The following is a 72,089-nucleotide window of genomic DNA, read 5'->3' on the forward strand; positions in this document are numbered from 1 at the left end:
TGACAAGTGTGGCAAGCTTGGCCACCGTACCGAGTCATGCTGGGGATCAGGAAATAGATCAGGAAGGGAGAATAGAAACAACAATAAGAATGGTAATGGGCGTGAGCAAGGATGTTTTGGATGCGGAAGCAAAGATCACTTCAAAAGGGATTGCCCTAAAGAAAACCAAGCTCGTGGTCGATCATTTGTGATGGGAGCCAAGGATGTGCGCCAAGACCCTAATGTGGTCACTGGTACGTTCCTCCTCAACAATCATTTTGCATCTATATTATTTGATACTGGTGCCGATTTTAGCTTTATCTCTGTGGAATTTAAAAATACTCTGGGACTAAAATCTAGTAAACTAGATGTCCCATATTCTATAGAATTGGCTAACGGTAAACTAGTAGAATTGGGGGTAGTTGTTACGGAATGTTCCTTACAACTTGGAGAACAAAAATTCACTATCAATCTCTTACCTGTTGAGTTGGGTAGTTTCGATGTAGTGGTTGGTATAGATTGGCTATCCAATAATCAAGCTGAAGTCGTTTGCCACGAAAAGATCATTCGCATACCACTACTGAACGAAGAGACACTGGTGATACATGGAGAGAAGCGCGACACCCCATTACGGATCATCAATAGCATGAAAGCCCAGAAGTGCTGACGGAAAGGGTGTATTGCTTTTCTAGCACATGTTGTGGACAAGAAGGCTGATGGGCCAAAGTTGACAGATATTCCAATAGTAAAAGAATTTCCTGAAGTCTTTCCTGAAGACTTACCAGGACTACCACCTTATCGACAAGTCGAATTTCACATCGATTTGGTACCAGGAGCCGGACCCGTAGCTAAATCTCCACATCGGTTAGCACCTTCTGAAATGCAAGAGTTATCCACACAACTTCAAGAGTTGTTGGATAAATGATTCATTAGACTGAGCTACTCGCCTTGGGGAGCTCCAGTCTTGTTTGTAAATAAGAAGGACGGAACTTTCAGGATGTGCATCGATTATCGCGAGTTGAATAAACTTACCATCAAGAATCGGTATCCATTACCGATGATTGATGATCTATTCGATCAACTACAAGGGTCGAGCTTATACTCAAAGATAGACTTACGATCGGGGTATCATCAATTACAGATTCAAGAGGAAAGCATACGGAAAACGGCTTTTCGAACTCGTTACGGTCATTACGAGTTTCTCGTTATGCCATTTGGCTTAACGAATGCACTAGTGGTCTTCATGGATCTAATGAATCGCGTGTGCAAGCCGTATCTTGACAAATTCATTATAGTGTTTATTGACAATATTTTGTTATACTCTCGATCAACTGATGAACATGAACAACATTTGAGAACAATTTTGGAGTTGCTAAAGACGGAGAAACTACACGCGAAATTTTCCAAATGCGAATTTTGGATTCGCAAAGTACAATTTCTCGGGCATGTAGTGAACGAGAAATGCATTCAAGTAGACCCGTCGAAGATAGAAGCGATTAAGAATTGGGAAGCGCCCAAGACTCCTACTGAAGTGTGACAATTTTTTGGGCTTAGCGGGATATTATCGGAGATTTATTGAAAATTTTTCAAAGATTGCTCAACCGCTAACTTCTCTTACACAGAAAGACAAGAAATTCGATTGGGGATAGAAACAAGAAGCAGCATTTCAACTTCTTAAAAACAAGTTGTGCATTGCACCAATCTTATCATTACCCGATGGTACCGATGATTTTGTTGTATACTGTGATGCTTCGCATCAAGGTTTGGGTTGCGTACTCATGCAACGTGAAAAAGTTATCGCGTACGCGTCTCGCCAACTAAAAGTTCACGAAAAGAACTATACCACTCACGACCTTGAATTAGGCGCAGTGGTATTTGCTTTGAAGATATGACGACATTATCTATATGGTACTCAATGTACTATTTTCACGGATCATAAAAGTCTACAACATATATTCAACCAAAAAGAATTAAATAAGCGTCAACGACGTTGGGTTAAATTGTTAAACGATTATGATTGTGAAATCAAGTATCATCCGAGCAAGGAGAATGTTGTAGCTAACGCCTTGAGCCGCAAGGAGCGAGTTAAAACACTAAGAGTCCGAGCATTAGAAATGACAATTCACACAGATCTTACCACTCGGATTCATAATGCACAATAAGAAGCGCTCAAGGAAGAGCATATTCAAGCTGAAACACTTCGAGGCATGGAAAAACAATTAGTGCCAAAAGAAGATGGAACTTTATACCTTATGGATCGAATTTGGGTTCCACTCTTTGGAGGCCTTCGAGATGTTATTTTTGAGGAAGCACATAGGTCTAAATACTCGATTCATCCTGGATCAGATAAAATGTACCAGGATTTGAAAGAGTACTATTGGTGGCCTAAACTCAAAGGTGATATCACGACTTAAGTCAGAAAATGCTTAACTTGCGCGAAGATCAAGGGTGAATATCAGAAACCCTCGGGCTTGTTACAACAACCCGAGATTCCCGTTTGGAAATAGGAGCAAATATCGATGGACTTCATTACGAAGTTACCCAGGACCTCAAAAGGCCCTGACATGATATGGGTAATCGTCGATAGATTGACAAAGTCCGCACACTTCTTGCCAATTCGGGAGAAGGATAGTACTGAGAAACTAACAGAACTCTATGTCAGAGAAATAGTGGCTCGTCATGGGGTACCTATTTCAATCATTTCGGACCGAGATGGTCGTTTTGTTTCTAGAATTTGGGAATCATTTCAACAGGCCTTTGGATCGCAATTAAATCTGAGTACGGCCTTTCATCCTCAAACTGACGGCCAGAGCGAACAGACAATCCAAACACTCGAAGACATGCTTCGTGCGTGTGTTATGGATTTAGGCGGAAATTGGGATACTCATCTACCTTTAGTTGAGTTTTCCTACAATAACAGCTACCATACTAGTATACAAGGTGTACCGTTTGAAGCTCTTTATGGTCGAAAGTGTCGCTCTCCGCTATGTTGCGCGGAAACAGGCGATAGTCAGTTAATTGGTCCGGAACTAGTCCAAGAGACTACGGATAAAATTTTCCAGATCCGAGACCGTATCAAGGTGGCTCGCGATCGACAAAAGAGCTACGCAAACAAAAAGCAAAAACAATTATCTTTCGAGGTCGGAGACAAAGTCTTGTTGAAAGTCTCACCTTGGAAAGGTGTAGCGAGGTTCGGTAGGCGTGGAAAGCTAAACCCACGTTACATTGGACCATTTGAAATCTTAGAAAAGATTGGCACTGTTGCCTACAAGTTGAAGTTACCAGATGAACTTAGCAGTGTGCACCACACGTTTCATGTGTCGAATCTTAGAAAGAGTCCAACACAAGATACCGTTATCATCCCTGCGGATGAAATTCACATTGACAACAACCTCCAATTCACCGAAGAACCTGTTGAGGTCACGGACGGGAAGGTTCAGAAAACACGGAGAAGTCGTATCAAGTTAGTAAAAGTTCGTTGGAACTCTCGTCACGGACCTGAGTATACTTGGGAACGTGAAGACCAAATGAAAGCAAATATCCTCACCTGTTTCCGAAGACTCCTACAAAGAATAACAAAGCTCGAATTTTGGGACGAAATTCTCAATAACAGGGGGAGAATGTGACAACTGCCACTTTCTGGTAAATTACTTAAATTTAAAGCAATAAATTACATTATACGAATACGTGATTAGAATATCCGAATTGCATGATTTCATGATATACATTTTAGAATATTTATGGAATATTCATTTATGATGCACATGATTCATTTTTACTAGTTACATTTGAAACAGTGTAAACAGTGCATCGAAACAACTAGAGTAGTGCCTAGTAAACTAGTGTGCTGACAAAAACTCAGGATCCGCAGAAACTAGTGTAACGATATTTTTAGGACTCAGACGAAAGTCCAATGTCAATTATACAATAAACCCTGATAGGAAATACAATGGTTTGGTCGAAAATGTTACCAATGTCCGATAGCACAAAAACTGCCCGAAAACTGCCAAAAAGCACCAAAAGTGACCATTTCAATATTTTTCCGCAAAATTCAGCATTAGTGTTTTTATTACAAAGTGCAAAATGGGTTGTTTAAACTCAAATTCCATATGAAAATACATTGGGAACATCATATTAATATATAACCAAATGTTTCTCTACAACTTTCATAAGCAAACCTTTCGACTATCTTCTTGCGAAACGAATGACAAAAGACTATCCAAACTACAATTTGACATATGTAGTGAACTAGTGAACATTATTTTGGTCATTTTCATCCTATTTGTGATCATTCTAAGTCTTGAAACATCTTGAAACTTGGTAATATATAAAAACCTAAGCATTTAACCCTTTTAACCTTTTAACCTTAACAAAAATTTACCATCACAATTTTTACCACAAATGACCCCCCCCCCTATGTTGAACCGTAAACAAGTGGGCCCCCCCACTCTTTGTTTTTTTTTTCTTATTTTAATTAATGGATACTTATCCAAATCTTAGGTGGATTATGAGGTGGAAGGGTTAGTCATGAGGTGGAAGAGTTATAACACTCTTCATTAATCACTAACACAAACTACAACTCTTTTACACCTTTATTTTTCACACACTTAAGAACTCTCTCTTGATATCTTCATATGTTCATCAAGAACACCTTCAAAAACCCGCTTCATCTTCTTCATTTTTCTTATGATCAACATGGATTTTCATGGAACATAGGATTATCTAAAGCATTCGCAAGCTAAATCAAGCATTTTCATCCATCCAAGAGTTTTCTACCAACAAGATCTTCATCTTCTTTGTTTCTTAAGATCATCTAGATCATCCCTAGCCTAGAGCTAGAAGTGAGCTTCTAAGTTTATTTTTTTCTTACTTATTTATGTTATGATTATTATTATAACTAGTAATAAACAAAATAATCATACATAATAATATGAAGATACAAAGAAGCAAAAATACAAATCATGATATGTATATGTTTGTTTATGTTATGATTAAGATTGTTATTTGCATATTTGATCTTGTTGAGATGATTAAGACATGTATAGCTTGTTAGATGATGTTCTAACAATATGATCTAACAAGTATACATGAATATGTTAAAGTTTTTTTTTTAAAAACTTAAAAGATAGTGGATGATCAAAATTTATGGTGTAATTAAAGTATCTAAGGTTTTTAATTAAAAACAAGACTTTTTACAAGATTATAAAAAGTAACATACAACATGAGATTTTTATAAAAGTTGTTAAAACTAGAAGTAAACTTGGTTTTTGAACTAGTTAACATATGTTATGATCAAATTCAAAACCCTACATGATTTTGAGATCATCTTGACAAGGTTATGTTATAAATCTTATGTGTATTGTTTATAAAAGTTATGAGTAAATTGTTGATGTTGATTTGAAAAGAAAAAGATATGTTTATTAAACATGGCAAAGTGCTTAAAACAAAGGTTATATGGCTAATTTTCTTAAAAACATTATGTTATAAAACTATCATTTTTGGTTAAATCTTTACAAGATTTACAAAGATTTAAAGAAAGGTTTTTATAAAAAGAAAAGATTAGATAAATATATATATTTTTTTTGAGAAAATATATATTTGTTTATTTTAACAAGTTATGTGATATGTAATAATTGGTGTATTAGTTATATATATTAAAGATAGGAACTTGATTAAAATGATAATAATAAACTCAAGAGACTTTATAATTAAAGTCTTACAAAACTACATATAAATATGCCTTAAAGACATGTTACAGACAATACGAACAATCGGACATAAATTATGGTTAAAATGGACGACACACGAACTTATGGACATATTACCAATCCGAGGACTTAATACGACATCTAGACGATCTTTCGACACGGACACAAAAATTACGTTACCATTAACAAAATTCGGACATTTTGAAACTTATAAAAAAAACTATTATGTTTTTATTAACTAAAAAGTATATTTAGTTAATATTATAAAATGTTTTTATGAAAGACTTATATTTTTCAAATGGGCTATTTTTAAATAAATGGGCTTATACCTGTTAATGGACTTATATTTAAAATGGGCTTAAACTAAATACATGGGCTAAGCCCAATATCAATAACTTATGGGCTAAGCCCAATACCAAACTTATGGGCCCAAAAGCCCAACACTATTTAAGCACAACACTACAAAAGCCCAACACTATTTAAGCCCAACACTACAAAAGCCCAACACTATTTAAGCCCAACACTGTTTAAGCCCAACACTATTTAAGCCCAACACTATTTGGGCCCAATATCATAATTTCTTGGGCTAAGTCCAATGACATAAATTGTAAAGAAATACAAGTATACGATTGATACATACTAGACACGAAATCAAGAGGACCAGATCCGACTATATGACATACAAGATACACGATTACTTATATATATATATATATATATATATATATATATATTTAGAAAAATATATATATAATGGCTAAACAATAAATGCATCTAATACAAAGTTCAACGAACAATAAAGACATACAAGTCTTATACATATTTAAGACACAAGACTTGTACTCAAGTTATTTACAAAGACTGAAGTGTCTAACAAATATAAGAACGATTGTAGGTCGCAACACTGTTCAGGACTACCGCACGTGAAATCATATTTACTTCTACTGACTGACGCAATACTGTGAGTTCATGTCCCCTTTTTATTTTAAATGTTTTTCAAGGTTTACAACTATCGGGGAAAATACATGTACAATAAGTATGATAAGTCAAGGAATTAAACACCTTAGATCATGTGCGAAATTAGGGCCATAACTAAAGCACCATTAATCCAGTTTGGACCAAGGAACAAAGGGTTAGATCTAATGGGTTTTGGCGAGCCCCACCCATGGCCATTCATTTGCCTAGGAGTGCGTTTGTTGCCCTACGACATGGTGTCGATACAATTAAAATCGTCTAGGGTTGGATTGCTTCCTATTTCGTCACACATATTAATGTCCTTGCAAAACATTAATGATCACGATTTCATTGACGCTTTTCATACTATATTTGATTCAAATACAAATACATTCTACCTTTTTCGGATGTATCATACACAACTAAACTGCATGAACTCGCTCAACGTTTGTTGATTTTTCTACTTAAACATGTATTTCAGGGAATTAGTGGACCTTGTCAGGGATTCTAATTCCAGAAACAAGTAGCAAGACTCCATGCCATCTTTTGAAGGGTTTATCTATTATACTACCGCTTTGCGGTGTTATAGTGGACAAAGCCTTAATGTTTAAAACTTTCGTGTTGGGTGTATGAAATAATAACAACTTATTTTCTTTGAATGGTTTGTAAATTATAAACTTAATGTATGTTGCGTATCTTTTGAACAATTATGGTAATGGCAATGGAGTATGTTTTATTCATTTAGTATGTTTGCTTATATCGTTATGCAATGAGAACCAACCGATCACACCTTGCGCTTCCGCTACGAGCAGGGTGTGACATGTTGTCAGCGAACAGGGCATCCAAGTAGATCCTGCCAAGGTAGAAGTTGTTATGAATTGGGAAGCACCTAAGACACCTACAGAAATTCACAGTTTTCTGGGTTTAGCTGGATATTATAGAAGATTCATTGAGAACTTCTCAAGAATAGCTGCACCATTAACCTCTTTGACCCGTAAGAATGTGAAGTTTGACTGGGGTCCAAAGCAGCAGGAATCTTTTGAGATTCTAAAACAAAGATTGAGTAATGCTCCGGTATTATCTTTACCAGAAGGAATGGAAGAGTTTGTTGTATACTGCGATGCTTTACACACCGGCATAGGTTGTGTACTTATGCAGCGAGGCAATGTAATCGCCTATGCATCGCGACAGCTAAAAGTGCATGAAAAGAATTACACCACCCATGATTTAGAATTCGCACTAATGTTATGGAGACATTACTTGTATGGAACTCGCACTAAAGTTGCATCGTGACAGCTAAAGTTGTGGAGACATTACTTGTATGGAACTAAATCTGTGATCTATTCGGATCACAAAAGTCTCCAACATCTGTTTAATAAAAAAGAGCTCAATATGAGACAACACCGTTGGATGGAAACTCTGAATGATTATGATTGCGAAATTCGCTACCATCCAGGTAAGGCGAACGTGGTTGCTGATGCTCTAAGCCGAAAGGAAAGAGTTAAGCCAATTAGGATCAATGCCAAGAGCATTGAGCTGAAGAATAGTCTGAATGAAAGACTATTAGCTGCACAAAAAGATGCTGTTTTGGAAGTTAACCTTCCAAACGAAAAGTTAGGTGTAATTGCTGAACAGTTAACACCTGGGAAGGATGGAATCCTCCGGATGAATGGTATAATTTGGGTTCCTATTCAAGGAGGACTTCGAGATGTGATCCTTCAGGAGGCCCACAACTCTAAGTATTCGGTTCACCCTGGAGGTGACAAGATGTATCAAGATTTGAAGGCTAATTATTGGTGGATAGGTTTGAAGAAATTTATTGCCACCCACGTAGCTAAGTGCCTGACATGTGCTCAGATTAAAGCTGAACATCAAAAGCCATCAGGTCTTTTACAACAGCCAAAACTCCCCACGTGGAAGTGGGAGATGGTAACCATGGATTTTATAACCAAATTACCTAAAACGAGGCACGGAAACGATACTATATGGGTTATAGTTGATAGACTGACAAAGTCAGTACATTTCTTGCCCATCAAGGAGACTCATAGCTCCGACAAGTTAGCCCAGTTGTACGTTGATAAGATTGTAGCTCTTCATGGTGTACCGGTATCTATTATCTCGGATAGAGATAATAGATACACCTCTCATTTTTGGAAAAGTTTCCAACAATCTTTGGGCACTCGTTTGAATTTTAGTACTGCTTACCACCCTCAGACTGATGGACAGAGTGAGCGTACTATTCAAACCTTGGAGGACATGCTTCGTGCATGTGTTATTGATTTAGGTGGTAGTTAGGATGACCACCTGCCATTGATCGAGTTCTCCTATAACAATAGCTACCATACTAGCATTCAAGCTGCGCCTTTTGAGGCATTATCTGGTAGGAAATGCAGAACACTGTCTGTTGGGTAGAAGTAGGAGAAGCTCAGTTATCAGGACCCGAGATAGTCCTTGAGACAACGGACAAGATTGTCTAGATCCGTGATCGCCTGAAAGTGGTCAGAGACAGGCAGAAAAGTTATGCTGATAAGAGGCGTAAATCTCTAAAGTTTGAGGTAGGCGATAAGGTTTTACTGAAAGTGTCACCCTGGAAAGGTGTGATGCGTTTTGGTAAAAAGGGCAAGTTGCGCCCTAGATATATCGGACCATTCGAGATTATCGAATGTGTCGGCAGTGTAGCTTATAAGCTAAACTTGCCAGAGGAGCTGAGTGGAATTCATAACGTGTTCCACGTTTGTAATCTCAAGAAATGCCTAGCCGATGAATCGCTAGCTATGTCTCATAAAGACATTCAAGTTGATAAAAGCTTGAGATTCATGGAAAGACCAATATCGATCGAGGATCGACAAGTTAAGAAGCTCCGAAGAAAGTATGTGCCAATAGTAAAGGTCAAATGGGACACTCACAGAGGTCCTGAGTATCCGTGGGAAGTCGAGTCCACTATGAGGCAGAAGTACCCTCACTTATTCCAGAAAATCTCGGGGTCGAGATTTCTTTTAAGGGGGTGAGGATGTGACACCACGTAAAAACGTGTCCAAATTATATATAGACACGTGTCCTGATCTTTAAACGCGTGGAAATTTTGTGAAGGACTTAAAGTGTCAACATGCCAAGCTTGGGCCTCTAAATGACACTACACGGAAGATATATTCTTAATCAAGAGATTAAATGAATATGACAAACCGTGTGAATGTAATCTAAAGATTATGAGGCTTCGGGAATTAAACGTGTCAACATGTTAAATTCTACCTTTGAGTGACCGTTTAATGCCCACAAGGCTTTGTAAAATTATAAATACATTCTCATGCAAATCTTATAATGAATGCATAATTATCCGGTTGAAATTGTGTTGAATTAACCAACCTTTCAAGAGTATGAAGTTCATGTGCAATACCGACAATTTCTTCATATGTTGCCAACTCTTGAAAACTCCAAGGGGACACATTGCATGGCATGGTTATTAGGGCACTCAGAACTGATCATTTGGACTATTACACTGAATTTTGGTTCAAGATTTAGACAATTGAAATGCATGGTGAAGTGTATAAAAGTTAGAAAAATTTTTGTCTTCTGGTCATCGGTTACGGACCGTATGGCCCTAGGCTTACGGTCCGTAAAGAGGTAACTAGGCGATGCAAACCAGGTTCGGTTACGGACCGCAAACGCTTGGACTTACGGTCTGTAAAGCAAAGGATACGGACCGCAAGAGCTTTCCCTTACGGTCCGTAAGCCTGTCGCTGGGCAGAAGTTATGGACAGATGTATGTTAAGCTGATAAACCGACTTAAACTCATAACTTTCGAAACCATGGATCATTGGACGGTATATACAAACCACTAGGACACCTAGGGTGATCCTAGGGCCTTCCATAACAGCTGGGATTGATCCAAGAGTTTGTGATCAAGTATAAATAGGACTTTTGAGTTGAGCTCTCATACCTCATTTGCAAACATCTTCAAAATCATCTTCTGGAGCATCGCAAGGACTTGGAGAAGACTATCAAGTGTAGAAAAGATTGCTTGGACCTGTAGTAAACCTCTAATTACCTGATTAGTCATTGTAGTTAGCTTAATTATCTAAAAGTCAAACTTGACGTAATTTAAGTTTGACTTTCGTTTTAATCTCATGTGGTTTAACTACTGATCAAATTGAAAGTAGTTATAAGACCACATTAGTATAGGTGATTAACCCTTAAAAGGGCATCTCCTAATATTCTCCTATGACTGATCAACTGTCGGGTCAAAGTAGTTTGACAAAAAGTCAAACTGGACAGAAGTTGCAAATATGATTAAAACTAATAAACCAAAGGTTCTAAATATTATTTTAACATTCTAATGACCTGGTAATTAGTAATTAAACATGTTTTATCAGTCCCAACCCGGAAATTAATAGTCTAAGGTCAGTTTATAACCGAAAGTCGTAAAAGCTTAACTTTTGCTTTGACTTTCAGTTCTGACCCGTTCAAGCTTAATTCTCCTATGTTTTAAGCTTCCATTAGGACCACATTACTTAGTAGTATAACCCTCTGGAGTTATATTGCATGATGCCTAGTGGTTTGAATTATATGCACTTGATTGTAATTATGCTTAATAATGCCTTAAACGCTCTTTTTGCATAAAACTGAGATTTTTAGCAATGTGAATGGACTAATACCTTTGCTACTAATATTTAGACTTGCCCCAAAAATTTGACATCAGTTCTTGGTCCCAAATAGGAGTTATGCTCGATATCGTAATTAGAAGCTTCTTATTAGTTAATTTGCGATATCTTGCATAATGCATGTTTAAACTTGGATTTTGAATCAAAACTCATTACCTACTGTTAAGATATTATTTTTAGGAAATTTTAAGATTTTTGGTCAGATTATTATCTGTTTAAAACATAGAGTTTTTGTATGATTCGGTTAATCACGATAATACCCTTTTAAAGCATAAAATAAGATTAACAAAGGATTTGAATGCCAAACCTTTTTCTATTAATTTCATATATTAAACAAATTATTTCGAGCATTCAAAACTGATCAGAACTTCAGATTTACATAAAACATCTTGATTATCGTCAATAAGCGAGTTTTACGCTAAATAGGTGCATAGTATGGTTTAAAACCATATTTAACATCTAAGACTTGTTACCTACTGAAATTTTAAAAAAATTTAAATATTATTACTGTAGGTATAAGTTATGAACTTAGGTTTCCAAAAATGCCCTTAAAAGCCTATGTGAAATGACCAAAATGCCCTTTCGGGGCATAGTTTGGTCATAAATAGTAAATTTCACATATGTGTAATATCTTACTAATGTAATGAGATAAATTAAATATTTTTACTGATTAGAAATGACCAGAACTTCAGTTTATTATAAAATCTCTTATATAAGTATTAAAATTACCAAAATGCCCTTACGGGACTTAAAATGGTTTTAAATACTTTTTGGGCATATATGTTAACATCCTACTGATGTATTAACATATTTTAAGAATAATAACAATTAGGACCTGCATATAATTCATTTGGTTACCCGTTACGCATTTATGCGTTCGGATCGGTTACGTGACTAGTTTACGTAAAATAGCCGAAACGGGCTTAACCTTATCATTTAATTCTCATTTTCTAGAATGTATTTAGTTTACCCATATTATACAAGTATCCAAGCTTGTCGGGTCTAAATCACATTCTATCCCGGTCTCCGCTTAATCTAGCGTTTAGAACCGTAAGGTTTCCTTCTAGCTAGCCGGTCTAAGTCCTTGACTTAATTAAAGACCCGTTAGCATCCTAATAGTTTAATTAAACCTTTTATACAGATTAAATAGCTTCCGGTAAAAAGTGCCTTCAAGAACCTTAGGAATTTTACTGCTATCACAAGGTAAATACTTTTAACTTATTTTCCCTATACGGGCTTGGGATACGGTATATTAATACCGCTTGGTCGGGTATGGGATTATTTAGTCGGGTTGTGATTTAATAAATCTGCATAACCCGTTTTAATCCGTATTGTTTGATAACATAAACATTTGGGGGTTAACGACCGTGTCCTGGATATCCTTGGCTCATTTAAGTTAATCATGGCCACTACCTATGCACGGGGTGCATGCATGCACCCGACAGATGCAAATGCTAAATATTAAATTACCCACAAGTTGGGGATAACTCCTTTGTGGATTTTATAAGTAGTGAGTCAGTTAATCATGTCCGGCTTACAAACCGGCCCCACATGTATGACAAACATGTAAAACTGTATACAAGATTTTAATAAAGATTGTCCCAAGTTATAAATGATTTTGTGCCATAAGCACCTAAATCAATTTTCATAAATGTTTTCAAAATGAGTCAGTTAAATTGTATTTACCAGTGTAAACTGACGTAATTTCATAAAGATTGATTGACAGGTACTTCTCGAAATAGGCTGGAGCTATAGGGTGTCATAGAGGATTTTGCAAATCCATAAGATACCTGAAGTCTGTAGTTTTTGTTTCTTTGTACATTATGATCCGCCTGTGGATCTTATTACATTCCCATCTGTATTATTCATATACTCGAACACTCGGATAGTATGGTTTGTAATAGTTTATTTACCCAGCCTTCCGCTGTGCTATATTATTGTGTGTATTGACAATGATGATATCAACTACGTCACGATACTCCCCGCCGGGCCCACCGGTAATATGTGGAAATATCGGGGTGTGATAGGTTTTTCGAAAGAACCAAGTGAAAAGTGTGAGTTTTGTTAAAACTTGGATCTTACATAAACTTAATACATTTTGGTGGATAAACAAGTGTAGAAACACTTGTGTAATAGGAAAATTTCACAAAGAAATATTTTTAGAAAATATGACTAGAAGTTGTGAACATTCAAACCCTTTAGAAATGAAGTTTTTTAAGAACTAATCACATTTTGGAAGGTAACAATACTTACTAAGTGTGCTAGTAAGTTACTACATGTTTTCATAAATATTCAAGTTCATGAGTTTGTAGTTGTGCTTGTTCTTGACAAGTTTGGTAAGTATAAGTTACATATTGTTGGTTGATGATTGATTGAATGATTTTACGAAAGAAAATGATATGCTAGTAAGCATAGATGCCTCCATTTACAAAGGAAACTCTGGCGAAATTTTTCTAAAATTTCAACACTTAGAAAATATTTTTCTAACAAGTGTTACAAATATATTTTTAACTTGGTTTTTAAAATAAACTTCGCCATGATTTTTATTACAAAAATACTAAGTGCCGGAGGTTGATTTTCGTAAATAAAATTTGATAAATATATATGTAGAATATATATTTTGTACCAAGACGCTTGTGACAACCCTCACTAAACCAGGTATCCGTACGACTTAATTAACTATTAATTGTTGCCTAATTACTGTGCTTGACTGAGATTCCTGATGAACTGCTACTTGACTGTTGATACTTGTACATATCTGCATCATACTTTAATTTCCGTCACTACATTATTTACTTACTGAACTCTAGTGACAAACATGATGCACAAAAGCACAGTAGCATTTGAACGGATAACCTATTGAACATGCTGATATAGCCAGCATCAGGCAAACACTGCCTCTAAAGGCCTGTATGAGCCAGAAATATATTACTACACCCAGTGTGTGTGTAGGGATACAAGGGTTGTTAAACTGCGTCTCTAGGAATAAGATGTAATGATTGGATGTGCCTAAAACGTACTCTAAGCATGAAACACCGCACTTTTATCAACACACTAGCTTCTAGCTAACTAATAAAGTGCCAAAACAAGAGGAAATATTCCTGACACTTTGCAGAATAAATTGTGTCGCTAAAAATATTACTTACGACGCTTAAAAGATTACTTAAGCACTTTAACGGATTACTATCCAACCGAACAACCGGACAATACCCGGAACATAAAAATATTTTCAGAAATATTGTTAGCCTTTTTCTGAGCAAGTTAGGGTCCCTGATTACCTTAACACCCGCTTTATAACACATCATGCAACTAACGGAGTTAACACTTGAAGTTAACCCACTTAACGTAACTAGACACTAACTGAATGGTTGGAAACGAACCGGATACCCCCCCCCCCTCAATGGAATCGGCCAAACCAAGGGGACAAAGGAGTACAAGGGTTGATTATTTTATTGATCTATGTTGGAAATCTAGAGAACATAGAAACCGTTGGACGATGGCACTAGAATTTCTCTATAAATACCCCACCCTAACTTAGAGATTTCACACACCACATTTCACCAACTCAACTCTCTCTCTCTTGCCTCCCCATTCTCGGCAGAACACACCCATAGCCACCCACCCATTTTCGAGCTCTTGTTCATCCATTCCAAGTACCTACAAGGCTTACGGGTCACGTATTAGGAAGCTTGAAGCAAGCGGAAGTTGAAGGACCTCGTTTCTTTGCTTTTATCCACGCCATTTTCGACTAGATTCTTCCCTAGCCCCGAGCTAGAGGTATAATGTTTAAAACTCACTCTCGATCGTATCTAAAGTGGTTAATATGATTTTTAACGGTTAAAAGTCGGAATCATGCGTTTTGAATCTATAAAGTCTACTAAAACTCGAATATTGTTGGTTAAAAGCTCATAACATGTGTAAAAATTGTAGTATTTGAATATGTTGATTATTGAGGCCTGATCTACGATGTGGTGGCTCTTATCATCGTTTAACCCGACTTTGTTAAGATCATAGATCTTGACATAAGCTTGTTTCTGTCAGTACGAGGGTTAAAAGGTGAAACTCCACCACACGAGAAACATGAACTTGTGTAAAAGTATTTTGACTTGTAAAATAGTATTTAAAACGAGCCGATCTACGTATGTACAAGTGGTATATTCGTAGAACCAAGTGTCGAGAAAATCATGTTTTATAAAAGTTGAGTGACATGTTAACAAATATGATTTTTACAAACTACAAGTGTATAAACACTTGTGAAACGAAAGATCCGACAAAGTAACAATTTTTATAAAAGTTGTCGGGAAGTTGTAAAGGATGATTTGTTCTAAAAACGGGGTTTTTACAAGACTAAACTATTTTATACATAGATCCACTAAATATAAGGTGATCTACACTATGATTTTCGGAAAAACTACAAGTTCATGTAATAATGCGATTTTACATACTAGTCTACAAGTTTGACGTGTTGAAACTAGTTTGAAGTATCGGAAATTGATTGGTTGATTTAAAGAAGTGTTGGAATGATTTTGTAAAAGAAAATGATGCGCTTGAAAGCGTGGCCACCTCCAGTTACAGGGGAATCTCTGGCGAAATTTTTCTAAAATCTAACACTTAGAATTATTTGCAAGTGTTAAACTATTTTGAAATGTTTTTAAAATACATTTCGCCAAGACTTTATTTATTAAATAATCGGAGGTGGGATTTTCACAAAAACTAAACGTGATAAATATTTATTCGATAAATATATTTTTCACCACACTGTTTATGATTATTTTGTGAAAATATATAAATATTATTTTTAGAGTAAAAATAATATTTACAAACTTTGACGAACCCAAAATAATGCAAACCCTTACACGACAAACATATAAGTTACAACGGTAATTACTATTACCACTTACTCGCCAAAACGTAACTTACGCTTAATACGGAAATATTCATAAACGAGTATGTTGTCAACGTATTATTTTTGGAAAATATTATGTGTAGAGAAAATATAATATTTTTGAGAAAGATATTTATATTTTGGAATGAGAAGTAAAAATATATTAAGTGAGACTTAATAATATATTTCGTACACACATGTATTAAATCCCCCATCCTTGGGAAGGAGAATAATTACCAAGTATGCACAGAATGTAAACACGAAATAGTTGTCTAACTATTTCCCAAAAATTAAACTATAAAGCTAAACCACGGCCATCCGTCTAATAGAATTAGCACATGTAGGTCGTTGCACAGCTTTCGGACATTTGGAGTACTTGGTATAGCGACGCACTGACTGTGAGTTCATGTCCCCCTTTTCCCTTAACTGTTTTCAGTTTTCTAAACTGCGGGGGTGAAATACATGTTACAATGATTATGATTACTTTATACATGGTATGGTTAGCGTAAGGAGGGTTACTTTTAGATCATGTGAATGGGTAGGCGGAAACTTGAGGTCATTAATCCTCAGGGTAGGACCGAGGGACAGGAGCGGTAGATCTATTTGGGTGTAGCGAGCCCAGTCCCAGGTCCAGCATAACGGACCTTGGGATGACTTTGTTCCCGACGCATAAATTTGCTAGGTTTGAGCCTTCCTACTTGCATTTCACACATATCAATGGCCTTGCAAACCATTGGTGATCTCTTTTTCCTTATTTGCCAGATACCAGGGATAAAGATAAAGGTTTATTTACTCACTATCGCATGAACTCGCTCAACATTATTGTTGATTTTTCAACTTACATGTATTTCAGGAAACTAACGATCTGGCGCGGTATGGCTTGTTTTCCGCTGCATTAGGCACCAAGGTCATCCAGGGTTCGGGGAATGTGACTCTTACCTGGACAAGTCACAGTCCTTGAATTCATGTTTCTGTTTGAATTTTGTAATGTTTAGACAAGTTTATGGTTGTTGGGTGTTAACCCGTTAAGACAATGTTCCGATATTTTTTTTAATGGATGATCTTGCATATTTTTAATTCATATAGCTTGTTATGATTAAGCTATGGTATTAAGAAGTCACACCAAATTAACCACGCTTCCGCAAAGCCAGGGTGTGACAGCTTGGTATCAGAGCTCTGATCATAGCGAACTAGGATTCCTTCTTGAGTCTAGACTATGATCACTAGGGCTCTCACGAAAACATTTTTACTGCATACCACTTAAGTCCAGATCCAAAATGTTTTTATAAACAAATATTGAGCACATTTTATTTATTATTTTTAGGCTCAGTCTGGGAGGCTGAGGCTCGGTCTGAGAGACTGAGGCTTGGTCTGGGAGGCCGAGGCTCGATCTACTGGATCGAGGTAGTTTGCTAGTGGGACTAGGGAGTCAGTCTGGGAGGCTGGGAAAGTTGGCTAGTGGGACTAGGAAGGGCAGTCTGGGAGGCTGGGAGGCTAGTGGGACTAGGAGGATTATGTGATTATTACTTGGTAACTTGTGCGATTACCTGATTTACTGATTTTTGTGCATGTTTGTGTTTATGTTACAGACCCATGGACTCACCAGCCACGGGTGATTCAGATACCACCGGACCTTTACCCATAGTATCGGACGACATTGTGTCTTCAAAGCACGAGGTGCATACCTCCGACTTCACCAGCACCGTTGATGATGACTTCCAGCCCTTCGCTCTGCCCGATGGCGCTGATGAGCATATCGATGACCCACCTTCTGAGTATCTTCCCTTGGTTGCGATTCCAGCTCCCATACCCCTTGCTTCATATCCAGCATACGACTTGCTACCCGACGCCGAGGCTGACGGCAATGTTGATCTCTTTGAGGACGAGCCTTTCGAGGATGAGATTCCTGATGCAGCCCCTCTTCCCGCTGGCGATCTTTTGATGATCGCTGGTGCTCCTGTTGAGGACTCGCCCGCCCATTCGCCCGTCCCAGACTCCTTTGAGTCTGTGGCATCTGCACCATCTCACGAGGTGAGCACGCAGCATTTTGTACACGACTCGGACCCCGATCAGGCATCTTCTGCCGCACCCATTCCGAGCTTTGTGTTCGAGCACGACGACATTGAGGATTCTGATCCCGTTTTTCCTCCAGGATTTGATCCTGACCACGATATTGAGTACATCCCGATGGACCAGCACGTGGAGGATCCTGCTGATCCCATTGACCCTATTGATCCAGAGTTCGATTTTGACATGGCTTTCGATGACCCAGAGCCTGCCTTGGCCCCAGAGCAGGCAGCTGCTCTTGATCCTATGCATGAGCATGACTTGGGACATGCTGACGTTCCTGTTGAGCCCATTTTGGCAGACCCACCTGTTGGTGACCATCTTGTGGATATTCCTTTGATTGTTGACGACCATGTTATAGCTGATGATCCTGTTGTTGATCCACCTTTTGTTGATCCCCCTTTGATTGCTAATATCCTTATTGACCACCCAGTTGAGCATGTTGCACCAGTTGACCTTGTCATTGCTCCATTTGATCATGTTCCCCTCGAACCTGAGCACGCTCTGTTTGCTGATCACCTGGATCCACCCGATGAGGACGCTCAGCACGGTTGGATACCTGCTGACGAGGATGTTCCACCGTTTCCCCCACATCACACTGATGCACATCATGCTGATTTCTCATTTCAAATCCCTGTGACACGATCCGATGATTTCACCTTTCCGATCCCTCAGATTATACCTCCGGCGAGGTCTGGAGAGGGCTCTTCAGCCCACCCTTTTGGGCACATACCGATGTCTATTCCTTTCGTGCCCCAGATGACATCTGTTCCATCTTCCGTTTCACCTGTTCATGCAGCACCATTCGATCCCACCAGCACGCCACTGCTTTGGTCATCTTCCTCTCCGATGCCACCCACTGATCCATATCATCCATTCCATATGGGGCACACCATAGAGGACGTCTTGATGTCCTTTGTCCATCAGCATGAGTCCCATACGCAGCGACTCCAGGAGCTCGAGAGAGCTCAGCTATCACTAGGTCCATGTCATGGTCAGACATCCTCACCTTTTCAGCCGTTTCGATCATTACCCCCGGACTTCGCTACCCGACTTCTGACTTTAGAGCAGCAGATCGCTTCTGTTATTCACACTCAGCAGGCGATGGAGGAGGACTGGCTTCATCTACGCCGCTTACTCTACACTCACTTTCCCCCTCCTCCACCCCCATCCGCATAGAGCTCATCGGTGCTATAGAGTTAGACATTGGTGAGACGACAGCGATTGTGACTGCACAGCCTTTTGGAGACCACCTGATGTTACTGACTATTGTTGATACTTATTTGATGTACCTGATGTATGTGATACTGATATGATATAGTTTTGTACAGGGGTGATGTAGCCCCTATTTGATTGATGGTTGTATGCCACACTTACTACATTATGGTCTCGATATATGTAGCAATCGCGGTATTCTCACCATATCTGATGCACTTGATTTCTTATTTATATTTTTGTGACATGGGATGTTGGGACATGGGATGTTGTGTATATAATACTTGTGACATGGGATGTTGGGACATGGGATGTTATGTATATAATACTTGTGACATGGGATGTTGGGACATGGGATGTTGTTTGTATAATGATCGTAACATGGGATGTTGTGTGTGATATATTGATAACATGAGATGTTATGTGCTATTACTATTACTATATTCGTATGTTTATTATGGCCTGACCAACGTACACATCTTTAGAAGATGGCGCCAAGACGTCAACCTCAGCCAATGCCCACTACTCAGGACGAACTACAGCAAGTCATTGCTGCTGCTATTGCTCAATATGCTGCCTCTCAAGGAGGAATGAGTGGAAGCAACTCTGGCAACACGGGCAACAACAACAATCCACCTCATGGGTGCACCTACAAACAATTCTTGGACTGTAAGCCCGTAAACTTCGATGGCACAGGAGGTGCTGTCTCTTTCGTTTGCTGGGCTGAGAAAACCGAGTCCGTACTTCGCATGAGCAAATGCGCGCTAGATCAACAAGTCACTTATATCTCAGGGCTATTTGTGGATGGAGCCCTATCCTGGTGGAATCTACAAGTCCAGACACTTGGCGAAGCTGCTGCTTACGCACTGACCTGGGCTGAACTAAAAGAACTCATGCGCAAGAAGTATTGTTCTCGCGCGGAAATCCAGAGGTTAGAGATCGAATTCTGGCACCTGAAAATGGAAGGTCCCAAGATAGCTGAATACGTCCAGAGGTTCCACGACTTGTCGCATGTGGTACCATATATGGTTACACCGGAGTTCAAGAGAATTGAACGTTTCATTTGGGGACTAGCTCCTCAAATCATTAGTATGGTGACCTCTTCCAAACCAGCGACAATCACTGAAGCCATTGATTTGAGTGTGGCTCTCATCGAAGAGGCAATTCGGTTGAACAAGTTTGATGAAGTCGAGCCGAAGAAGAAAGAGACTCATGTGGAGTCTTCAGGTGGTAACAAGCGAAAATTCTCCAATTTCAAGCAGGGCACCGGGATGGTGGTTAAGAAAGGGGAATCGAATGCGCCAGGTCAAAATTCAGCTGGTGGTAGAAGGAAAAGTAAGGGATATATGGGTGCACAGCCCAAGTGCAACTCATGCCAACGACATCACTCTGGTCGTTGTGGGATAAAAGTTTGTGAAGCATGTGGAAAGGCTGGCCACCTGAAGGAGACTTGTTGGGCCACTGCTGGCCGGGGAGGCCAAGGAGGATATGGGAATAAGAACAATCGTGGCGATGGAAACCGCCCACAAGGAAACCACGGAGGTGATGGAAACCGTGCCAATCATGCTAACCAAGCGGGCGCCATGAATCGGAACCAGGGAAACCATCAAGCTGGAAACAATGGTGGGAACGGGCAGAGACCCGGATGTTTTAACTGCGGTGATGTTGGGCATTACAAGAGGAATTGCCCAGAATTAAACCAGGCACGCGGAAGAGTTTTTAACATAGAAGCAAGGGAAGCGCGCCAGGATCCCAATGTTGTCACTGGTACGTTCCCTGTAAACCAACGCTATCCATCCGTTTTGTTTGATACTGGTGCCGATTATAGCTTCGTGTCGTTAGAATTTAAGAATATGCTTGGTTTAGCCGCTAGTAAGTTAGATATTCCGTACTCGATCGAATTAGCAAATGGGAAGTTAGTAGAGGCTAACGAGGTGATTCGAGGTTGCGTAATCGAATTGGGAGAGCGTGAGTTCGCTCTGGATCTACTACCAGTTCAGTTGGGAAGCTTCGACGTGGTAGTAGGGATGGATTGGTTATCGAGTAACAAGGCCGAGATAGTTTGTCACGAGAAGATTATTCGTATCCCGACCGATGATGGTGAGACCATTGTTGTTCATGGGGAGAAGCGTGAGACGCCGTTAAGGATGATTAGCTGCCTGAAAGCGAGAAAGTGTTTGCAGAAAGGATGTGTTGCGTTTCTGGCACACATTGTAGATAAAAAGGCTGCTGAGCTGAAGATCGAAGACATCCCTGTCGTAAGGGAATATCCAGAAGTCTTTCCTGAAGACTTGCCTGGATTGCCGCCTCAAAGGCAAGTGGAGTTTCGCATTGACTTAGTTCCAGGCGCCGCGCCTGTGGCTAAGGCACCCTACAGACTTGCTCCGTCTGAGATGCAAGAACTGTCGACACAACTTCAGTAGTTGTTAGACAAGGGATTTATCCGACCGAGCTTCTCTCCTTGGGGAGCTCCAGTTTTGTTTGTAAAGAAGAAAGACGGCAGTTTCCGCATGTGTATTGATTACAGAGAGTTGAACAAGCTGACGATCAAGAATAGGTATCCTTTGCCAAGAATCGATGATCTGTTTGACCAACTTCAAGGTTCAAGCTTCTATTCAAAGATCGATCTTCGATCTGGATACCATCAGCTACGGATACAGGAGGAGAGTATCCCGAAGACAGCCTTCAGAACTCGATATGGACACTACGAGTTTCTCGTTATGCCGTTTGGTCTGACAAACGCACCTGCAGTATTCATGGATCTGATGAATCGAGTTTGTAAGCCGTACTTGGATAAGTTCGTGATCGTATTCATCGATGATATTTTGATTTATTCAAAGACGAAGGCTGAGCACGAGCAGCATCTTAGAGCCATTCTGGAGCTGCTGAAGAAAGAACAGTTGTACGCCAAATTCTCTAAGTGCGAGTTTTGGCTAAGGGAAGTGCAATTCCTTGGGCACGTGGTGAACGGAGATGGAATCCACGTGGATCCAACCGAGATCGAGGCGATCAAGGATTGGGAAACGCCAAAGACGCCAACCGAGATTCGGCAATTCTTGGGTTTGGCTGGCTATTATCGAAGGTTCATCGAGAACTTTTCAAAGATCGCACAACCGTTGACACTCCTCACGCAGAAGGATAAGAAGTTTGATTGGGGAATCAAACAGGATGAAGCGTTTCAGATATTGAAAGATAAGCTTTGTAACGCGCCAATCTTAGCTCTACCAGAAGGCACTGATGACTTTGTGGTATACTGCGACGCATCGCGTCAAGGATTGGGTTGTGTGTTGATGCAACGTCAAAAGGTTATCGCCTACGCATCACGCCAACTGAAGGTGTATGAAAAGAACTATACCACACACGATTTGGAGCTAGGTGCAGTGGTTTTTGCCTTAAAGATCTGGAGACACTACCTTTACGGTACAAAGTGTACGATCTTCACAGATCACAAGAGCCTCCAGCATATATTCAACCAGAAGGAGTTGAATATGAGGCAAAGACGATGGGTCGAGTTGTTGAACGATTACGACTGCGAGATCAAGTATCATCCAGGGAAGGCGAATGTGGTCGCTGATGCCCTAAGTCGTAAAGAGAGAATCAAGCCCATAAGGGTTTGGGCTATGGAAATGATAATTCAAACCGACCTTTCCTCGCGCATTCGTGCAGCACCGAAGGAAGCTCTCAAGGAGGGAAACCTTGAGGAAGAATATCTCCGTGGGATGGAGAAGATATTGGTGCCAAACAGGGAAGGAACGTTGTGTTTTGAGAAAAGGATTTGGGTTCCTCTGTTTGGTGGTTTAAGAGAGGTTATCTTTGATGAAGCTCACAAGTCGCGGTACTCTATCCACCCAGGAGCGGATAAGATGTACCAGGATCTTAAGGATTATTACTGGTGGCCTAGGATGAAAGGCGATGTTGCTATTTACGTGAGCAAATGTTTAACTTGCGCCAAAGTTAAGGCGGAATACCAGAAGCCTTCGGGACTTCTGCAGCAACCAAAAATTCCCCAGTGGAAGTGGGAACAAATCTCCATGGATTTTATTACAAAGTTGCCAAGGACGCCAAAAGGCCATGACACTATCTGGGTGATAGTGGATCGCTTAACGAAGTCAGCACACTTCTTACCTATCCGCGAGAAGGATAATACGAGTAAATTGGCTGAGATTTACATGAGAGAGATTGTTACGCGCCATGGAGTACCACTCTCGATTATCTCTGATAGAGACGGAAGGTTCGTGTCAAGGATATGGCAATCCTTCCAGGAAGCTTTTGGCTCCAAGTTGAATCTGAGCACTGCGTTTCACCCACAGACCGACGGTCAAAGCGAGCGGACGATTCAGACGTTAGAAGACATGCTGAGAGCATGTGTGATGGATTTGGGCGGTAGCTGGGATAAGCATTTACCCCTGGTTGAGTTTTCATACAACAACAGCTACCACACCAGTATTGGTGCCGCGCCGTTTGAAGCTTTATATGGGTGCAAGTGCAGATCGCCGCTTTGTTGGGCTGACGCAGGTGATAGACAATTGGTTGGTCCTGAAATGGTACAGGAAACCACAGATAAGATCCCGCAAATCCGAGACCGTATCAGCGCGGCTCGTGACAGGCAGAAAGCCTACGCGGATCGAAGCAGGAAACCTCTAGAGTTTGAGGTTGGTGAGATGGTTTTGTTGAAGGTATCACCCTGGAAGGGTGTGGCACGATTTGGGAAACGTGGAAAGTTGAACCCAAGGTATATTGGACCATTCAAGATCTTGGAGAGAATCGGGTTAGTAGCTTACAAGTTGGACCTACCTGCCGAACTGAATGGTGTTCACGATACATTTCATGTATCCAATCTGAAGAGAAGTCCAACTCAAGTTAACGTTGCCATTCCTACCGACGAAATTCATGTTGATGACACGCTCCACTTCGTTGAAGAACCTGTCGAGGTCACGGATTGGAAAGTTAACAAGACCCGTCGGAGCAGTGTCAAGCTCGTCAAAGTTCGTTGGAATGCTAGACATGGTCCTGAATTCACCTGGGAGCGTGAGGACCAAATGAAAGAGAAATACCCCCACTTATTTCCTGAGAACCCTGCTTCTACAAGCAGAACTTAAAATTTCGGGACGAAATTTTTCTAACGGGGGGAGAATGTGACAACCCTCACTAAACCAGGTATCCGTACGACTTAATTAACTATTAATTGTTGCCTAATTACTGTGCTTGACTGAGATTCCTGATGAACTGCTACTTGACTGTTGATACTTGTACATATCTGCATCATACTTTAATTTCCGTCACTACATTATTTACTTACTGAACTCTAGTGACAAACATGATGCACAAAAGCACAGTAGCATTTGAACGGATAACCTATTGAACATGCTGATATAGCCAGCATCAGGCAAACACTGCCTCTAAAGGCCTGTATGAGCCAGAAATATATTACTACACCCAGTGTGTGTGTAGGGATACAAGGGTTGTTAAACTGCGTCTCTAGGAATAAGATGTAAAGGTTGGATGTGCCTAAAACGTACTCTAAGCACGAAACACCGCACTTTTATCAACACACTAGCTTCTAGCTAACTAATAAAGTGCCAAAACATGAGGATATATTCCTGACACTTTGCAGAATAAATTGTGTCGCTAAAAATATTACTTACGACGCTTAAAAGATCACTCAAGCACTTTAACGGATTACTATCCAACCGAACAACCGGACAATACCCGGAACATAAAAATATTGTCAGAAATATTGTTAGCCTTTTTCTGAGCCAGTTAGGGTCCCTGATTACCTTAACACCCGCTTTATAACACATCATGCAACTAACGGAGTTAACACTTGAAGTTAACCCACTTAACGTAACTAGACACTAACTGAATGGTTGGAAACGTACCGGATACCCCCCCCCCAATGGAATCGGCCAAACCAAGGGGACAAAGGAGTACAAGGGTTGATTATTTTATTGATCTATGTTGGAAATCTAGAGAACATAGAAACCGTTGGACGATGGCACTAGAATTTCTCTATAAATACCCCACCCTAACTTAGAGATTTCACACACCACATTTCACCAACTCAACTCTCTCTCTCTTGCCTCCCCATTCTCGGCCGAACACACCCATAGCCACCCACCCATTTTCGAGCTCTTGTTCATCCATTCCAAGTACATACAAGGCTTACGGGTCACGTATTAGGAAGCTTGAAGCAAGCGGAAGTTGAAGGACCTCGTTTCTTTGCTTTTATCCACGCCATTTTCGACTAGATTCTTCCCTAGCCCCGAGCTAGAGGTATAATGTTTAAAACTCACTCTCGATCGTATCTAAAGTGGTTAATATGATTTTTAACGGTTAAAAGTCGGAATCATGCGTTTTGAATCTATAAAGTCTACTAAAACTCGAATATTGTTGGTTAAAAGCTCATAACATGTGTAAAAATTGTAGTATTTGAATATGTTGATTATTGAGGCCCGATCTACGATGTGGTGGCTCTTATCATCGTTTAACCCGACTTTGTTAAGATCATAGATCTTGACATAAGCTTGTTTCTGTCGGTACGAGGGTTAAAAGGTGAAACTCCACCACACGAGAAACATGAACTTGTGTAAAAGTATTTTGACTTGTAAAATAGTATTTAAAACGAGCCGATCTACGTATGTACAAGTGGTATATTCGTAGAACCAAGTGTCGAGAAAATCATGTTTTATAAAAGTTGAGTGACATGTTAACAAATATGATTTTTACAAACTAAAAGTGTATAAACACTTGTGAAACGAAAGATCCGACAAAGTAACAATTTTTATAAAAGTTGTCGGGAAGTTGTAAAGGATGATTTGTTCTAAAAACGGGGTTTTTACAAGACTAAACTATTTTATACATAGATCCACTAAATATAAGGTGATCTACACTATGATTTTTGGAAAAACTACAAGTTCATGTAATAATGCGATTTTACATACTAGTCTACAAGTTTGACGTGTTGAAACTAGTTTGAAGTATCGGAAATTGATTGGTTGATTTAAAGAAGTGTTGGAATGATTTTGTAAAAGAAAATGATACGCTTGAAAGCGTGGCCACCTCCAGTTACAGGGGAAACTCTGGCGAAATTTTTCTAAAATCTAACACTTAGAATTATTTGCAAGTGTTAGACTATTTTGAAATGTTTTTAAAATACATTTCGCCAAGACTTTATTTATTAAATAATCGGAGGTGGGATTTTCACAAAAACTAAACGTGATAAATATTTATTCGATAAATATATTTTTCACCACACTGTTTATGATTATTTTGTGAAAATATATAAATATTATTTTTAGAGTAAAAATAATATTTACAAACTTTGACGAACCCAAAATAATGCAAACCCTTACACGACAAACATATAAGTTACAACGGTAATTACTATTACCACTTACTCGCCAAAACGTAACTTACGCTTAATACGGAAATATTCATAAACGAGTATGTTGTCAACGTATTATTTTTGGAAAATATTATGTGTAGAGAAAATATAATATTTTTGAGAAAGATATTTATATTTTGGAATGAGAAGTAAAAATATATTAAGTGAGACTTAATAATATATTTCGTACACACATGTATTAAATCCCCCATCCTTGGGAAGGAGAATAATTACCAAGTATGCACAGAATGTAAACACGAAATAGTTGTCTAACTATTTCCCAAAAATTAAACTATAAAGCTAAAGCACGGCCATCCGTCTAATAGAATTAGCACATGTAGGTCGTTGCACAGCTTTCGGACATTTGGAGTACTTGGTATAGCGACGCACTGACTGTGAGTTCATATCCCCCTTTTCCCTTAACTGTTTTCAGTTTTCTAAACTGCGGGGGTGAAATACATGTTACAATGATTATGATTACTTTATACATGGTATGGTTAGCGTAAGGAGGGTTACTTTTAGATCATGTGAATGGGTAGGCGGAAACTTGAGGTCATTAATCCTCAGGGAAGGACCGAGGGGCAGGAGCGGTAGATCTATTTGGGTGTAGCGAGCCCAGTCCCAGGTCCAGCATAACGGACCTTGGGATGACTTTGTTCCCGACGCATAAATTTGCTAGGTTTGAGCCTTCCTACTTGCATTTCACATATATCAATGGCCTTGCAAACCATTGGTGATCTCTTTTTCCTTATTTGCTACATACCAGGTTTTTGATAAAGATAAAGGTTTATTTACTCACTATCGCATGAACTTGCTCAACATTATTGTTGATTTTTCAACTTACATGTATTTCAGGAAACTAACGATCTGGCGCGGTATGGCTTGTTTTCCGCTGCATTAGGCACCAAGGTCATCCAGGGTTCGGGGAATGTGACTCTTACCTGGACAAGTCACAGTCCTTGAATTCATGTTTCTGTTTGAATTTTGTAATGTTTAGACAAGTTTATGGTTGTTGGGTGTTAACCCGTTAAGACAATGTTCCGATATTTTTTTTAATGGATGATCTTGCATATTTTTAATTCATATAGCTTGTTATGATTAAGCTATGGTATTAAGAAGTCACACCAAATTAACCACGCTTCCGCAAAGCCAGGGTGTGACAACGCTTGTGTGATTGTTTGTTTATTTTGTGAACAAGTTATATTATTTTTAGGATGAAATAATATAACTCACGTATACCATAAAATTTCTACTCCAAAATAATACCAAAACTCTTACAAAATAAATATTTAAGTTACGCAATTATTATTGCAATACGAAATGCTAAAACGTCACTTATGTAATATTTCAGAAAAATACTTTCACACGTATATTTTGGTAAAATATTATGTTGGAAGATTTATGAAGTAAAATATAATATTTTTTAGGAAAAATATATATATATATATTGAATTAAGATGTTTTAGACAGATAATTTAAATATATTTTTCTAAGTGGGACTTAAAATATATTTTTCGGAAATACAAGTGTACATGTATAAATACCCCCATCCTTGGGGAGGAAATACACATATAAAATACTTGAGAAGTGTGGATAAGAAATAGTTGCCTAACTATTTTTCCTAAATACAAAAGTTAAGTTAAAATAATTAATATTATTTTAACAAGTAGCCAAACTTGATATAATATCAAAGTAATGCAACTCAAAACATTAAACCCTAAGCCAAGGCATGGCACATCCGTCTAATAGGCATTAGTACGTGTAGGTCGTTGCGCAGTAGACCGAGTTTGGATTGACGACTATTTCAGGAGACGCACTTCTATGAGTTCATGTTCCCCCTTTTCTCTTTACTGTTTTCAGTTTTATATACTCGGGGGTGAAATACATGTGACAATTATTACAAACATTTATTTACATGGTATGGTTAGCGTAGGGAGGGTTTACTACTAGATCATGTGAGGGGTGGGTACAACACATAAGGCCATCAATCCTCATTGTTAGGACCGAGGGACACAAGAGTGATAGATCTATTTGGGTGTAGAGAGCCCACACCCGTGAGGCCGGGGCGGCCCATAGAGGTGACTGTGTCTTACAGCCGAAGCCCGGTAACAAATTTGCTAGTTTTGAGTCTTCCTGCACCTTTTCACACATACCAGTGGCTTTGCAACCCATTGGTGATCTCTTTTTTTTTCCCTTATTGCTACATACCAGGGACTTTTATTCATACATGAAAGGTTTATACATACTCACTTTTACATGAACTCGCTCAACTTTTGTTGATTTTTCAAACTACATGTATTTCAGGAAATTAATGGATCTGGCGAAGTGTGCAATCGTGTCAAGCTGCGTAGGGAATAATGATGTCATCCAGGATTAGGATGTGTAACCCTTACCTGGACGGGTTACATGTCTCTAAACCATGTTTTTATTTAAAACTTTTGTTGTGTCATGTGAACACGTTTTAATCATGTCATGTTGTAACTTGTTTTATGTGTCTGCATTTTAAACAATGATGTTGTGGTAACTTTAAATTCAATGAATGGATGATCATTATGTGTTTTATTTTCATATAGCATTGTTATGATTGTTGCTATGGTATTAAAAAGTCACACCAATTAAACCCATGCTTCCGCACGAAAACATAGCGAACTAGGATTCTTTCTCGAGTCTAGACTATGATCACTAGGGCTCTCACGAAAACATTTTTACATTGCATACAATAAACGTCTAGATCCATAGCACAAAACATTTTTACAAACAAAAAGGCACAAATACATTTTTTTTTTCAAAATTCATGGTTCAGTCTTAGAGATTGAGGGAGTTCAGCCTTAGAGGCTGAGGGAGGTTCAGTCTTAGAGACTGAAGGGTTCAATCTTAGAGATTGGGGAGGTTTAATCTTAGAGATTGGGAGTTGGTCTTAGAGACCAGGGAGTTAGTCTGAGAGGCTAGGGAGTTCAGTCTGAGAGACTGGGAGGGTAGTCTAGGGAGACTAGGAGAATTACTTGTTTGTTTTATTGTGACTTACATGTTTATTTGATTTCATGTTGATATTTGTGCATATGTGTGGTTGTGTTACAGACACCATGGTTTCTTCTTCCGACACAGGAGTATCAGACATAGTGGACCCCATGGCGATTGTGTCAGACGATGAGATGCCATCCGAGGGAGACGTTTACACGTCAGACACCACGAGCACGGATGACGATGATTTTCAGCCGTTCGCTCTGCCAGACATCGGAGTTGAGATTCAGCATGCTGATGGCATTCCTGCTGGGGATCTCCCTCTTGCTGTGATCCCTGCTCCCGTTCCACTTGCTGCCTTTCCCTTGGCGGATGTGCCACTCGATGTCGTGTCAGATGACGACATTGATCTTTTCGAGGAGGGTCCCCCTGAGGACGACTATGAGGGTGGGGCCCCGATTGATGTTGATGCTATCCTTCCTATTGTTGAAGCCCCTATAGAGGAGGCTCCTCTTGGTTCACCTGTCCCAGACTCGTTGGAGTCTGTGGCATCCGCATCCTTGCACGACCAGGGTGTGCAGCATCACTCGAGTTTGAGTTTGACCACGAGATCGTCATCGATCCAGTTTTTCCCCCTGACTTCGATCCTGATCATGGGATCGAGTTTATTCATATGGACCAGCCCTTAGAGGCGCCTGTGGCTCCCACTGATCCGTTTTTTGACATTCCTGCCGATTTTGATATGGACCTTGTTGACCCTGAGCCTGTCATGGCCCCAGAGCCTGTTGTTGCTCCTGACCCTACACTAGAGCACGACCCTGTTCTTGATGATGCACCGGCCCTTGCACCACCCATTGCTGACCTACCCATTGTTGCACCACCATTGGTGGATGATCCTATTGTTGACGCACCTTTACCTGACCCCGTGTCGGCACTGGTTGACCGTGCACCTTTCGCCGCTCACATAGATCCTCGTTATGCTGACACCCGTAACGGGTGGATCGAGGATGATGACGACTACCCACCGTTTGTGCTACTCGTCACTCCTCCCTTAGCACCTGCTTCTGCACCTGCTGAGATTCCATTGTTCCACCCACACACCACTGACGTCCATCGCACTGATCTTCCCATCACATTCCTCCAGGACATACCACCACCTCGTCCTGGGGAGGGTTCATCGAGGCAGCCACCTGCTTTTATTCCTCCCGTGTCATCATCTTTTCCGTTCCTGTCACAGTTTCCTCATGTTGCACCACCTGTTGCACCATCGGGCGAGCCGTTTTTGTGGACTACGCCCCATGTTATGCCATTATCTGACCCGTACCACCCATTTCATGTGGGGTACACTACGGAGGATATACTTGCGTCGCTGCTGTGACACCTGTGTCACCACGAACACCAAACAAATGACCAACCAATGAAATTTTGTATTTCATACTTGGGATTTGTATAAATATGTGTATCTTTTGCACATATCAATTCTTGTTCAATTCCAAGCTTTAAATCGCTTTCTAGAAAGTTATACGCGCACTGATGCGTAAACGTAATCAGTTTAACGCGACAAACACTCCGGAATAGTGAAATAGGCCTAACATACCTTAAATGACCCTTACATAACTTAGAAATAAGTTTTGGAAGGTTTGGTGTGGCAAAAACAAGTTTATTCGATCGCAGGGACTATTTGCGTCAAACTGCGAAACTATACCGATTCGTAAGGTAACGTACAGTCCGGAACTTGATCATAAGTTAAACATACCATATATAACATAAACATGGTTTAGAAATAAGCTTTGATAGGTTCGGTGTGCGAAAACATGCTTATATGATCTTACAGGGACTAAAAGTGTCAAAAATGGCGTAAGTTTGCATTTTCGCGCATATCTTACGTTCTGGACACATCTGGACATCCAAAATTTTTGTACACACTAAAATATTTTTATTTTAAGTGATCGGCATGCAAAAATCCCATTCGTCGCTTAATTTGGTTCGTTTTCGCGTCCGTTTGAGTTTCGTCGTAATTTAACGAACAACGCGACCGTACGACCAAACGAGCCGACATCCGAGAGTGTTCCAAGCATATTTTGAGTCCTCTAAACTTTATTGACCTTGTAGAGCCTTGAAAATGGCTTAACGGGTGTCAAAAGTACCAAAAATGGACTCGAATGCATGCAGGGACCAAAACTATCATTTTTCAAACTTTTGCTGATCTGGGGGCTCAGGCGGGGCGCGTAAGCCCAGCCCCAAATCTTACGCGGGGCGCCTCAGGTGCCCAGTGACCAGAAAGTTGGTTTTTGCAAACTGTTTGCAAATTCAGGGGCTGTTTTGGTAAATTCTTGGTGTGTTAAGCAAGTTAAGTGGTCACCAAGGCTTTGTACCTGCTTGTGACAATTGGAGGGCCATGATTTCTTGCTTAATGGCTAAACAAACCACTTGTCATGATCTTGTTGATCACCAACAAGTATAAATAGGCCACTCCATTCACTTGTTCATTGCTCATTCCTCTCTTCTCTCCTTTACATCTGCTTTGGAGCTCTCTCAATTGAAGTTTGGGACTTGTCTTCTTTGTAGAAAAGATAGTAAGGACTTGGGTGAGCCTTCTTTCATTCTTTTATTTGCTTTCTAGTCTAAATAGTCAAACAAGTGTTTGACTTTCAGTTTGACCAAGTCAATGGTCAACGCAAAGTTCGGTTGAACTTTGCAACGTGATTGTAATCACGATAGTTATAATCCTTCGTGATTATAACCGCTGATTACCACGTTAACTAGGTGTAGTGTCGAGTCAAAGTTTCGGTCAGAATGCATTTTAGCACGCATTTTACAACGGAACTACTTTAGGGTATCAAAACACTTTGTTTTGATACCAAATCAGTAGGTTAAACATGTTTTGACATGTTTAACTCGACACTATTAGTTTAGTGCTTGTTTAGGGTCGTAAGTAAGCGGTCTAAACAACCGCTTAGACTTTCGAACCCGACCCGTTTGGTCGATCTTTAGGATCCGACCAAGCTTAGTTAGTGATCATAGTTGCATAGGGAATAACCACTGAGGTTATACCTTATGATCACATAAGATTGGTTAGTCGTATGCTAGTTAGCTTGTATGCCCATAGGAAATGACCAAAATGCCCTTTTGAAGCTAAAATCCGTATTTTGACTATGTGAACATATTTTTGACATATAATCTGAATTAGTAACATGTTTAGGGATAATTGGGCATGTAAGACTTGACATAGCACATAGTTAACCATCCGAACATAGTTTTACGCAAACGACGCATTATAGTGGCTTATACTACCATAATGGGTCGAAACGGGTCAAAAGCACTTAGGTAGACTTCCAAATCAGAATGTTAGGTCTATTAAATCATACCATATGAGTTGCAATACTCATTTGATTTATAGAACTTCATTCTATCCTATCTCCCGACTTAGGATCCGATTGTTTAACATAATGATCCATACTAGGTGCCACTTGATTCCTTGATTTCCCGAGCTTTGTTAGGACACTTAATCAAGGATACTCGCAATCTCAAGTGAGTACATAGTCCCCTCTTTTACTGTTTTCAATTTTTTTTGGGGTGAAACATATATGCCTATTTGTTATTTTCATGATTTTAAACTTTATGACTACACATGCTTAGTACATACTCATTTGACAAATTAAATGATTACCTATGGTTTAATCACTGATTTTTCAAAACTTATAAAACTAATTTGTTGGATTGTACCTATTTTTATACATTCACCCAGCCGATTGGTAGTATGATATAGCGCTATAGGACTAGACACCCCATTCCTGTTGTATGGAATGTCAGAAACCAAATTTTAACCAAATAGAAATTGCCTTCGTGGTATTTCTATAGTCTCCAAAGTGTAGTTTGATACACTAAGGCTTGATTGAATACCAAATCACACTCCCTTTGTATATGTTGATATACTACAAAAGTACAGTTTGATGTGCTCTCAAATGTGATCTACCAAAGTATATTTTGATATACTAAGTACAAAATCCAACATATGTTTTAACATACTACTTTGTTATTTCCCAAAGCATAGTTTGATATGCTACTGTTTACCAAAGTATAGTTTGATATACTACCTACTTTGTTATTTCATAAACTAAAGTACAATTTGATATACTATCAAAGCATAACTGATATGCTATTTTTAAACCAAAGCATATTTGATATGCTATTTTCAAACCAAAGTATAATCTGATATACTACCAATACTTTTATCCTTAAACCAAAGTATATTTGAGATATACTACCAAAACTATTATTTTAATTACTAAAGTATATTTCGATATACTATCCATTTAACTATTTCAAAACTAAAGTATACTTTGTTATACTATTTATACAAGCTTTTCAAAACCAAAGTATATTTTTGTCTATACTATAAACTCTTTTTCAAAACGACACGTTTTCAGAAACAAAACTTTTACATTAGATTCATGGCTATTTTGAAAACATAAAACCTTTTCTCACATTATCCAAAGCCATGAATCTAATACACAATATCCTATGTTACTCACAGGCATTTTTATGCTGACATACCTATTTTCATATATGTTTCAGGTACTGCTGTGTGATGATTATTGATGCATGCTACACATAGGATGGACTCGTGCCTTAGTGACTATAAAACTGAGAAACAATTTATTTGTATTTATCTGATTTGTTCCAAAACATTGAGTTCAATAATTTAATAAAACAAAACTATTTGATCCATGGTTGTGAAACAATGATTCTGTTACAACACTCCCCGACGTTTCCGCCACAATTTGTTGTTTTACGTGGTCGGGGTGTGACAGCTGCAGCTACAGCATGACGCACTGAGCCATCGTATTCAGGAGTTGGAGAGAGCTCCACGTCCGCCTTGTCACTGTCAGACCCCCTTTGCAGCACCACACACTCCCCGTCCGCTTTCCCCTCATTCGGATGTTCGTTTTCTTACATCTGAGCAGCAGATTGCCTATTTGCTGTGCGTCTGTCGTGCACTTGATGAGGACTGGATGCACATGCGTCGTTTGCTTTTCTCTCATTTTCCCCCTCCTCCTCCTCCACCATCGGCACAGATATTTTTGGTTTGATGCAGGTAGATCATTTTGGTGAGAAAGTCGCGATTGAGCCAGCATACGAAGACTTTTGAGACACCACACTTTTTTTTATATGATATGTGTAGTTTGACTTGTATTTTGAGGGTGATGTGACCCTATGATATCATTTGGATGTATAATGTACTATAAAACATGTAAGACAATATTGTGGTCATGATTAATGAAAGCTCAATGGCAACGTTCTCACTACATACTTTGTTGAATTATATGTTTTAATTTTATAACATGAGATGTTAGGTGCTTGATGGATGTTACTATATATGCATATTTATTATACTTACTATGACTGTAGGATCGTTTTCGGCCCTGAATGAGTCGATCAGAAGATTTCTTATCCAAAACAAGAGGCGGAAACTAATGTTTTGGTGCAATCTCAGCCGTATTCACTTTTAACTGTTGTTATATTGATCACCGAATCGATTACAAGCTCTGACAACACTTCGGCAGCACTTCATGGCTCACCGGAAGACAATGACCTAGAACTATATCTGATTTGTGATTTCGCTCCTAACAACATCCTATTTATAGGTTTTACATTACGAGCGGAATCACCTTATACACTTTCGGGCGAAACCAGCTACTAAACTATATGAGCGGAATCAGAACATATACATTGGAGCGAAATCAGGACCTAGACTGTTTCGGGCGGAATCATGAATCAATGGGGTTTCGCTCCAAATGACAAACTGTCAGTTGGAGCGGAATCACCTCCAATTACATGCTCTCGGATACCGTGCCTTGTTCTAGCCTATTTGACGCAAGACTCGATACAAGACGCAGGCGACAGACAGATGCACCAACAAACTCCCCCTCGGATGTTGACAGAGTCTTCAGTGTCGAGTCTTCGGTTGTCAACCATCAGTCTTTATCACCAACAAACTCCTCCTCCTCGAATGTTCTCCATTGAAGCATCATCAAACTCTATTTTTTTCTCTTTAATCTCTCTTGTGCAAATGCAGTTCCAGAATCAGCACTGGCTCTAACTGCTTCCTCAACTTTGCCTTCAGACTCCCCCTCTCAATTTGCTGGGATCGTAGTCTGGAATTCACACATTCATTCTAAGATCATGACCTGGCTCTCTTCCAGCTCAGGTTATCTGCACAATCTCTACCCAACACATAAGTTTCTCAAAGATTAAATCTTTAAAATTTAGAAACTATGTCAGAAATTCTACAAAATGATTTGATCTCTGAAAATCACTTGTAAACATAACATCTTCATACACTCTCTCCCAAACCTGTTCTATATGTTCAGCACTTGGAATTTCGAAAATCAGCTTTTCAACACCAGTTGTCAAAAATCTTTTTGGATTTTTTTCAAAAAATTATGCTAAAACACACTAAAATCTTTTTGGATTTTTTTAATAAAAATAAATGCAAAAATGAAATATTTACAGACAATATTTTTCTGAGTTCGTGCAAGAGGATCATATCAGTTTTGAGACATATCACTAACACCGTTAAGCTAGATTTCATTTTAAGTTCTAAACAATTCACCTAGATTGTCAGTATGTTTGTCCACTTAAATTTTCACACAAATTTCAATTGTTTCGAGATATGCAATTAGTGTCTTAATTACTTAAACTTATTCGTGTGTCCCACCACTTGAATATACTCCCGTATCAAGATCCCAATATTCAGTCTTACAGGTGAGTATACCACAGATGATATCTGTAAAGGGGTTAAATTGCGAGGGTCGTGACGGCTCAGGTCGATACTTCCGTGTACGCAAAGAGATGACGACTTCGACTTTTGGTGTGTCCCCTTTAGAGGATCTTTACTTCAACAGCAATGATTATCAATTTTATTGTTTAATCAACTTGCTGAGGGCGGTGCTATGTTTCAAGCATTTGCAGAAAGTATTATCCGAGGACTAGGTCAGTATTTCCATACAGCAGAAGTTCCGGGATAATACCCCAGATATCACTGAGCATAAAGACCTAGTATCTCAGAATAAGGGACCTTTAAACAAGATTTCAGGGGTTACCTATATATCCAAAAAGTTGAAACCCACAGAATAAGCAAGTTTGAATTTTTAGGTTTATATCTCGTCACAATCTACTAAATGTGTAAAAACCTACTAACACATCCACAGTGAGATTGTTTATCACATTTTTAACTTTACATTTCTTTAGCATGTTGTGATAGTCCACTGATGTACTATCATTTCCTCTTTTATGCAACAAAAACTCGTTTTTCATTTTATCATGTTTTTGGCTTTTTCGGATTTTCTAATGTTTTTGGATTTTCTGAAAATTTCTTACTCCCCCTAAAATTCAAAAACATTTAAAGAAATGGAAAACAAAACTATACAGAACATGACAACTGATATGAATCGCCTCAATTCTCCATCCACTTGGCTTAAACAATCAGAACTCCCCCTCACAGCAAACTATTTTTCCATTAAGATTTCAAAACACTTATGTTTGTTTTAATCAGAATGGTTTTCCGGAAAATAAGTTCGTTTACCAACCACTTGTAGGTTATGGGGTCATTTCATCACATTGTTTACCAATCTTTTTTAAATGATAGTTAAATCAAGTTCAACTTAATGACCTTGATTAACCACTTATAGAATCGATGATTGGACCATTTGAAGGATCAAAAACTAAACATTTCAAACCTGTTTTTCAACCAATTACCCTCTTGTCGGTTGAATTCTCAAGGTGCCGATTCCTACTCCATACTTACCAACCTGGGAGTTCTGGCAATTCACACTTTGTCAAAAAAATAAATCTTAAAAAAATGAAGATTCATGCTCCACGATTACCAACTTGGGAGCTCCGGCAAGTCAGGTTTCTATTCTTTGAAGAATATATCCACCCAAGCTTGACCAGCCTTGGGTGTAACAATCTCTTCATCATCATTGCTTTCAACAAACTTGTGAACACCTCTTTTGGCAGCATAAAATTCTTTGACACTTTTGGCCTTACTATTGACCATTTTGCCAAAAATATGTTTCACATTTCCATTGAAAGTCTTTTCAACATCAAATTTCTTCTTGTCAGAATAAAATTGATTTGAAATTTCTACTTTCCCGATTTTAGATTTCAAATTTTTAGCATTCAGTGGTGGAAAGTTCTCATCATCCACTGTGAAAACTGATTTTTCAATCATACCTTCAACACATGGCTCCTCTGATTTTGTGGAATCAGATTCATCACCAGAACTGTTACCTGAACCTTTAACAACCCATTTTTGTTTTTTCAAATTTTCTTTTCTTTTTAAAACATTCTTTGAACATTCTCCCTTCTCAAAGGTTGAATTTTCAAAGCCAGTAAATTTTTGGGTTGAAAGTTCAGTTTTCTCAACAACTTTCTCTTTCAGTTTACCAGAGACTTCCTGTTTTGGTTTGAACGTTTTCGGACAATTCTTTGCAATGACCAGCAGTTTTACACTGAAAACAGGTTCTCGTTTCTATCTTCTTCTGAACAACATTCTTCTTCGTGTCCTCTTGCTTCTTGGCAAGGAATTCTTGATTCGTCTGTTTCCTGAATGCTTGTTCTTTTTCAGCCTCTGATGTTTTTCCTGAAACAAACACAGTTTTTGGTTTATAAATTTTTTTATTTTTATAATTTTTCGTTTGATTAAATCTAAGACCTTTCTTTTTGAAATTACGATTATGGTTTGGTTTCTTTTGGAAACTATAACCACAATTGTAACCCATTTTCTTGTTAATTCTTTGTTGGTCTCTTGAAGTGTATTGTTTAGGTTTTCCGGTAAGATTTAAATCTTTTATTTCACAAATATTAATTTCTGTGGTTTTGAAAACCTTGTTAATCATTTCACTTCTAACACTTCTTATTGGAAAAATCTCATCAGAATATAATTTGTTAGAATCTTTCAAAGTATATACAACTTTGATCGGTTCATCATCCAAATTAGATTTTGATAGCAAAAATTTCGTATCATAAACCCGTTTGTCGTTTTTGATTGTTGGCTTTGACGCATCGGACTCAGACTTTGACTCGGGTTTGGACTTCATGTTTGACTCCTCACTATCATCTTTATCCAACACCTGATCGACCACACTTTTTATCAACTTTGACTCATAATCAGTGTCGGACGACGTGTACGTGACATCTATATTTTCTTGCAAGTTATCTGATGGCCCAGACTCCCATTGTAAGTTAATTGCCTTTTTGACTCTTTCGGAATTTGGATTTCGTGGTGAATATCCATTTCGACCGGGGGCGGACATCTATTGTAGACCACACTTGGTTTCTTACCAGAAATTTTCACTTCATCTTCATCTTTCGTCACAGATTTCTTTTCTTCCGAAGTCTTTACTTCTTCAAAAGTCTTCAAAATCTCCACAATCGGATAAATCCTGTCAACAACAAAAGTAGAACATGAGTAACTATCCAATAAATTTTTAATTCTCTCAGTTTCTATTCTTTGTGTTGCCAGTTTCAACTCTAGATCAGCACACTTTTTTGTGTAAAAGTTGACATCATCAAGCTGTCTTATGTAAGCTCCTTTGTGTGTATTCATTGCAACAGCTTGTTCACAATTCGACTCAGTGTATTTGTTGATATCTCTGTTCATTGTGTCATATGATTCTTTCAATCTGTTAATGTTGTGAAACAGTTCATTGTTTTGTTTGATCAAAGAATCACAGTTTAGACACTTTTCAGGAACTTTGATTGCTTCAGTATCAACTTTGATCTCAAACTCTGGAACGTCTTTGACTGTTCTGTTTGATTGGAAAAATTCATTTCTTCTCTTTCTTTCGGCTTTCGCTTCAGCTTTTAATCTTTCTTCTTCTTCTTCTTCTTCTTCTTCCTCTTCTTCAATCTTTCTCCGCTTTTCTTCTGCAGCTTCCCTGACTTTTCTGCATTTTTCTGCCCATTTCAGATCGTAAGCATTAGCAATAAAAGCTTTAACATTTGACGTGTCTTTGGACATTTCTTTGGCCATGAACTCTTGATCTAGGCAGAAATTGTCCCAACTAAAACCTTCAGCCAACTTTTCATCATCTTGATCTGCCAAACACACTTTGCTGTTTGTTGGAATGTAATTATCCCAACTGAAACCACCATCCTTTCCCAAACAAGCTCTCTTTGAATCTTTAATCTCCCTTCTACCATGAGCAGTTTGTGCTTGATGTTGTGCCTGTTGTTGTTGTTGATACGGCTGTGGTATGACTTGATGATAAATCGCCTTTTTGTGGTAGTCATTGTTTCCTAAAGGGTTTTGAGCTCCACTCGCTTCTCGATTTGTGCACTCCCTCTTGAAATGCCCCTTTTCCCTGCAAAGAAAACAAGTAACTTTAGACTTATCAAAACCTAAAGTTGACACATGAGCCTCGCGAAAATCATCTCTGCATGTAATTTGTTTGAACTTTTCAGCCCGTCTCAACACACTAGCCATGCACCATTTAATATCCATCAATTCCATTTCTTCGGCATCGATTTAATCGTAATCCTCTTTCGTGAGCATTGGATTACCGATCCTACCTGCAACTAAGCCTCCGTAGGATTCAAGCACGGTCACCAACAAAGACATGTGACTCTTTGCAACTTCCTCAGTATAATTCTGATCATTTTCCAGCTTTAATGCAATGTTGCATTGAAGAACTTTGCCACTCTTAGTTGTAGTGAACTGTGGATCATATGCTGGAAATGAAGAGAATCCTGTTGTGCTGCTTGATCCCTGAGATGGTTTTTCAGAAGAATCTTTTGCATTATAAGTTGTTTCAACCTTTGGAGAAAAATTTGTCTTTTCACTAACACCATTCTTGAAATACAGACTGATGTCTTGTTCTCCATCGTAGTTCTTCATCGTGGCAATCTTTCGCTGCTCCATCTCTTGAGCTTCCAAATGTTTGATGAACTCTCCAAGTGTTAGCTTGTTATATTCTTTTCTGTTGTTTCTCAGCATCATCAGAAAAGTTCCCCAGATTTCATGTGGTAGCGCATCTGCAAGTTTTTCAATCAATTCATCAGTATCTTTTTTAATTCCAAGTTTTGACATATTTCTCACCAAGTTACAATATCTTTCGATAATTTGCTTGGTGTTTTAAGGTCTCAAACCACGAAATAAATCAAATTCTTTCTTCATGAGCGACATTTTGTTTTTAAGCATATCATCGCTTCCTACATATTCTGCTTCCAATTCAGTCTAGATTGAATAAGCAGTTCCATCATGTTGAAGCAAAATCAAAATGTCCTCTTTGATTGCTTGCTGAAGCAGACTCACCATCAATTTCTCATCTCTATATTTCTTTTTTCCATCAGTACTCATTTCTCTAATTGTTTGCTGAATACCATTTGTTGTGGGTCTAACATATGGTTCTTCAGTGTGTTCCCACGCATCCAAATGATAAGCTTCAACCCAATTTCCAAACCGTTCAGACCAAGCATTGTAATCATCAATATCCATGAGCTTAGGGGGTTTCTAAGATGTCCCGGTTTCATTTTCAAGCACAGCATTCTGAGTGATTGTAATCGGACTAGCAAAGGCATTGTAAAATTCGTTGTCCATGATCAATTGTGCAAAAGTTCACAAATTCCAAGTTCAGGCGAAATCAGGTTTAGAGTGGAATCAACAAATTCAAGTTCAAGCGAAATCAGAACTTGGAGCGGAATCACCAATTCTGTTTCGAGCGAAATCACTTTTATAACCTTGGAGCGGAATCAACTTTGTAATTTGGAGCGAAATTAACACGTAGCTTGGAGCGGAATCACAGTTCTAATTTTGGAGCGAAATCATAAACTATCTTGGAGCGGAATTAGACTTGATGGTCAATAGGAGCGAAATTAGACTGAAATCTCGAGCGGAATCACTGAAATGTGATTTTAGAGCGGAATCAGCCTGAATCTTTGGAGCGGAATTAAGATTCTGAGAGGAATCAGGTTGCAATCTCGAGCGAAATCAAGTATGACGTCATCATCTCGAACATGTTTTCAAGCAAAATCAAGTAAAATTCAATTTTTAGATCGATTTTAGCTTTGAAATTTTCAAGGGTTTATCAAAACATGATTACGCGTGATGTGTGTGAAATTGAGCTGGTTTTACTGTGAAAAATTTTCAAAATTTAAGAAGAAGGTGTAGAAAATCAGAAAACACAGCTGAAATGGCAAGAACTCTTCCTCCTGAGCTCTGATACCACTTGTAGGATCGTTTTCGGCCCTAAATGAGTCGATCAGAAGATTTCTTATCCAAAACAAGAGGCGGAAACTAATGTTTTGGTGCAATCTCAGCCGTATTCACTTTTAACTGTTGTTATATTGATCACTGAATCGATTACAAGCTCTGACAACATCCTATTTATAGGCTTTACATTATGAGCGGAATCACCTTATACACTTTCGGGCGAAATCAGCTACTAAACTATATGAGTGGAATCAGAACATATACATTGGAGCGAAATCAGGATCTAGACTGTTTCGAGCGGAATCAGGAATCAATGGGGTTTCGCTCCAAATGACAAACTGTCAGTTGGAGCGGAATCACCTCCAATTACATGCTCTAGGATTCCGTGCCTTATTCTAGCCTATTTGACGCAAGACTCGATACAAGACGCAGGCGACAGACGGATGCACCAACAATGACCTGACCAATATGATCATCTTTCAGAAGATGCCTCCACGACGCGACGTGCGCATGCCCACTACCGAGGCGGAACTCCAAGGGATAATTGTCGCGGCTATAGCCTAGTATGCGGCCTCCCATGTAGAAACAAGAGGAAATATCTCGAACAACAACGGCAATAACAATCCACCCAATGGTAATGTTAAGCCGCTTGAGATATATTACGATACATTTAGATATTTCTAGCACGTCCGCTAATACCATTTGTAAATTCTAACGTATGTGCAGGGTGCACCTACAAGCAATTCCTCGACTGTAAGCCCGTAAATTTCGACGGCACTAGAGGTGCTGTTGCGTTTGTCAGGTGGGCTGAAAAGATAGACTCTGTCCTAAGGATGAGCAAGTGTGCTCCTGAGCAACAAGTGACCTACATCTCAGGGCTGTTTCTTGATGGTGCCCTATTGTGGTGGAATCTGCAAGTGCAAACATTGGGAGAAGCGGCAGCTTATGCGTTAACCTGGAATGAGCTGAAAGAGCTCATGATAAGAAAGTATTGCTCGCGTGCTGAAAAACAGAAGCTAGAGACTAAGTTCTGGCACCTAAAAATGGAAGGTCCTAAGATTGCAGAATATGTTCAAAGTTTTCACGATTTGTCCCATGTGGTGTCGTACATGGTCACGCCCGAATTTAAACGTGTTGAGCGCTTTATCTGGGAATGGGCACCCCAGATCATGAGCTTGGTTACCACGTCCAAGCCTGCAACGATCACGGAAGCCATCGATCTCAGTGTGGCACTTACTAAGGAAGCCATTAGGTTGAACAAGTTTTCAGTATCTGAACCGAAGAAGAGAGACTCATGTGGAGTCATCTGGAGAGAACAAACGGAAATTTTCCAACTTTAAGCAAGGTACCAATAATGTGAACAAGAAGGGTGAGTCGAGCACACCGGCCAGAGCCACAACCGGTGTCGAAAACAAAGGGAAGGGTTACATGGGCACTCTGCCCAAGTGTGATACGTGCCAACGTCATCATTCTGGCCAGTGCAGATTGAGGAAATGCGAGTCATGTGGAAAGAACGGCCACTCGAAGGATACGTGTTGGGCCAGAACTGGTGCTGGGCGTAGTGGTAATCGAGGTTACGGGAATGGTAATGGAAACCGCCAACAGGGAGGAAATGGCGGAAATGAAAACCGTGGGAATTTTGCAAACCAAGCTGGGAGTGGAAATCGCAACCAAAACAACACACAAGGTGGAAATGGAAATGGTAATGGTCGGGAACCGGGATGTTTCAATTGTGGAGATGATGCGTGTTAGTGTATATATGTTTTAGGTATGTATTTTAAGCCCTTTTACACTTTTTAGCCAAGTTTTAAATTTATAAAACACGATATTTACTAACACTAAACACACATATGGGCAAGTGCACCCATCGTGGACGTAGTATAGTGTTGGTAAGATACCGAGGTCGTCCAAGGACACAAGAGCTTTTAGTACTGGTTTATCCTTAACGTCTAATCAAATCAAAATGTTAGAAAAAGATTTTTAAACTAAGAAAATAAAACTAACTAAAATGTTGAAAATAAAATAAAAATAAAAACAGATAGACAAGATGAATCACTTGGATCCGACTCGTGTGTTAGTGTAACCTTCGATTATTTTCGCACTTTTGCACTTATTTAAGAGATTATCTTAGTTATTGTAGTAGGCCCCTCTTTTGAAGGTGACGTTACCCTCAACCCAGTAGTTTGAGTCAGCAAGGATACAATCCTAAAGGGTTGGATTATTGAAAGATAATTAATTAAGTTAATAATGCATAATGTGGTAGGCCCCTCTTTTGAAGGCGACGTTACCCTCAGCTAAGTAGTCTGAGTCAGCAGGGATACAGTCCTAAGTAGCTGGGTTAAAGTTTTAATAGTAGTTTAACTTATGAGGGGATCAACGAGTTTGGACCGCCGCCATCCAATACCTTTGGGTATTGAAGGAGGTCCTACTAAATTTGACCTAGGTCCTTTGCAGGATCTATACACTGAACAATGGCAAGACTCTTACCAAACCGTTCCCTTAACCCCCGACCAGGTAGCCAACATACCTCCATATAGACCGTGGAGATATGAATGGTGAAAATCTTTTATTTTATAAAGACAGTAAAATAATGCCAAGACACCACGGACAAACGATAAGGAAGAATCACCTTCAACATAAGAAACTAGTAATTAAAGTCATTAATACAAAACCAATTAAAAAGTGCAAAAGATTAAAAATAAAAAGTATTACACTAAACACTTGTCTTCACCAAGTGATGTAAGAGACTTAGGCAAACATGGCCTTTGATTGTCAAGAACTCTTACGATCAATCTTGGATCCCGAGACGACTCACACACTCTATGATGGACAATGGATGATGGTGGTGGATGATGGTGTTATGGTGGTGGTGGGTGGTGGGTGAAGTGTGAGAGAGGTGGTGTGCCAAGGGATGAGTTGAAATGGCTCCAAATATTCCTATTTATAGGCTGAACAGAAGCTCGGGCACAGCCCCGTGCCCGCTGGGCACGACCCCGTGTCCATCCTCGTCTCTCTCTTCATTAATTGTAATTCGTAATTACAATAAATGCGCCTGTAGGAAGTTGACCACGCCCCTGTGTCCGCTGGGCACGGCCCCGTGGTGGGCAGTAGAAGCTTCTAAAGGTTTGTCTTTTCTGCTGCTTCTTAGGCACGGCCCCGTGCTCGCTGAGCACGGGGCGTGTTCAGTCTTCTGTTTTCTTAGTTTTGCTTGGGAAGATGCTGTCGAGGGGTCTGGCATTCCACTTTTGTTCCTTTTCTTGTATTTATGTTAGAATTTTGCTGTCTTTTTGCTTCTTTTGTTAATTTGAGCTCATTTAATCCTGAAAATACAAAAGGAAGACAAAAGCACACTTTTTCCAACATTAGTACTAAAAAAGGGTTAGTTTTATGCCACAATTGATGTAATTTATATGTTGCATTTTGTGCATATCAAATACCCCCACACTTGAATCTTTGCTTGTCCTCAAGCAAAACTCTTTATAATGTGGCTTTATTCACTCCCAAATGGAATGGGTAGAAGAGAAGGTTTTTGGGCTTGTCATAGAGTGTCGGGATTTCCAAGATTCTTTATTGAGGTTTTATTTTTATTTATTTACAATCCTATTCGGCATGATTTATTAAGAACGTTTCTTAAGATAAATTACTTATTAGGGCATAACATACCTTTTTTTAAAATCTCATTTATATACAAGTTCACATACCTCACGGGGGATCACTCAACACTCGGCCGAAGGTGTATTTTTAGTGAATCACTCGAGAGCGGCATGGAACTTACTCCTACCATAAGCTTGTCAAGCAATCAATCCTCCTCCTTTTTAACTATATACCTTTGTAAATATCAAGAGGACTTTATGGGTGAAGGCTTAGGCTTGGGCTAAAGGTGGGTGGTTGGGTTAGTGGTTAGTAAAAAGGGCGAAAGGCGTAACAAACGTCGGTTTGAAAGACCTTTAAATTTTTTTTTTCATATTTTTATTTTATTTTGATGAATTGTTCAAACAAAGTTATTCTTGATAAACTTTGTTTGTTTATTTGGTTTCATCAAAATATATAAAAATATAGGTATCTTTTTTTAAGAAGTCATAAGAGAACCGAACGTTGTTACTGAAAAAAAAAGTTAAAAATAAAAAGGTTTAGGTGGGTAAAAAGGGTTGTTTTGGGTTAAGAAATGAAAAGGTTTAGGCTCAAAAGGGGTTAACTAGTGGGATTTTGGGTAGGTGGTAAAAAAATGAAAGACAATGGTGTAGAATGAAAAAGGGTTAGTCCTAATGCCTCCATCATTTACTTACTCGGGTTTAAGTTGGTAAGGACCGGGAATGTATTGTTGTGGCAAGTTCTAGAGTCATACGAACCAAGCGGCTATTCACACAAGAAACGAAAAATGTGCATTTAGTGTAAAGATATATATTTGTATGCTCAATAAAGGCTCAAAATTCACTTTTGTGGGAAAAGGGTTTTTTTATGTGATCAATTATATATAATCAAATTTTAACTAAGTTTGTCATGCCTTTTCATAATTTTCTTATGTTGGTTCTTTTTATCACGACGCTATCGGTTGTAAACTTGTAAAAATATAACCTTGTTAAGACTTGAATTCCCAACTTAAACTTAGACAAGTAAAAAAATATGAAAATTTTTGGAAAAAAATTGGGGTGATTAGCGATTCCAATAGAGTTTTGTGTAAGGCTTGTCATTAGGACTTGAAAAATTCAAGGTTTTAGCATCCCCCCCACACTTAAATTACACATTGTCCTCAATGTGTCCCAAAAATAAGTTTTTAGGTTGATTGAATGTGTAAAATGGTGTTAAAAGCAAAATTTTATGTTATTGGCAGTCTGGACACGGCCCCGTGGGGACCGGGCACGGCCCCGTGTTCAGGTGCCAGCGACAAAAAATTTAAGAAAAGGAGGAGAAGCCTGGGCACGGGGGCGTGTTCAGTGAACACGGCCCCGTGTCCAGTTACCTGAACTGGGCGATTTTCTGCAGATTGTGCAGCACGGGGCCGTGTTGGGTGAACACGGCCCGTGCTGAGCCTACTGTAATGTAGAGATCTTTGTCGGATTGCTCTGTTTTAGTGCATGGGGTGATGTTTCTCGTTTCCCTTGTTATCATTCACCATCCAGATTGTGTTTTATTTTTTTATTACAACATCATCCAAACCTTAAAACCATCATTTCATTAAAAATCATAGAGAGAAATACATAATGTTCCTAGAAAATTAAAAAGAAATAAAAGTGAAAAATCTTAACTAGATAGGTCAGGTGGTACAAAAAGTTATCATAAAGAGTTCTACTTCTTTGTTGAGAAAATTTCGGGAATTGTTTCCCGATGTAGTAGGACTCTTGGCCGAGGGTTATCTTCCTAGATGTTGTCAAAGCCATTCTTCTATCTCCCTTGGAAGGAAGAAGGCGGCTTCCTTTTCCTCAACATCTCGCGGAGGAGGGGGAACGCCCACCGAGACCCCTTGAACTATCTCTTGCGGAGGCTCCGGGTGGATGGCGTACCACTCGGCAGGTATGATGACTTCGGGGACCACGTTCCATGCCCTTTGGGTTATTATAGGCACCAAAGGAGGAAAGGCGAGAAGGTTTAACCTATGGTGCAAGAGGTTAACTTCTCGAAGACACCCTTCCAGTCCCACCGTTAGATGGTTGATACGGTCGACCAATGCTTCTTCCACCCCCGTCATTTCATCAATAGCCTCTCTTAGGGTGTAAACATAGTTTACAAAAGAGTCTTCCGCCGTTGACGATCTCCTCCCCTGTCGGTTATTTCTTGATGAAGACGTTCCGCTTGTCCTGCACGCCATTTCTAGGGAAATAGACCGAAAAGAGTTCAATTTTTACAAAACAGTCCCTCGGACACGGCCCCGTGCTCGCTGAGCACGGCCCCGTGTCCAGCCATCTGCAGGTATTTAAGTAAAGGAATCTTGGAGTTTTAAATTATTTTCATGGTTTTTTTAGTCAAATTCTAAGCACAGATAATTTAAAACAATGTTTCACAACTTATTTTAAGTAAGATTCCTTGGATAATAACCTTACAAACTTCACACTAAAGGTTGGAATCATGGAGTTTCCAAGCTTTAATGGAGGTAATGGTTGAAAATTAAAAGAGAAGGCAATGAACAAAAGTGGAAAAGACAAGATGGCTCTTGGGAACCTTCTTTTAGAACTTACCTAGGATAGTATGAGTGAAGATCCCAGGAATCTCTGTCTTTTGAAGTGGTCAAAATGAGCAGGAATCTGGCTGCATTTATAGAAAACGACAGCGCGTTGGACACGGCCCCGTGTTGGGTGGACACGGCCCCGTGTGCAGTTAAAATCCTGACACATTTTGTCCGTATTCTGACAAACTCAGAAGGGAATCTTTTAGGTGGACACGGGGGCGTGCTGACCTGGACACGACCCCGTGTCTGGAAGCTGTCTTATGGAGTTTGCATGTTTTTAAGGAGCCTATCCGTGTCGGGTGGTTCCTTACTGGATGGAACAACCCCAAAGTGCCTAAGATACCTTAATTGCCCTAGACTAAGACGAGAACGCAAGAGGTTGTCAGTGAGGGTAATTCCTATGTTTATTGTAGGTGGACAAGTCCAACCCTTTTCCGGGCTCTCGTTAAAGAAGGTGTATGCCGAATCGCTCAGGTTTATGTATGCATCGAACGAAGTCGATGGAGAGTCCTTCACGACACAATCGGCACAGGGACGATTATCGTCCAAGTCTTCGCTAGAATTGAAGGTATTTTCGGGAGCAACGAGGTTGTTTGAATGCGATCCCAACACTTCTTCTTGGGCATTGTCTTGAGATGAATTTAGGAAATCCATCCTAAGTTCTTTTAACCAATTAAGAATCAGATCTTCTAGTTGAAATAGTTCATCAAGAAGCATTTCCCCTAAAATATCTGGTTGGGCGCCTTCGATGGAGAGATAAGGATTATTTTTACTTTCGCCCCTCTTAAGGATACAGGGAAACGATGGATCTATATAGTGGGGCTTATAATTTAGAAAATAACATTCTAATTCTTTATGTCCGCCTCCACATAATTGACACCACGTACCATAAGAGTGCCGAAAGTAAAAAAGATCATTATCACTCATTTTTGTGTCAGAATTTACCAACCTCGGGATCTTACGGTTCTGTTTTCAGTAACTGAATCTTGGGCACGGGGGCGTGTTGAGTGGGCACGGCCCCGTGTTCAGCTTACTGTCTGACTTAAAACAGGATTGCCAGTTCCAATGATTGGGCACGGGGGCGTGTTCAGCGGGCACGCCCCGTGCTGAGTTCTGCAGAAGCTGAAAAAAATTAAGAAAATCCTAAAAAATAAGAAGAAAATAAAAAAATGATTAGGCCGTTGATTCCTAACTTTCTTAAAATCCTTGTGTCCCCGGCAACGGCACCAAAAACTTGATGCGTGTTAGTGCATATATGTTTTAGGTATGTATTTTAAGCCCTTTTAAACTTTTTAGCCAAGTTTTAAATTTATAAAACAAGATATTTACTAACACTAAACACACATATGGGCAAGTGCACCCATCGTGGACGTAGTATAGTGTTGGTAAGATGTCGAGGTCGTCCAAGGACACAAGAGCTTTTAGTACCGGTTTATCCTCAACGTCTAATCAAATCAAAATGTTAGAAAAAAATTTTTGAACTAAGAAAATAAAACTAACTAAAATGCTGAAAATAAAATAAAAATAAAAACAAATAGACAAGATGAATCACTTGGATCCGACTCGTGTGTTAGTGTAACCTTTGATTATTTTCGCACTTTTGCACTTATTTAAGAGATTATCTTAGTTATTGTAGTAGGCCCCTCTTTTGAAGGTGACGTTACCCTCAACCCAGTAGTTTGAGTCAGCAAGGATACAATCCTAAAGGGTCGGATTATTGAAAGATAATTAATTAAGTTATTAATGCATAATGTGGTAGGCCCCTCTTTTGAAGGCGACGTTACCCTCAGCTAAGTAGTCTGAGTCAGCAGGGTTACAGTCCTAAGTAGCTGGGTTAAAGTTTTAATAGTAGTTTAACTTATGAGGAGATCAACGAGTTTGAACCCCCGCCATCCAATACCTTTGGGTATTGAAGGAGGTCCTACAAAATTTGACCCAGGTCCTTTGCAGGATCTATACACTGAACAATGGCAAGACTCTTACCAAACCGTTCCCTTAACCCCCGACCAGGTAGCCAACATACCTCCATATAGACCGTGGAGATATGAATGGTGAAAATCTTTTATTTTATATAGACAGTAAAATAATGCCAAGACACCACGGACAAACGATAAGGAAGAATCACCTTCAACATAAGAAACTAGTAATTAAAGTCATTAATACAAAACTAATTAAAAAGTGCAAAAGATTAAAAATAAAAAGTATTACACTAAACACTTGTCTTCACCAAGTGATGTAAGAGACTTAGGCAAACATGGCCTTTGATTGTCAAGAACTCTTACGATCAATCTTGGATACCGAGACGATTCACACACTCTATGATGGACAATGGATGATGGTGGTGGATGATGGTGATATGGTGGTGGTGGGTGGTGGGTGAAGTGTGAAAGAGGCGGTGTGCCAAGGGATGAGTTGAAATGGCTCCAAACACTCCTATTTATAGGTTGAACAGAAGTTTGGGCACAGCCCCATGCCCGCTGGGCACAGCCCCGTGTCCATCCTCGTCTCTCTCTTCATTAATTGTAATTCGCAATTACAATAAATGCGCCTGCAGGAAGTTGACCACGCCCCCGTGTCCGCTGGGCACGGCCCCGTGGTGGGCAGTAGAAGCTTCTAAAGGTTTGTCTTTTCTGCTGCTTCTTGGGCACGGCCCCGTGCTCGCTGAGCACGGAGCGTGTTCAGTCTTCTGTTTTCTTAGTTTTGCTTGGGAAGATGCTGTCGAGGGGTCAGGCATTCCACTTTTGTTCCTTTTCTTGTATTTATGTTAGATTTTGCTGTCTTTTTGCTTCTTTTGTTAATTTGAGCTCATTTAATCCTGAAAATACAAATGGAAGGCAAAAGCAAACTTTTTCCAACATTAGTACTAAAAAAGGGTTAGTTTTATTCCACAATTGATGTAATTTGTATGTTGCATTTTGTGCATATCAGGAGATGTTGGACACTTTAAGAGGGAATGCCCAAAACTGAATCAAGCTCGTGGAAGGGTATTCAACATTGGAGCAAGGGAAGCGCGCTAGGTTCCAAACTTTGTCACTGGTACATTCCCTATAAACCAACGCTTTGCATCTATTCTGTTTGATACTGGTGCCGGCTATAGCTTTGTATCGTTAGAATTTAAGAAAATGCTTGGGTTAACTGCTAGTAAGTTAGATGTTCCGTACTCAATTGAACTGGCTAATGGAATGCTAGTTGAAACCAATGAAGTCATCAGAGGATGCGTAATTGAGCTGGGAGAACGCGAGTTCACTTTGGATCTACTACCAGTCGAGTTGGGAAGTTTCGACGTGGTGGTAGGGATGGATTGGTTGTCAAGCAACAAAGCCGAGATTGTTTGTCACGAAAAGACCATCTGCATCCCAATAGAAGATGGAGAGATGATCGTAGTCCATGGAGAAAAGCGCGATACGCCTCTGAGAATCATTAGCTGTCTGCAAGCTAGAAAGTGTTTACAGAAGGGATGCGTTGCCTTCTTGGCACACATCGGGGATAAAGAAGCTGCTGAGCCAAAGATCGAAGACATTCCAGTCGTAAAAGAATATCCTGAAGTCTTTCCAGAAGACTTGCCAGGATTACCGCCGCAAAGACAAGTCGAGTTCCACATTGACTTAGTTCCAGGCGCCGCGCCTGTGGCTAAGGCACCCTACCGACTTGCGCCTTCGGAGATGCAGGAGTTGTCAACGCAACTCCAGGAGCTGTTAGACAAAGAATTTATCATTCCAAGCTTCTCGCCTTGGGGAGCTCCAATTTTGTTTGTTAAGAAGAAGGATGGTAGTTTCCGCTTGTGTATCGACTACCGAGAACTGAACAAGTTGACTATCAAGAATAGATATCCTCTGCCAAGAATTGATGACCTATTCGATCAGCTGCAAGGTTCAAGCTACTACTCAAAGATCGATTTGCGATCAGGATATCATCAGTTAAGAATTCAAGAGGAAAGTATTCCCAAGAGTGCTTTTAGAACTCGATATGGATATTACGAGTTTCTGGTGATGCCGTTTGGGTTGACAAACGCGCCAGCCATTTTTATGGATTTAATGAACAGAGTTTGTAAGTCGTACATCGACAAGTTCGTGATTGTGTTCATCGATGACATTTTGATCTACTCAAAGACGAAGGATGAGCACGAACAGCATTTAAGAGCCATTTTGGAGCTACTTAAAAAGGAGAAGTTGTATGCCAAGTTCTCGAAGTGCAAGTTCTGGTTACGCGAAGTCCAATTTCTTGGACATGTGGTTAATGGAAATGGAATCCATGTGGATCCCACAAAGATCGAAGCAATAAAGAACTGGGAGACTCCAAAGATGCCGACCGAGATTCGACAGTTCTTAGGTTTGGCTGCTATTATCGAAGGTTCATCGAGGATTTCTCAAAACTCGCTCAACCTTTGACTTCCCTTACCCAGAAAGACAAGAAGTTCGATTGGGGAGACAAACAAGAAGAAGCGTTTCAGTTGTGGTCGCCGATGCCCTAAGTCGGAAAGAGATGGAAGATTTGTGTCAAGAATTTGGCAGTCCTTTCAAGAAGCATTTGGTTCTCAGCTAAATCTGAGTACAGCATTTCACCCGCAAACTGATGGACAGAGTGAACGAACGATTCAGACATTAGAAGACATGCTGCAAGCTTGCGTAATGGATTTAGGTGGAAGTTGGGACACTCACCTACCATTGGTTGAATTTTCATACAATACCAGTTATCATGCAAGTATACAAGCTGCACCGTTCGAAGCTCTTTATGGTCGCAAATGTCGATCACCGATTTGTTGTGGTGACGCGGGTGATAGACAACTAGTTGGTCCGGAATTAGTCCAAGAAACGACAGACAAGATTGCACAGATCCGAGAGCGCATCAAAGCGGCTCGCAATTGACAAAAGTGTTATGAGGACCAAAGAAGGAAACCTCTGGAATTCGAGGTAGGAGATATGGTTTTATTGAAGGTTTCACCCTGGAAGGGTGTGGCACGCTTTGGGAAGCGTGGGAAGCTGAATCCACGTTACATTGGCCCATTCTGAATCCTGCAAAGGATTGGGCTTATAGCATACAAATTGGACTTACCTGCTGAACTCAATGGCGTTCATGATACATTCCATGTATCAAACCTGAAAAAGAGTCCAACTCAAGAGACAGTTGTCATTCCTGCTGATGAAGTTTATATCGACGACACGCACCAGTTTGTTGAAGAGCCAGTTGAGGTTACTGATTGGAAGATTAACAAGACACACCGAAGTAGTGTCAAACTCGTCAAAGTTCGATGGAATGCAAGACACGGGCTAGAATTCACGTGGGAACGTGAGGATCGTATGAAGGAGAAATACCCCCATTTATTTCCCAAGACCCCTGCAACTAGAAGCAGAACCTAAAATTTCGAGACGAAATTTTCTTAACGGGGGGAGAATGTGACAACCCTCACAATTACAGGTATCCGTACAATTAATTAATATTTAATTTGTGCTTAATGACTGTGCTTGACTACAACTGTGATTAAACTGCTTTCTGATTTCTGTTACATACATACATATGCATCACATTTGATACTCTCACTTCATTTATTTCATACAAACATTAGTGACAAACTTGATGCACAAAGCACAATTAGCACACTGAGCGGATAACCCAGAGATATGCTGACAGTGCCAGCACCTAGACAGACAATGTTTTTGAGGCCAGTATGAGCCAGAGGTAGAATACTACACTAGTAGGGAGTGTAGGGAAGTGAGGACCATAAAACTGCGTCACTAGGTGATAGTTATAGTGCCGGGAAGTGCCTAAAACACACTCTAAATGCAAAATTCTACACTTAGTAACAAAAATTCAGCATTTAACTATGCTAGTTAGGTGCAAAAACTTGACAAAATGGTCCTAGATACCTTCCAAAGTGTTGGGAATTAAAAGTGTCATTAAAAGTATTATAAAAGACACCTTATGAATTAATTAAGCACTTTAACGGAACAACACCCAACCGAACAACCGGACTTTACCCGGAACACAAAAATATTGTCAAACACATTGTTTTTATTTTTCTGAGCCAGTTAGGATCCCCGAACACCCTAACACATTATATATTTAATAACACACCAAAACCCACTAACTAAAACACTTGTTTTCTAACTAAACAAGTAACTAGACATTTAAAACCCAACCCTATACCCCCCCCCCCTTGGGACGGTTACCATGGGTGTCCCCACCCATGGATTTGTTTAGTATTTTATTTGATATGGTTGGTGATTAAGAAACATAATACACAAGGGTTAAATATGAAGATGGGTTATAAGATGGCACAAGGGGTTAAGGCACTTCATTCTCATCACAACATTAAACACCAACTCTCTCCCTCTTTGGTCTCGGCCGACCCCCACACCACACACCACCACCATCATTCAAGCTTCTTCAATCATTCCAAGGGCATCCAAAGGTGTTAGTGATAATACAAACAAGCTTGGCGTGTTCGAAAGCTCAAGGACCGCTCTCATTTTCTTTTATCCACCACTTTTATACTCTTGAACTCCCCTAGCCTTGTGCTAGCGGTAAGCACTTAGATCCTTGCATTTTACATGTTGTTTAAGTGGTTAATGATGTTTAAAGATCAAAATGATAAGAACTCTAAAGAACCATAAACAAAGTCTTGAACATCAACTAACATAGTGATGAAGTATGGTTAAAATGATGATGAAATCATGATATTCTTATGTTATGATGTTTGTTGAATGTTGTTTGCTAGTAGAAATGATATGGATCATCACATGGTCTTGCTAGATCATGATTAAAAACATGAACTAGCAAGATGGAAAAAGTAAGAATGTTGTGGATGATGGAATCATCCACACATAAACTATGAACTTGAATAAATGGGTGTTTTCTTGAAAAATAAAGATCAAAGTAAGTTATAATCTTGTAGATCTAAAGATCCATGAGTGGTTTTTCGAAAGAACCAAGTGAAAAGTGTGTGTTTTGTTAAAACTTGGATCTTACATAAACTTAACACATTTTGGTGGATAAACAAGTGTAGAAAAACTTGTGTAATAGGAAAATTTCGCAAAGAAATATTTTTAGAAAATATGACTAGAAGTTGTGAACATTCAAACCCTTTAAAAATGAAGTTTTTAAAGAACTAATCACATTTTGGAAGGTAACAAGACTTACTAAGTGTGCTAGTAAGTTACTACATGTTATCATAAATATTCAAGTTCATGAGTTTGTAGTTGTGCGTGTTCTTGACAAGTTTGGTAAGTATAAGTTACATATTGTTGGTTGATGATTGATTGAATGATTTTATAAAAGAAAATGATATGCTAGTAAGCATGGACGCCACCATTTACAAAGGAAACTCTGGCGAAATTTTTCTAAAATTTCAACACTTAGAAAATATTTTTCTAACAAGTGTTACAAATATATTTTTAACTTGGTTTTCAAAATAAACTTCGCCATGATTTTTATTACAAAAATACTAAGTGCCGGAGGTTGATTTTCGTAAATAAAATTTGATAAATATATATGTAGAATATATATTTTGTACTAAGACGCTTGTGTGATTGTTTGTTTATTTTGTGAACTAGTTATATTATTTTTAGGATAAAATAATATAACTCATGTATACCATAAAATTTCGACTCCAAAATAATACCAAAACTCTTACAAAATAAATATTTAAGTTACGCAATTATTATTGCAATACGAAACGCTAAAACGTCACTTATGTAATATTTCAGAAAAATACTTTCACACGTATATTTTGGTAAAATATTATGTTGGAAGATTTATGAAGTAAAATACAATATTTTTGGGAAAAATATATATATTTTGAATTAAGATGTTTTAGACAGATAATTTAAATATATTTTTTTTAAGTGGGACTTAAAATATATTTTTCGGAATTACAAGTGTACATGTATAAATACCCCCATCAATGGGAAGGAAATACACATATAAAATACTTGAGAAGTGTGGATACGAAATAGTTGCCTAACTATTTTTCCTAAATACAAAAGTTAAGTTAAAATAATTAATATTATTTTAACAAGTAGCCAAACTTGATATAATATCAAAGTAACACAACTCAAAACATTAAACCCTAAGCCAAGGCACGGCCCATCCGTCTAATAGGCATTAGTACGTGTAGGTCGTTGCGCAGCAGACCGAGTTTGGATTGATGACTATTTCAGGAGACGCACTTCTGTGAGTTCATATTCCCCCTTTTCTCTTTACTGTTTTCAGTTTTATACTCGGGGGTGAAATACATTTGACAATTATTACAAACATTTATTTACATGGTATGGTTAGCGTAGGGAGGGTTTACTACTAGATCATGTGAGGGGTGGCCATCAATCCTCGTTGTTAGGACCGAGGGACACAAGAGTGATAGATCTATTTGGGTGTAGCGAGCCTACACCCGTGAGGCCGGGGCGGCCCATAGAGGTGACTGTGTCTTACAGCCGAAGCCCGGTAACAAATTTGCTAGGTTTGAGTATTCCTGCACCTTTTCACACATACCAATGGCTTTGCAACCCATTGGTGATCTCTTTTTTTTCCTTATTGCTACATACCAGGGACTTTTATTCATACATGAAAGGTTTATACATACTCACATTTACATGAACTCGCTTAACTTTTGTTGATTTTTCAAACTACATGTATTTCAGGAAATTAATGGATCTGGCGAAGTGTGCAATCGTGTCAAGCTGCGTAGGGAATAATGATGTCATCCAGGTTTAGGATGTGTAACCCTTACCTGGACGGGTTACATGTCTCTAAACCATGTTTTTATTTAAAACTTTTGTTGTGCCATGTGAACACGTTTTAATCATGTCATGTTGTAACTTGTTTTATGTGTTGGCATTTTAAACAATGATGTTGTGGTAACTTTAAATTCAATGAATGGATGATCATCATGTGTTTTATTTTCATATAGCATTGTTATGATTGTTGCTATGGTATTAAGAAGTCACACCAATTAAACCCACGCTTACGCAAAAGCCAGGGTGTGACAACCGGCTACCCCATCCCAAACCGTCACTATCCACTGCTACCCCACCGGCTACCCACTTGATCCCACGAACCTGCTACCCCAACCCGAAGAAGATGGCATCTTGGACCCACGAGGAAGAATTGGCTCCCGTCACAAGCGTCGTTGACACTATGAAGGGTCGGCAACCCGGCCAAACACGATATTGGTCGGAAGCATTCGCAACCTACAAACATAACGTCCGACACGACTGCCACAACCTCAACGCGTGCCAACATAAATGGCGCGAGCTACGGCCCAAGCTCGATCATATTGTTGGTGCACTTTGTGTCTGTACTTTGTCTATATTTTGTAATGTATAAAACGATGTCTTTTGTCGTTGTATTTACGTCCTTTATGTGTGTTTATGTATTGTAATGTGTTGTTTGACCAAGTCAACCATCCTCCTGGTTTGACTTGGCCAAACTTGAACACTTAGTAGTTGAAAGATGATATGCCACGAAGGATGTCATCGAAGGATGTTTAGTATCCTTCGATGACTTCGAAAGATGTCCTTCGAAGTATCTCTGTGGACCTCGAAGGATGTACAATCCTTCGAGGTATGCTTAGATCCTTCGAGATCTTTCGAATGGCTTTCTGGTCGACAGATAATCCTTCGATCAGAATGTCTATCCTTCGTGCATGGGAATCTGTTTTGGGTATATATATCCATGAAGGGTTTCACTTTCACGGTAGTTCTGATAAGTTTCTGTCCAAAGTGTGTGTTCTTGATAGAGAGCTTTTGTGTGTGAAACCCAGGTCTTTGTTAGAGTGTATTTTCAGTTTGGTCAAGGTCTGTAACCGTGTCCACTGAAATACAAGAGAAAACTTTGATACTTGCTTGTCTACTCTTTCTCTTGTTCACTTTGCTTACATATAAACTCCGGTTTGCTTGCTAGCTTGGATTCCGCACTTGCTAGTGGGTTAAACATAACAAGGAATAGGTTAAACCTCAACCTCCGAGGGACCTACAAGTGGTATCAGAGCCGTGGCTCTTTTCCTTGTTAAAACCGGGTTTTTGTGCAAGACTTGGTAGTTTTTGGACAAAAAGTTTCTTGGTTTAGCACCCGTTTTCAGTGTGTTTTCTGGATATTTAACCATAAAAACGTGTTCTAAACTAACCGGGTGTGTTACGGGAAGGTTTGGGTAACTTAAAAATCATATCCGATAGTTTTTCTGTTTTCCGACCATTATTCCGGTCAAATTCCGGTTGCCTTGGTGTGGATAAGAAGGTTCTATTTTGGGTATTATTTTTGAAAGTCAAACTGTTTTGTGAAAAGGTGGTGTCAGGACATCCTCTTTTGCCGAAAGCAGGTCACCAACCACATCAACTTTTCACCAACTTTTGTACCTTTCTGTACTTGTGTCAGAACCATCGAAAGATAACTTTCGAACTCGAAAGATATCCTTCGAACTAGGAGATTCGAAAGATAGCCATCCTTCGAACATCCTTCGAAGTCAGCAGGTTATCCTTCGAGTCAAGGAATCTTTTTGAAAGATCATCTTTCGAGTCACTGTTCATATCGAAAGATAAGGATCCTTCGTGAAGGTGAATCTTTCAAGGTTATCCTTCGAGGTCATCGTTCGAATCTCAACAGTAATCTTTCGACACTGTTGATCCTTCGAACTGGTGTGATCTTTCGTGGATCCTTCGAGTCTTAATTGTTTAGACTTAACAGTTGTGAATTTCAGGTCTTTCGATCCTCAATCCTTCGGCTGCTTGCTATCCTTCGAAACTTTTAACATAGTTTGTGAAAATCAACTTTTTATTAAGTTAATTTTCACAGAATATATTAAAATAGAAAATGGGTACAAACGGTCAATGGGATCCATCCGCATGGACGACAACAACCTTGAATCCACAATCATCCTCTACGCAATCTGCGTCAGATTTCGATAAAAATGCATGGATGCGGGCTATCGCTCCACCTCAAACTGCAATGATAACTGCAAGTCAGTGGGCGTTAGTTACAAATCAAAGCAACAGCATTCAAGCCATGATGCAGAACGATAGTGAAACCGGTACAAGTACAAAACCACCAAAATTGAATCATATCAATGACTGGGGATGGTGGAAGGAAAGGCTAAGAACGTATGTACAGGGGCAAGGTCAAGATCTCTGGATGTGTTTCTTCACTCCATTTGAAAATGAATTAGAAGTTGCAGGATCAAATCCAGAAACGTATAGCACCATGTCTGATGACGACAAGAAGAAGTTTGAATTAGAAAAGAAGGCATTCATGATTCTTACGCAAGCTCTTCATAAAGACATATACCACCAATTTGTTTACTGCACAACGACTAAAAGCTTGTGGGATATGTTAACTTTGAGATGTGAAGGAAATGCTCAATCAAGGAAGATTAAACAAGAGCTGCTGAAGAAAGAATTTGAGGGCTTTACATGCATGGAGAATGAGGGTTTAGCTGAGTTATCTACAAGATTTCACCATCTGCTGAGTGAAATGTTTGCTTTCAAAGTCACTGCCTCCCCACAAGAACTAGTGAAGAGATTTGCTGATAGCTTACCAGCAAAGTGGAGCAGTTATCTTGAAATCCTCAAGGAAAACGGTGTTCTGGATACGATTACCGTTTATGAGCTTATTCAGAAGTTAGAAAACAAAGATGTTGAAGAAAAGCTCAAGGCGAAAAGAACAGTCACTCCTCAGAATCCAGAGATGTATTTTGGGATTGCAGGTGGTATTAGTGGAGAAAAGCCAGCTTCTCAACATGCTAAGCTGCAAACTGCCTTCATTTCTAATTCCGGACCGTCCACAGCAGATCAGTTTGATCCATCAGCATATACTATGATCTCAAGACCAGATTCTTCTTCTTCTCAACAACAACAGTATATGCAACAGACAGCTCAACAGTTCACTCCACCATCTTTCCTAGATCCAAACAAAGCTCAACAGCAACAGGCACAACAACAAGGATTTTATGGAAGTTCTTCAAGCTTTCAAGCTACTTCCAATCCGAACACTGTCAGATTGGATACTTCAAATTTTTCTAAAGTCAGTGTTGAGATAGCCAAGGAACATATGGAGATGCTAAACACCTTGGTTAGTGCTTATTGTGGGATGGTTGCAGGTCAGATTGGAAACATCAATCTAACCAACGAAGATTACCAGCAAATTGACAAAGAAGAGTTTGAGATGATGGATATAAAGTGGGCCCTTGCTAGTGCCATTCGTAGAGCTAAAGAGTTTATGGAGAGAACAGGAAGAACCAGCTTGGAAAGCAACAACAACACCAAGTATGGTTTTGATAAAAATGCTGTCACCTGCTTCAACTGTGGTGAAAAGGGTCATTTCAAACGGGAATGTCAGAAGCCACCCAAGCAAGGCAATCAGAATCCTTTTAGGAATTCAAGACAGCCTCAGCAACAACAGAACAATTCTGACAGACAATTAGTTCCCGTGGGAGGAAATACTTCTGGATCCGCAAACTCTAATCCCCACAGAGGATTAGTTGTTCAAGCTGATGAGATTTGTAACTGGAGTGTTCAGCTTGGAGAAGGAGGTAATGGAGGTAATGGTGGCACAGCTTGTTATGCCAAGGTAGTTGAAAAGGTTGAAGAACCCGTGTCTGCTGGCGAATCTTCAGAAGATGAAGATAGCTCGGGTTACAGTGGAAGTGTTGATGGTGAATCACTTGATACTGGTGATATGTCAAGTGATGCTTTAGATCTGGAGGTTGATGAATTATTGGCTGATGCTGAAGCATTATGCAAGAGAAAGTCTATTCTGTGCCAGAAAGCTGCTGGAACTTCTGAGAAGCTTTCTCAATTTTTCTCTGAAGACGGATCTTTCTCTTTTCTTACAGCCTTCATGGCTCATGTTGAAGGACAAACCTCACAGGTATGTGATTCTAAACCTGACTCTGTGTCTGCTGTTGTTGAATGTGCTAAATGTCTAGAATATGCAGAAAAGGAAAGTCTGTTTGAAATCACACAAAAACACAATCAAGAATTGATTGTTGATCTTGCCAAAGCATCTGAAGCTAACTTCTTTTTAACCAAAAATGAAAAAGAATTTAAAGAAACAATTAAGTCATTAAAACATGATGTTTCTGAATTACAAAAGGCTGTTTTGAGAAAACAACATGCTAATAATAACTTAATTGACACAATTGAGAAACAAATGGTGGAGTTAGCTACAGCTCGATGCGAGTGTGATGCAATCAAGCAGAAATTGGACAGTTATTCCAATTCCCGCTTTGTTTTGGATCACATCATCAGTGTTCAAAAGGAAAAGGGGGATAAAAAATGTATTGGATACAAAAAATGTCCTCCCCCAATGAGCCACAATTATTCAAAACAGCCTGATGACGAGGATATGCCCCGTTTTGAACCTACTGTGCCACTTGCGCGAGATGACTTTGCTGCAGGCCTCGGGTTCAAAACTGGTACATCTTCCTCGGAACAATCAGCTTCTGAGAATGTGGAAAATTCATCGTGTGAAAAGGAACAGAGTCCTCCCATCATTGAGGATGCTGACTCTTCAGACGATGAATCTGAAGAAATTGTGAGGCCACAGTCTAACTCGGTTACACCAGACATTCCAGTTGAGAATCACATCTTGTGTGATCCAGCAGTGAAACCGAGTAAGGCTGAAACACCAAAGGCAATGAAACCCAGTGTACCTAGCAGTGAAACGAATAACTTGTTGTATACGCTCAAGGGAGACAGTAAAATTTATTCTGACAAGGATTTTCCAATCAAAAACGTAAATCAAGAGTTAATTGAGAAAATTTTTGAAGGAAGAACTGACAAGTTTTTGGGAAACAAGGGTAACAAAATTACGGTCACCCAATGTGAACCCGTTCCGTGTGAAGTAATTAGAAAACAATACGGAAATCAAAAATTGTCAAATGAGCGAAAACAACAAGTGAATTCTGGAAAAGGTAAAGAGCAGGTACAGGAAAAGAAAGCTCAAAAGGCACAAGCACCAAAGGTACAGCAGCTTAAAACTGCACAACCAAAGGTTCAACAACCTAAGGTTGAACAGCCTAAAGCTCCTCAACCTAAGGCTGCACAACCCAAAATTCTACAATCTAGGGTTGAGCAACCTAAGGTTCCTAAGGTGCAAAACAAGAGAGCTCCTGTCAAGAAAGGAGAACAGAAAATGAACTTTGTTGAATCAAAGGGTACGGACAAACTGGAATCATTTCAGAATAAATCTAACATTGATTTTATAAAACAAGTTAGAATTTTAAAGCGAAATGATGAAAACAATTATACCCAACACACAAATGGATGTGACTTAGGTCCTAGCACATCTAAATCACAAAGTTCAGTCTCTGGTTCTCAGTCGGGTCATCAACACGTTTCTCCGAGGTTTGTAGAGCGGAGAATGTGTTTTGAATGTGGTACAATTGGACATATAATTCGAAATTGTCCATATCTTCATAAGTTGAAAGCAAAGGTTGATGATCCCCGTGAACAAAATCATGCCGCCCAAGAGAATAGAAAAGGCAAACAGGGCGAAAGCAAGAAAAAGGATCGGAAGATAAACTTCGTGAAATCAAGAGGGACTGATAAAATTGATACTTTCAAAGGCAAATCCAATAAGGATTTTGTTAAACAAAGTAAAATTTTGAAAAGAAACAGTCAAAACAACTATACACAACACACAAACGGTTGTGATGTAGGACCAAGTACCTCAAGATCACGAAGTTCATCATCCACCTATTACAGTTATGATACTCCGAGGTTTGTTGAGCGGAGATCATGCTTTGAATGCTGTGAGTATGGACACATCATTAAGAATTGCCCATATCTCACCAAGAGAAAGTCAAAAATTGATGCCCCCCATGGTAACAATTACCATAAAAGATCTGTTTCACCAAAACAGGACCCTCGTCTTGTTAAACAACGAGAAAAGAAACAGAAAAAGAAACAAAGAAAAGAAGTTGAAAAAGTTTTAAAACCGGAGGTCATCCAAACAAAATCTGTTAAATCGGATGTTAAACATGAAAAACAGAAACAAATTTGGATACCAAAACCGGTGACTGTTTCAGGGGGAGCTACATCAATTCCGAATCATCGGGAAATAGATGTTACAATCCTCGATGATGACGGACGACCCAAGTCTGTGAGGGCTTGGGTCCCCCTCTCCAACTAATCTCTGAATGAGTGTGCAGGATGTTCCAGGAGGAACTATTGATAGTTTTAGGATTGTTGATAGTGGAGCGTCCATGCACAAGATTGGCGACATATTACTCCGAAATATTGTTATATCTAGGAGAATGTTGTTGTCATTGATGGAGAGAGAGAGGAAAGAATACAATGAATGACATGAAGATGCCGTGGTGTAGATTGAACATCCGCACACCGCTTCTGAAAGAGAAAGACAAAGACCTTCGCTGGTGTAATGTGGAAGACCAGCCGGAACAAAAGGTTTTTGATCATGTTGCTGTGGAGAGATTTCTTAGTAGCTGCAAAATCGACTTTGAAATCCACACCGGGTGGATATCCAGTTGGGAGAGCGCTCAGATTCCTTGCAATGCATGAAACAGTTGCAGGATACGGTTTTAAATTTCTAATCTCTCCTATGCTTGTCGATATTTAAGCTGCTTTATGAATTATATCGTCTCGTACAGCACTCTTTGGCCTGACACGTTGATCTCGTATATCACCTCACACGTGATTGTTTCTCTATGAAACTCGTCAATGTTGTTATGGTTCGCACCGCTTACCGACATGCCAACTGATTTTTTCCAAAATTCAATAAAATATTTTCTGATAAAAACTTAATTTGGGTAACCGGCATTAAGGTCAAGCAAGAGTAAAACCAACATCGGAAAATCATTTTTGTAAATACCTTCGTGTTTTTAAATTTGTCTTAGTTTATTGATTTTAGGGGGAGTAAATCCAAAAATCTGAAAATCCAAAAACATCGAAAAATTTCAAAAACACAAAAACAATAGAAAATCAAAAATGAGTTTCCTGGCGTGCAAAAGAGAAAATGATAGTACATCAGTGGTCTATCCAAACCTCTTTAAACTCTAAATGAAAAACGATAAGCAGCTCTATATAAGATGTATCGGTAGGCTCACAATCATTTTAAAGTGTGCAGGGTGATATAAATCTTAAACCGACTGAAGACCAGGTGGGAACCATTCATTGGCATATGGTCTTAGTACCGAAATTTCGTTTGATAGATTGCCGAGGTTCTGAGATATTCGGGGTTTATGCTTTTTATCATCCGGGTATCATGGTTGCTTCTATAAATAGACTAAGTCTAAGTTCTTCCATGATACCATACATACGTGTACATATCTCATACTGCATTCGACCTCAATAAGTGATAAACAATCACATGTCCCAAAATAAGTGATAAAATATCACATTCATCCGGGAGTCAAGTTCGTCTCTCTGCTGTACGGAAGTACTGACCTGTTCACGGACTTGCTCTTGTGCCCTCATGCATTGAAACTCAAGTTCCTCATCAATAAGTGATTATATCACAAAGGGCTTGTTTTCAAATCAAATAAGTGACTTGTTCACATTGTATATATATACGTCAAAAACGGATGATAAACGGTATACTCCCCAGTATGATGAATTCTCGTGCATACCTTGATACGGGAATGTGTCGTGAATGGATGAACACCGGTCGGTAAGTATAAATCATACCTTAAACGTATCTCATTGTATTATGATTACACCTGATCGTTGAGTTTAAGTGGACAACAATATCGGTAATTGTGGTAGAATACTTATCCGCTTCTGTAAAAGAATTTTAAAAGGGAAGTGTGTTTTGACAAAAGACCGCAAGCTGATATGATTCTCTTCGCCAGAAACTCGCAAAAATATTGTTGTGTTGGTACATATTTACTTTCTGCTTAATTTACTGCTTTATTTTTAAACAGCTTTTGTTCGTTTGGTGCATATCAGCACGACATTAGCGGTGATGTCGTTTGATAACATTCAAAGGATTTTAAAATTGTTGCCTTTTTATTTTTATCAAACTTCAAAATCCAAAAAGATTTTCATCTTAACTTTATTTTTGATTGAATGATGTTGGTGCTCGATCCGATACCTGACAAGCCGAATTACTTCATAAAATTAACCTTGCTGAACTTCATAACGGACAATTTTCAACATGGTCATTTCTGAAAAACCTCAAATGTTGAAGGGTTAAATTGGAAATTCCCTAAAAATCCAAGTGTTGGTGGAAATCTGATCCTTCGAGGAAGCAATGGCCCTCGAAAGATCAGATGGTCAAAGAAAGTCAATGAATGTTAACAGTCTCCATCGAAAGATACTTGGTCAACGAAAGATTTGACCAAGTGATCCTTCGAGTTGACTAGAACCCTTGAAAGATGGCTTTATATCGAAGGATATCCTTCGAAGAATCCAAAAATATCTGGCATCCTTCGATCCAGATCCTTAAAATATCTGGATCCTTCGAACCTTATATGGATCCTTCGAACAAAAGGGAATCCTTCGTGACAGCTGTCCATCCTTCGAACGGTTTGAGTCCTTCGAGACGGTTCAACTTTCAAGGTGGAATATAAATAGTTGTCTTTTTCATCACTCATCATTATCAGTTTTCAAAAACCTCAAAACCCTCTCGAAACTCTGCCAAAATTTCAAAAACACTTGTTTGATTTTCAGGATTTCATAACATTATCTTGGTAGGATGTTATGCTTTAATCTATTAACGAACAACAAATCAAAACTTCATAAACATATCACTGACTCTGATTCATTCTTTAATGTTCTTATTTTTATTCATGAAATTTTGAATGTTTAGCCTATGATTTAGTGTTTTTGTGTTTATGTAATGTTACTGTATATGTTGTGGATGTTATGAACATTGTTGTTTGAAGGCTGGTTTGAATGATCATAACAGGGGTTTTGAACCTTGATAAAACAGGGGAGGTTAGGGTTTGGGCAAAGTTTAAATGTTTGATTTATGTTCAGGATCCGGTTTTGTTTCAATATTGTTGATGTTTTGAAATGGTCATGAGTTTTGTTTTGTTTTGCTATAAACACTGATTTGAATTTCGATATAACTGTCGCCGGAAAAACAATTCAAATCACCGGAAAACTCACCTGAAAAATCGCCGATGAACAGTAACCGTTTGGGAAGATGATGAGTCATCACCTCGAGAGATGTGCCAAACAGCATCCTTCGAGGTGAAGCTCGAAAGATGGTGGATATCTCGAAAGATCATCTTTCGATGGATCAAGCCTTCGAATGATGAGGATATCTTTCAAAATATTCAATCATTCGAAAGATAATCCTTCGACAAGTTGACATCTTTCAAGATAAATAAAATCCTTCGAGCTGGATCAACATCCTTCGAACCATTCATCATCCTTCGAAATGATTATCATCCTTCGTGCCACATTTCATCCTTCGATGGACAGAATGTATCCTTCAATAGTTTCAACACTTAGGAAATTTTCTAGAAATTGAAAATTTTTCTAAGTGTGAAACTCATGTTGACTGCTTGACCCATGCTTATTACGTGCAATTGTGATGTGCAGAAATGGCACCAAAAATTAAGTTTGAGCGGGCCAAACCCACCAAGAAAGTGAAATCTGAACTGGAAGCTATGTCTGAATCTAGACATAATATGGTGGCGTACTTACAACCAGAAGGAGGCATTAGTCCTGAATTTGCTGGGATTATGGAATATCTTCATCGAGCGCGAATCAACTATGCTATCACCACACAGCATGTCGCCTATCAATCACATATCAAGGCATTCTGGAGTACAGCTGGGGTGGAAACAGTGGATAATCAGGAAGTAATCAGGGCAATCGTTGCAGAAAAGCCAGTAGTCATTACTGAGAATTCTATTAGAGAACGTCTTCAACTTGGTGATAATTCTGAAGATCCAACTTCAATAGATTTGCAGTGTCAAAGGGGGTTATTGTTAAGGCTCAAGTACAGCGACAACGTCCTTACAAATCAAATCAACAAGAAATATCTGCCGCTTAAGTACAAGTTCCTTCTGCACATTCTGATTCACTGCCTAAGCAACAAGCGCTCTGGGTACGACTTATCTCCTATAGATCTGACGGGATTGTTTACGGCGTTGATTCTGAACAAGCCGTTCAACATCTCTCGTTATATTTTCAACAATCTGAAGGAGAACTCTCAGAGGCCACTTCCGTCCGATAAGCAGCGAACTAACACCAAGTTTTGGTTATATCCTCGCTTTCTGCAAATGTTGATAGACAATCAGATTCCTGATCTTGCTAAAGCCGAGGCAGATGTATTTCCAGTGAATCCTATGAACGAGCGCACACTTCTAATTGTCAAGTCTATGGGGGTTTACACGGGAACGCATCCAGATAGGAAAATGATTGGTCATCTTGATGCTCCTGAGTATGAGCCTCCACAGAACAACAGATGGCGACGTGAAGGAAGTGTGTCTGACGATGAAGAACCAAGATTGATTGCTATGGCTGATGAGCAACTCACATCTAAGCATGGAATCAAAGCCACTAGAAGATCTGCTGGCAGTTCTGGTGCAGCAGCTAGTGCTAAGGTTGATGTGAATGTGACTGCTGAAGTGGCTCAGGACATGCCTGTTGATCCTGATGTTCCAGTTGTTTCTGGTGGTGATGTTGGTGCTGGTCAGTCGAGTGTTGCTGCGACTGACAAGGGAAAGGGCAAAGTGGATCAGCCGAGAACACTTGTCGATGAAAGCAGTTCATCTTCTGAAGATGAAGCAGGAGGTTCTGATGATGATGGTGGTTCTTCGTCTGATGATGATAATCCTCCTCCTCAAGGGTTGAAGAAAGTCTTTGACAAACGCGGGAATCCCCGGTTTGAAAAGATTAAGAAGACAGGAGATACTGGAGATTCTGATAAAGATGAAGATTATACGCTCACATCTCCAGGTTTCATCAGGAAAAGGAAGGCTCAACGACAGGGTGGTCGTGGATCAAAGAAATCTACTGCTGACACTTCTGTTCCAGTGTCAGCTCAGCCTTCATCTGATCCTGAGCAGCAGCTTCCTCCAATTGGCGATCAGTTAACTGCTTCTGAGACAATCGATCTTATGTCTTCTCCACAAAGGTCTTCGGGAGCACATCAGGTGTCTGTTGATCAACAGCCACCTGAAACTCCCACCACAGGTACACAACCTCGACCTATTCTTGTTATAACTGGTCCTTCAGGTGGTTCGGGTCAGGCAGGTCAATCTGGTTCATCGAGACCTGAGCCCTCTAGGCCATCTCTGGCAGAAACCTTGTCGGGTTTCTCTGAAGCTGATAAGGTACAGTTCTTGATTGAACAAATCAGTGAACTGGGTGATATAGTTGGCCGTCATACACGAACGATTGAAGAACATCGTGTACAACGAGTGAAGGATGCAGAGGCTCACAATCAGCTGTGTTCTATTGTAAATGCTCAAAGTATGAAGATCGAAGAACAAGCTGAAGAAATTGATAGATTAAAGAAGGCTAACTTGGCAAGAGATAGAGAGGTGGAGATCATGAAAAGACACAGCACTAATCTGGAAAATTCAGCAAAAGTGTTAAGGGAAACAGTTAGCGATCGTGATGAAAGACTGAAGAAAGCATTCCAACCTATGCATGAAAACTTTGGTAGGGTTCATAAACAGGTTGGGATATTATGGAGAGAGAGGTGCAATGCTCAAGGGATAGTACTCCCAAGACGTCAAGATGATCAGGATGATGATTCTGCTAATCCAGATCAGACAGCAGCCTCAGGCTCCGGTGCAGCTGCATCCGGTGCTGCAGGCGGATCTAGCACTGCTCAAGATACTCCAGCTCCTCCTACAGTCTCTACTGGTCCAACTGAACAGACTGAAACATTGGAAACGTCTGTAGATCCTTCTCAGATCAGTCTAGATCCAGAAAACTTTACTGAAGATCCTCCTGAACCGTCAAGTGCTCAAAAGTTTCATCCTATCACGGGTGAAGCACTAGAAGAGGGAGAGTTTGTATCTGAGATGACAGATGAACAGTTATCAAGGTTGTTTGAGTTGAATGATGTTGCTGAAGGTGTGATTGATGCGACTCCTCTGGTACAGGATCAGACTGATTTCTCAACAATTGATGAAATCTTCATCAGTTCTGATCCTGAACGTCCTGTCTATGTTCGAGAGGACGATGCTGAGCTGAATGTGCCTGATGATGAATTTATTGCTGCAAAGACTGCTGAGTTCGACAACACTTCTTCTGATTCTCCTACTGCACAAGAAAGCCGTGAGAAAACTATTAAAGAATGGCGAGCGGATTTCCTTGCTAGGAATCCTCCTCCGCTCGCCCCGTTGGAGCAGGCAAACTATATGGTTCTGGAGAAAAATCAGGCGCGGGGTCGAATCATCAGCTGGATGTTTGTGAAAGATCTGCATTGTATGGTTGTGAAGAGAGAATCTGGTCTTCAATACTTCGGGACTCTCCTGAGTATTCTCACACTTCCATATTATGATGTGGCAGTGTTGGCGCAGCTTGATGTGATCAATCGATCTAAAGAGCATATGGTAGATCTCTTTGCGAAGAAAATCAGGCTAGAAAGGCGTTTGGGGTGGAAGGATCCTCTGTACAAACCTCAATTTCCAAGATACGAGCAAATCAAGTTCACTCTTGATCCAGAAACTAACACTGCTCGTTATCGTCTGGTATATGATCCTCCTAGGTTGATGAAGAAGATTCCACTGTTGAAGATGAAAACTGACTTTCTTGAGAATTTCCGCTGCTGGGTTTATGATGCGGATACCGGTGAAGCTGTGATCTTGTTCAGAGACAATGCAGAGAACTTCAGGATAATCGATCCGATGTGGATTACAAACATGTCCAGATCGGATATCATTGTGTTGAAGGATCATGAAATCAATTACCTAGTTCAAGATCGAGATCAAGCCATGAAGTTTCAAAGGATGGCTCGCTACTGCTTCAACTTGTTGATCAATGCAGGAAGTGCATGGTCGGCGCATCATGTAGCCGTGGAAAGGGCGTTAGAGACTTAAGACTTGAAGACGAAGACAAAGCTACAGCCAAGGGGGAGTTTGTTGGTGCACTTTGTGTCTGTACTTTGTCTATATTTTGTAATGTATAAAACGATGTCTTTTGTCGTTGTATTTACGTCCTTTATGTGTGTTTATGTATTGTAATGTGTTGTTTGACCAAGTCAACCATCCTCCTGGTTTGACTTGGCCAAACTTGAACACTTAGTAGTTGAAAGATGATATGCCACGAAGGATGTCATCGAAGGATGTTTAGTATCCTTCGATGACTTCGAAAGATGTCCTTCGAAGTATCTCTGTGGACCTCGAAGGATGTACAATCCTTCGAGGTATGCTTAGATCCTTCGAGATCTTTCGAATGGCTTTCTGGTCGACAGATAATCCTTCGATCAGAATGTCTATCCTTCGTGCATGGGAATCTGTTTTGGGTATATATATCCATGAAGGGTTTCACTTTCACGGTAGTTCTGATAAGTTTCTGTCCAAAGTGTGTGTTCTTGATAGAGAGCTTTTGTGTGTGAAACCCAGGTCTTTGTTAGAGTGTATTTTCAGTTTGGTCAAGGTCTGTAACCGTGTCCACTGAAATACAAGAGAAAACTTTGATACTTGCTTGTCTACTCTTTCTCTTGTTCACTTTGCTTACATATAAACTCCGGTTTGCTTGCTAGCTTGGATTCCGCACTTGCTAGTGGGTTAAACATAACAAGGAATAGGTTAAACCTCAACCTCCGAGGGACCTACACATATCAAGGCTTACTACGAAGCCGTTCCGAGCGGCGATTTAAGCCACGAGGACCGGGTGGCGGTGGCGAACATTGAATTTCTAGGCAAGGAGCAAAAGGCGTTCGACAAGATCGCCCTTTATGAAATTTACCTAACGCTCTAGGTTTTTTATTTTGTAATTTTTAGGTATTATGTAATTTTTAGGATTATGTAATTTTTAAAAATCTAATGAAATTTTAGGTTTTTTTTATAAATGTTGTGTGAATTTTATAAATTTTTTGTAATTTTTTTTAATAATCTGCCAAGCGTGCACCCAACCCTAGCCCAACCCACGCCCCGCCATACCCCACGGACACGTCACTAGTGTGACAACCCTCACAATTACAGGTATCCGTACAATTAACTAATTATTAATTTGTGCTTAATGACTGTGCTTGATTACAACTGATGATTAAACTGCTTTCCGATTTCTGTTACATACATACATACATATGCATCACACTTCATGCTGTCACTCCATTTATTGCACACAAACCTTAGTGACAAACTTGATGCACAAAGCACAGTTAGCACAGTGAGCTAATAACTCAGAAACATGCTGACAATGCCAGCACATAGACAGACAATGTTTTTGAGGCCAGTATGAGCCATAGACGGGGTACTACACTAGTATGGAGTGTAGGGAAGTAAGGACCATAAAACTGCGTCACTAGGTGATAGTTTAGGTGCTGGAAAGTGCCTAAAACCCACTTAAAATGCAAAATTCTGCATCTATTAACAAAATTCAGCATTTAAATATGCTAGTCACTTGCAAAAATATGTCAAAATGGTCCTGTATGTTTTCCTTAGTGTCGGGAATTAAAAGGGTCACTAAAAGATACATAAAGGACACTTTACGATATCACTTAGTACTTTAACGGAACGGTATCAAATCGAACGACCGGACATTACCCGGGACACTAAAATATTATCAGAAGCATTGTTTATATTTTTCTGAACTAGCTATGGTCCCCGAACATCATAACACACTATATTATGGCATAACACTTAAACACCTAACAAGTTCACTTAACATCCAACCATTTAAACTAACTACCATTACATCACAACTAAACAACACCCCCCCTCCCTATGTGGTAATCGTCCCCATGGGACCCCCAGTACAAGATTTTTATAAATCTTGCTAATCCCCATATGATTACCTAGGAATTGTGAAGATCATG

General features: G+C 39.4%; 2 protein-coding genes across 2 annotated transcripts in view; both read left to right on the top strand.

The window, feature by feature from the left end:
- The window catches only part of LOC110913399, a 957-nt gene extending 53 nt beyond the window's left edge, over window positions 1-904 (top strand). Inside the window, exons 1-2 of the mRNA XM_022158233.1 lie at window positions 1-577; window positions 692-904. The exon at window positions 1-577 is cut by the window's left edge and continues 53 nt beyond it. Coding sequence (XP_022013925.1) covers window positions 1-577; window positions 692-904 — 790 coding nt within the window. The remainder of the gene's footprint in view (window positions 578-691) is intronic.
- A 29,029-nt stretch (window positions 905-29,933) lies between these two features.
- Window positions 29,934-31,189, top strand: LOC110913400 (calphotin-like). Its single transcript, XM_022158234.1, has 2 exons — window positions 29,934-30,327; window positions 30,384-31,189. The coding sequence occupies exons 1-2, from the start codon at window positions 29,934-29,936 to the stop codon at window positions 31,187-31,189; spliced, it is 1,200 nt and encodes a 399-aa protein (XP_022013926.1).
- The last annotated feature ends 40,900 nt before the right edge of the window (window positions 31,190-72,089 follow it).

The sequence above is a fragment of the Helianthus annuus genome, chromosome 15 (assembly GCF_002127325.2).
Source record: "Helianthus annuus cultivar XRQ/B chromosome 15, HanXRQr2.0-SUNRISE, whole genome shotgun sequence".
Lineage (NCBI taxonomy): Eukaryota > Viridiplantae > Streptophyta > Magnoliopsida > Asterales > Asteraceae > Helianthus > Helianthus annuus.

Coding starts and splice junctions, on each gene's coding strand:
- LOC110913400 (XM_022158234.1), top strand. CDS start 29,934: ATGGTTTCTTCTTCCGACACAGGAGTATCAGACATAGTGGACCCCATG. Junction 30,328..30,383: donor TATAGAGGAGGCTCCTCTTG/GTTCACCTGTCC, acceptor TTGCACGACCAG/GGTGTGCAGCATCACTCGAG.